Below are 72,089 nucleotides of genomic sequence, written 5' to 3'. Positions count from 1 at the left end.
ATTTATTTAATTTTTTTATTGTTTGAGAAATTTGAATAATTTGAGTATTGTTTTTGTCTTGTAATTTTAAAACAAAACTAAACTTTTCTACTTCTTCACCATATACTGCCCTCAAAACCACATAACTTCTTTTAAACATAAAATACGATGTTATTAGCATGATTACTAAGCCAACAATGTTATGGCAAACTGTAATACAGAGAAAGGTGTCCTATCATCATTTTAATACTACTGTAAAATTACTCCATTTAGATTTCATTGTGATTGTGAAAAAAATGTAATACAATGTAAGACTAAATGGACTGTAGTTACAAGTACATATACAATTACAGTATGCTTTATTTTGATCAGTTTATTTTACCTGTGCATGTATCACATGTGTAGTTACAGTACAGCCAGATTAACCAGAAGATGCCTTTTCTGGAAGCCAGGGTCCAAAAAAGTTTTACATTTCTGTTACTCCCATTATCAAGTGCTTTGTATAAGATGTAGTTACAGCATGGCATGATATAGGGCAGTGCACAGCACACCTTAGAAACAACAAGGGGACTTAATTATAATAGAAACTCAAAAGGAAAAAGTAACAAGGACAATGATGGGTCAAAACAAAGGCAGGCAGGTGAAACAAGAGCTAACAAGAGCCAAACTAAACGCAAAGAAAGACTATGGAAACAAAGCCAAGAAATGCAAGTCGAAAAAGGCATCCCCTTGGATTTTGCATTTCTGCAGCTCCCATCACCAAGTGCCTTTGGGACTTTGTATTTGAGAGAGTTTTAAGTTACCTGTGCAAGTTTCAGCTGCATAGCTGCAGTACAGCCAGTTTTAACAGGGGGGTGCCTTTTTCGGCAGGTGCTTGCCGAAAAAGGCATCCCCTTGGATTTTGGATTTCTGCAGCTCCCAATATCAAGTGCCTTTAGGGCTTTGTATTTGAGAGAGTTTTAAGTCACCTGTGCAAGTTTCAGCAGTGTAGGTGCAGTAGATCCATTTTTAACAGGGGGGATGCCTTTTCCGGCAGGTGCTTGCCGAAAAAGGCATCCCCTTGGATTTTGGATTTCTGCAGCTCCCAATATCAAGTGTCTTTAGGGCTTTGTATTTGAGAGAGTTTTAAGTCACCTGTGCAAGTTTCAGCAGTGTAGGTGCAGTAGATCCATTTTTAACAGGGGGGATGCCTTTTTCGGCAGGTGCTTGCCGAAAAAGGCATCCCCTTGGATTTTGGATTTGTGTAGCTCCCATCATCAAGTACATAACAGCAACAATAATAATAATAATAATAATAATAGATAATTCATTGATACTCATGGAGAAATTGTCTTTACACCTCCCTATTTATAGAGTAAGTTGTTTGCAAAGGGCAGCCATCTGGTGGGACACCCAGAAAGCTGAGGGCTAAGAGCCTTGCTGAAGAACCTGCAGACATGCTGAGGCTGCGTTTGAACTAGTGACCTTCTGATTACATGGATACAGGCTTAGCCAATCAAGCCACACGCTGCCCCCCCACAGAAAAAAGTATATCCCCTCACTAACTTCATCATTATATTTGCACTAACCCCATGCACGTCTAACTAATACAATTTAGAGACAGGTCAGTGTCATCTGAGCTACATGGTGCAACACTATTTTAGCCATTAATTAAAACGAGACCCAGACATTTTAAAAAGATTGAGTAACAATTTTTTTTTCCGTGAAAAAACAGTGTTACTGTGCATCTGATACACACTTATAATGTAACAAGCTTTAAATTGCCACGTTCATGTCTGCTGTTTTGAACTTTTGAATCGATATTAACAGTGACAGCCCATTAAGTAACAAAGCGTTTTCAGATCAGCGATCTATTTTATTTGTTTTGTGTTATATATCTGTATTTTAACAAAATACAACGTCATGTGATGTGTTACGTGCGTTTTATGAGTTTAAGTAAACATGAACGATCATTTCTACGCATTACAAAAAAGAGCTTTCGTTTCGCTGTTTTCAGCGGTGCGCGCTCCCGAGACAGGCATGCATTCTACGGCAAGGATGCCTTTTTCGGCATAACACCTGATTGCAATCTGTGCTGAGAATAAAGAGAGCGGATTTACAACCATCCTTCGCCTCCAGAGTGCATCTTTTCCTCATCGACGGACTCGGTGGAGTCTAACTCCAACACACCGGTGAAGAAAACATAAAAAAATGTATGTTTGTTTATGTTGTTTTATTAATATTCTATTTTATGTTCAGTTGAGTAGTAAAATACGAGAGAAGCCTGTCATTTGAGTTTGTGGTGAAATATTTTATGGTGATAGATATTTGTTCTGTTCTTTACTGCATATGATGATGGTGATTGCTTAAAACATTTCACCATACATCTGCAGTATTTAGCATTTTTTGTCTTTCAAATTAATCAAATAAAAGACTGGTTTCCAGTAATAATTTCCTCTTTGACGTTTTCCTTAAAATATTGTTGAAATATAGTCTCGTCTCCTCGTGAATCCAATATCGTGTCTCGCCCCGTCTCGTGAGCTGAGTATATCGTTACACCCCTACTGGAAGAGGCTACCTTGTTTTGGGCATAGGCTTCATATTGCTATTGGTGAGTAATTTAGGGTTCCTCTATAAAATGCAGTGTATTGATCTTATTTATTATGATGTTTAAAATACAAAAAGACCTGATAAGTAAAGCTGTAGATGACTAAAATATAATTTAATATATAAAATAATACATCACATGACACACACACACATATATATATATATATATATATATATGTATATATATATGTATATGTATATATATATATGTATATGTATATATATATATATGTATATATGTATGTGTATATATGTATGTATATATATGTATGTATATATATGTATGTATATATATATATGTGTATATATATATATATATATATATGTATATGTATATATATATATATGTATATGTATATATATGTATATGTATATATATGTATATGTATATATATGAGAGAGAGCAGCTCAAACTTCCAGTGCATAAACTTATCACCGAGTCACAAACAAGATGGGGCTCAAGACAGCACATGACAGAGAGATTTATTGAACAAGAAAAAGCCATTTGTCATGTTTTGACTGCAGACAAAAAGCAAAGGCATCTTGTCCCAACGTGGCAAGATGTTGAAGTGCTGGAGGCAGTAAGTAAAGCACTAGGCCCTCTTCTGGAGTTCACAGATGCTCTTTCAGGTGAGCAACTTGTAACAGTTTCTTTCTTAAAACCTGTTCTGGCCTTGTTCAACTCTGATCTCCTGGTGGTGAAGTCTGATGACACAGATTTAACCAAAAAGATCAAACAAACCATTCTAGAGTATTTGAACTCCAAAGACACAGAGGACTGTGCGGACGAGCTGTTGGGTTTGATCAAAAATGTCTTAAATAAAGACAACAGGATCGAAGCCATTACGATGGCAGCTGCAAGAGAACTTATGGCTGTGGCGACAGAGGAAGACAGCCCTACCCCAGGACCCTCACCTGCTTCAGCTCACCCGATGGCTGCAGAAACTGGATCAGGTGATGATGCGAGGGAGCAAAAAGAAAAAATAAGTCTGTTGGCAGCTATTTCAAAAAGCACAGGAATTCAGGGAAGACGAGTATCTGCCCACTGCCACTGAAAAAGAGATCAAGAGCTACTTAATGATATCCGAGGTGGACAGTGGTCTCAGTGCACATGTTTGTGTACATCCTGTTGGCCACTGTTCAATTATGTACTATAATGCAAACTGTAATAAGTTGACTTGTGAATTTAATGTTTTACCTCAGTTTTAAATAAATGACCTGTTTTCCTTAACTGTTTCATTAAACTCATTTCCTATTACCAAGACCGAGCTATATCTAAATAAGACTTACAAACACGTTTAAAGGATGCAAAAATTAAATTACCGTTATCGTCAAAGTCAAAGAAAATATCGATTTTATTTTTCTAATATCGCACACCCCTACCTCAGAGTTGTTAAAATCTTATCTAGCTCTGATTTAAAGGAACCCAAGATTTTAGCTTGCACTACACAAACAGGAAGACAATTCCATACTGTAACTACATGCTGTGGAAAGAAGTGCTTTCTCAAATCCTGTTTAAAATGTTCTTCCGCAAATTTCCATCTATGGCCACGAGTTCTTCTTGAACTAATATTGAAGTAACTATTTGGTTGAACGGCATCCAGACCTGTTAGAATCTTATATACCTAGATCATGTCTCCCCTTAGTCTTCTTTGCTCAAGCTGAAAAGATTCAGCTCAGCTGCCGTCTCCTTATAAGACCAGGTATCATTCTTGTAACCCTGCATTGAACCCTATCTAAGGCATCAATGTCCTTTTCAAGGTAAGGTGGCCAAACCTGCATGCAATATTATAGGTGAGATCTTTCCAAGGCACTGTATAATCTTAGCATCACCTCCCTTGACTTAAAATCCACACACCTAGAGAGATAATCAGGCATCCTATTGGCCTTTTGAATTGCTGGAAGCATCAACATATTTTACCAATTATTAATGGTGAGAGCCGGCACGATGGCACACAGCTGAAGGGTTGGGGGGGGGGTTTGAATTCTGCTTCTGCTCTGCCTGTGAGTATTGTTAGTTTTAGTTAGGCAGATCAGGCAGTGTCGTAAACAGGTATTCAATTCTGCGCACACTTGGTGAAACGCAGTATGTATACTTAACCGTACTTGTGTGCTCATGTACCTGTTTTACCTCATCTTCCATTGCTGAAGACCAGGTCCAAGACTCAGAACACAAGTACATGAGGACAGTAAATGTTGGTCTTGCTCCACCCCAAATGTCAAGCATACATTGGATGCATCCTTGCCAAATGAGAAAAATCCCATGATTCATTGCGCTCGAAGTTCGTTCTTGGAAGGCAAGTTAGCAGACCAATCATGCCAAGATCACAAGTACAGTCTTTGCATTCCTGGTACAGGCTTTTGAACTTGTGCAGACCAGATCCTGCTTCTGGGTATGGAGTGGAGGTAGGGTTAATAGAAAGAGCAAGTCTGATGTCATTTTGTAGGTAGTTTGCTAACATTTTAGATCATCCGTTTCCCTCGGCAAAAAGCCTAAGAGGAAAGTGAATGGAATTTCAGAAATTGGGCAAAAATAATATCTATGATTGTTAAAAGACCTTAACATTTTCTTATACAACGCATTTGTTCCTAGTTTTATTTTGACAATTTTTTATATTTCATGGAGAAATTAGCATTTTGCTAATGTTTTGCTAATGGAAGTGAATAATAGTACAACGCAGGAATTTCCTGAAATCATTGAAAATGTAGGTAGTCTATTTTCTGTTGTGCATTGAAAAAGCATTATGAATATGGGTATATATACGTTTAGTAAAAGCCATAATACATTATAGCCATGTGTATTATGCATTATGAATGCTTTATGAAGCTGATTTTTGTTTTTCCAATTTGGTTTTGAAATGGAAAATTACATTAAAAAAATGAATGATGCACAGATTATGCACGGATTCACACATATCAATAACGGGAATCATCACAACCCACAAGAATAAAAGTCTTTATTGTCATTGTCACTTGACAACGAAATTGACAAAGAAGTACTAATACTGTGTACGTGTGAATCTGTTACATTAGTGTAAAAGTTAACATTTCACGTAAAATAACTTATTTTCAGCAAATACAATATGGTACTATAACCAATAGAACTTATGAAATCAATGATTGCAAAAAATAAGGCTCCCAAGAATTCAAGCTAAAGTGTTGCAATATCCTATTGGCCACTGTTAGCCCATCCTCTGTTTCGTATGCTGTCCTTGGCCATGAAGTCTTCTCAACTCTATTACTCTATAAACTCTGTGATAATTTCATTACTTTTAAAACATGGCAAGAACCCTGCTGATTGTTCCAGCTATCGTCACCTGTTCTTAATGAATTCAGATGTGAAGCTGCTGGAGAAGGTGTTAGCTTACCATTAATCGATAATAGCTAAACTAATAAATCCTGAACAGGTCAGGTCAGGTCAGGGCGGAGAGTGTGTGCTGATGCAGCATGTCGCCGCACCCACCACATGGGGAAACTCCTTGGGATCTCGGCTGGCGACCCCCCAGGCAGACACACGGTCCAGTCCCACCCTCTGGAGATGGCCATCCATCTGCCGCAGCCATGTGTTACGTGGGCGTCCCCTCGGCCTGGTCCAGCCACTCAGGTTATCAGCAATGAGGATCCCATGAGCCGGATCATCCTCAGAGAAACACCATAGCGCCGTAACTGACGCTCCATCACAAAGCAGGTAACGTGCCTCATTCGGGACTCCTCTAGCAACTGCTCCTTCATCACAAAGTCAAACCAGCGGTACCCAAGGATTCTCCAAAGAGACAGTACCTTACATTACAACAAGGAAGGAATAGTATTGGTCTCTCCAAGATTCTGAATTAAAAATAAATAAAAAAATCGACTTAATCTTAGGGGGTGGCATGGTGGTGCAGTGGTTAGCACTGTTGCCTCATACCTCTGGGATCTGGGTTCGAGTCTCCGCCTGGGTCACATGTGTGTGGAGTTTGCATGTTCTCCCCATGTCATCGTGGGGTTTCCTCCGGGTACTCTGGTTTCCCCCCACAGTCCAAAAACATGCTGAGGCTAATTGGAGTCGCTAAATTGCCCAAAGATGTGCATGTGTGAGTGAATGGTGTGTGAGTGTGCCCTGCGATGGGCTGGCCCCCCATCCTGGGTTGTTCCCTGCCTCGTGCCCATTGCTTCCGGGATAGGCTCCGGACCCCCCGCGACCCAATGGGATAAGCGGTTTGGAAAATGGATGGATGGATGGATGGACTTAATCTTACTGATGTAACCTGTATTATGTCATTATATATCTCGTTTTGATAATACAGTAGATTGATCCTCCGTAAACATTCAATAATTGGTCCGTCTTGTTTCATTGTCACCCGGAAACTTCACAACTGTGTCAAGAATGAATTTGCAGCACTTCTGCGTGCATCATAACAATTGTAACTGCATTTATAGTTTTGATTTGAACATTCAAAGCAGCTCAGTTCCGCAGTTTTCACCCTCCGAGATTGATTCGGCTTTTATTTAAATTTTACTTTACACTGTAGAAGGTAACACTTGTTCTCTATTAAAATATATCAGTGTCCTTTACTTATATGTCATTATCCTGTTAATTTATTAACATAATGTGAGTAATGGCCTCCTTTTACATGATATAATTCTAATACTAAGTTAGGTGAGTAAAGTGGACTTGTAACGTTGCATTGCTGGAAAGAAAAAGCCAAGTCGAGCTTTGCACATGTGCAGTGATGTAGCAGGAGTTTCCATTGACTAGAACCTTCCACGTAGACTTGGCAGTCTGGGAGCATAAGCTTTTCTAGGTAAGTTGTTCGACATGAATGTTTACATTTATTAGGTTAAATTTCACAATTTACAATCGCATATTTACAGGTACAGACAATAGCGTTGTCACAGCGTCATGTTAGGCCAAAGTCAAAACTTGTAGCGGGTTAACGCTAGCTAACTTTAATGTTAGCTAGTTAATATGAACCTTAAACAAGTAAGCATAAGCAAGTAAATCAGTCCAGCATTCACCAGAGAGCCCATACATCACATGACAGGTTAGCCAGGATTCACTGACGTTACTTTTCAAACATAGAAAAGCAATTTAACGTGAGAAAAAAAAAACAGGCTGTGGAACAAAACGGACTCCAGCAGCCACACGACTGGGAGTCAGACTCAGAACCATATTTTACTCTACAGGCAATAGCTGGGCTGTAAGTATTGACTAATACGTATTATTACAGCCCACTGTCAGAGTCTATTATCAAAAATCACTTATTTGTCAACATTACAATTCACAGTAGTAAGACAAATTTTCCTGCTTTAGCAAAATATAGGTTTACAAACATGCAGAAGTGACAATTTGTGGGCTTATAAAAGTGCCTCTTTTTCATGAAATTCTACTAAATCCAAAATTGTTCACTGACACAAAAACCCCATGAAGAGTTTTCATTGATGATAAAACAGAATTATCCTAATGTGCTCAAAAGGTTCTGCTTATTCCAAACTGAGAAATCTCACTGATTACCAGCAAGATGTAATGTCATGTACTATTGCTTTTGTGCAGTGGGAGCTTTAACACAAGTACTCACACTCTGGACAATTAAAAACATATTTAGCAAAAAACAGTCGTAAAAGATTATACTAATATTTTACACTTTTACTGGGTTAATGTAGGGGCGGCATGGTGGTGCAGTGGTTAGCACTGTTTTTAACTCTGCCTGGGTTACATGTGCATGGAGTTTGCATGTTCTCCCCATGTCGTTGTGTTTTAAAAAATCACAAGGGGGTCATTTATCACACTGCAATTAGATTCAGGTGAAGAGATTAAAGCACTAACAATATTTATAGCACAGTGACAAGCAGCACCACTCATACAATCAGCCATAACCATCCAATGCATATTGATCATGAATAATCATGTACTTACATGTTGTCCCTGTGAAGAATGGAGGCACTTTTACAGTCTGCTGACTGCGGTCATTTGACAAACAGGATATGAAGTCGTACCAAACCAAAAAAAAAGCTCACAGTCGTGTTCTACTTGCTCTCAATCATTTTTAGTTTTGATTCAGTTTGATAAAAAGCCAACGTGTAAAGCTGTTCATCTTTATGGACAAGAATCAAGAATCCACATTTGTCAATAGACCGACAAGTAACACATGAAGCTCTTTTCTTCTTAAATTATAATTCTTACTTGATAGACAAATGGTCAAAGTGGTCAAGGCTAAAACAAATTTAACCAAATAATAATAATACAAGGCTATGAGCACTAACAGAAACATCTACTCTGAATGAATTACGAAGGGACGGATCTCAGAACATGCAGGAGATGATGACACACAGGCCAACTCAAAACTACATGTCGTCCAAAATGTACACGGCATGTAGGATGAAACAATAAACTGAACCTTTGGAATACTTGTTAGAGGACAAACATTTGGATTATTGCATGTTTAGGCATGTTTATAAGCTAACTTTTCTGTAGCTTCTAAAATTCAGACTCAGCATAGTCAAGTTTTAAAAGCAGCCAAAGCCTGGAGAATTCTGAATCTCAAACACCATGTTTGTCTCAAAGTCACTGTATGATTCTAAGAGTGGCAGCTTTAGCGTATCTGCACAGGTCTTTGACATTGGGGAAAGATAATCAGTCAAAAACTCACTGCATGGTAGTGGTGTCATTCCTGCAGGTGGAAATGATGCTATAGCCCCCATTTCTCCTGAAAACCCTTACAAATTACATGCGTAATTCGCGAGTGCAAAAAAGGGGCGTGGCACCCAAATTTGAAAGGGCCATAACTTTGGACTGCATCAGAATTTTTCAATAAAACTTGGGGAATTTTCAGTGTTCTCTATAAGGATCAAAATACCAAGTTTTCATCAAAATCAGGAATGATGCCCGTGGAACTTCTCTGGACATTGGTTGATTTGGCATGGACTGACCCTACAGTTAAGCTAAAATACGAAAAACGACGATTGGTTTTTTACCAATGTGATTATTACCTCAATTTTCCTCATTTATACAGCAACCATCTGAGTTAACAGCAAAATTAGGAATGAGAACGTCATTAGATATACATCCTTTTCATACTTCGCCTGTGCCACATACAGCTTAAAACCATGCTAGCTAGTGTTGCACATGGCGATCACCAAAAGAACTCACCGGAGAAAAGAGAATATCCCTGTCCGACTTTCTACGTAAACTATGCTCAATGCTTAAAAAAAGAAATAGTTCGCTATTAAATCTTGTTGCGCTATTTATTAATCTTCTTCACATGAGCTAAATCTCCAACTCACTAACGTACCACCGCTCGCGGTATTATTTCTCTTCTTCTTCCTGCTCGCTCGTAACCGCAAAACTGACCTCCTCCCTCAATACGACACACTGGACAGGAAGATCTGAACAAATCTAAAAGTGACATAGAATTCAGATATAAAACCAAAATGAATTAACAATTTTTATAGTCTGCTTTGAGTGGATCACATCAATATTTACTGTGTTTTAGTGTCTTTAATATGTATATGGTCTGAACATGCTTTCCAAATCTGCAGCAGTCAGCTTCTTAGCAGAGTGGTACAAGACCGGAACTAACACACTTAAATGTTGTTGCAGCGCGGTCAAAAACTGCAGAGTTGAAAGTCCATCTTTGAATCTATAAGGAGAAATAATCTTGTAACACTTTACTGGTTTTAAAGAACAAACGAACTATGAAATGCAACACATCTACAGAACACATATAGAACCAATTTACCAAAATTTCTTTAAAGTCCCTACAGACAAGTCTATGCTTTAATTTTAAGAGACAAAGTTTGATTGCATAGATTAATTGAATATGCAAGTGTTTTAAGAAAACTGAGCCTCTTCTGTGAATGTGACGCACACAAGAGTTTTGTCACATTTGTGTGTTTAATGGGTATTTTGTTCAAAAGCAATACTAGAATTGCTATTCCATTGTGTACCGCCAGAGGGGGATATTGCCTAACGGGATAATTAGTTGAAGTTTCGTGGGATTTTCTATAGACAAAGAAACGCCTGGAATACAAACACCATTGATGTCTCCCGACTGTTCTTTTAATTTTATGACGGGTTAGTAAGTAAATAACTACTGTTTCATGTTTCAGATGTTACAAACAGGTATTAACTGTGTGATCGAAATAGTAAAGTAGTGCAAGAATCTACTAGCGAAAGCAACTCCAATTATCATGTTTTTGGACTGGGAAATCGGAGTACCCGGAGGACATGGGGAGAACTCCGCACACATGTGACCCAGGCGGAGACTCGAACCCGGGTCCCAGAGGTGTCAATATATTTAATTATTTAATTGAGCTGTTGGTGAAATTTAACAAAATCATGGAATGGCTGAGGTGCACCTGAGGGGAAGTTTGGGAAGTGATGCGGTTTTCATCTAGCCATCCAACTAGATATCAGTAACTTTTTAGAAAACAGAAGAAATTATTACTAGTTTTTATTGTGTTACTCTTAATTTGCACATGTTCTAATGTTTAAATTGTGATATTTGTTCTAAGCCAAAGTACACTTGCTACCCAGATAAACAGCTTTAAACATTTGTTTGGACTGCTTAAGACTTTTGCACAGTACTGTATGTAAACACGACTTGCCAATATGTAGGTGAGAAAAAATGATCAAGGTTACAGTATGTTTTTCACTGTGTCTGAATTAAGGTGCTGCGTCCTTCTTATACTCTCCGCATGTGTTTACGTGTTGTTGCTATGCAAACAGTGCTGCTGCCCTACTTGCACATGCAGTTTATGTCAATCTGGACGATTAAAGGTCATGTCCAACGGGGGCAGTGCGAGAAAACCGTATTGGTCGACTCCTTTGTTTCTGATCTTACTTGATTGTATGAGGTTGTGACAGCAAATATTGTTCACTCTTTCTAATTTTGTAATACTGCTGCAGCATTCTCTATATTCTACCCACTGCTCCATATCGTATTGATTCTTCGCTCTGCCACATATCACTTTATTCCCCCATGTTGAATGTTATATTGTATGTTGGTAGACATCGCATAGTAATTATTATTTGGTATGTTTGAATATTACAGCTGCACAATATTAGAAAAAAGTCAGTTTTTGTGATAAATATTGCAATATTAATAAAGAACAAAATGAATTCCAAATAAATCAATTATCAGTCTATGAGTAATTTAAAGAGCAAGGATGAAAATGATTGGGACTGGCTCGGAAAGCACATGTAGAACTAATATAAAATAGTGGTGGCAACCTTTAAAGTAGGGTTAAACATATCCTAGGTAATCCTGAAAGGGACCGGTGGTTAAAATTGCAAAGCTTGCTAAGTTTTGTCTCCTACAACAATATAAATGTTCTAGCAAAACATAAAGCCCACGAATTTAATCACCAAGATTTCTAAATACTTGAACAGTATTGAAAAATAACATTGTTTATGAAAATTGGCAAGTAAGAATTTCAGTTTAGAATTTCATTGTAATTTGTACATGGCATTTTGTATACATGACAATGCTTGCTTAGATCAGACTGAATTCAGAAGTAGGGCTCTCACGATCATGAAATTTCAGTTGACGATTACTTGTCATACAAATAATTGTGAGTAACGATTTAATTGTCTTTTCCTGTTCATTTTGTAACACTATTATAGAGTTAGCCTAATCATAGTTTCATTCTACATGAAATGATCGCAAACCAGCGACACCTACTGCCCAAATAAGGAAACCACAGACAGGACAGAGCAGCGACTTGTCCTGACATGTTCGAATCATGCTATTGTGCTAAAAGTTATGAAGAATGCAAAATCCTGCAGCATTGATAACAAGTACGACTAAAATATAATCAATTCAATTTTATTTATATAGCACTTTTAACGACATTCATTGTCACAAAGCACTTTATATTTAACCGGCCCAAACCCTCAAGTAAGGCGACAGTGGCAAGGAAACTCCCTCTAGCAGGAAGAAACCTTGAGAGGAACCTAGACTCAGAAGGGGACCCCATCCTCCTCGGGGCGACCGGGGAGCATGAAAATCTATTCACATTAACTTTAGTATAAGATTAATGATTAATTTATCATTTTAAAGAAGTTAAGATATACTAGTCTGCAGGTGTTGTTTCTTCGGCCACATGCTAAGGTCCACTCAGTAACGTTAAGGTAAACTTGGCTTGGTAATAAACTGGAACAGTTCAAATCCGTATAGTTTGAAGGTCCCAGTTGGTTCCAGATAATTTTCTCCAAGGAGTCCAGGTGAGGGTTCAAGCGGTGAAGTGTCGGCTCGGAACCAGCTTGCAAAAGAGAAGATAGAGAAGAGTTATTGCCCTACAGCTAACCTAACCTTCAGCAGGAGTAAAGTAACTATTGCAGCCTGGCTAAAAGGGAGGCCTGGAAGGAAGCACAGGCATGAGGGTTTCCAGGGGTTTTGGTGTCAAGCCAACCTACCATCAATAACTTAAGTGATCGGTGAGAGTGGCAGGACGACAGCATCAATCCCCCCTTTCACCTTTCTCAAATGACCATGAACCTCCAAATTTTCCATTCACCTTAGACAAGGGGATTTTTTTATATCCAAAAGACTGACTAAAGAGGTATGTCTGAAGCCTTGACCTAAAAGCAGAGATTGTGTCTGAGAGTTCTGAACACTAATAGGAAGTTTATTCCATAGCTGTGGTGCTTTATGGGCAAATATTCTTCCCCCAAAAGTAACGTTCTTTATCCTGGGTATGAATAGAAGACCTGCATCTTGCAATCAAAGTGTAAGAGTCGGAATGTAGTTGCAAGTGATGTCACTCACATGCTGCAGTGCAAGATCATTTACAGCTTTATATGTTGAGTAGTATTTTGTAATCATGTTATTACAAATCCAGTTCCAAATATATCTGCACTGGATTCTTAAATTCTGCTTCTCAAGGCCTTCCTCCACAAGGCACGGCATGGGCAAACAAAATCATATTTACCTGAACATCTGAATGTTTACAAGCAAAGCAGCACTCTCTGTTCATTCCACTTAAGTTCCTCATAACAGTCTGGGTCATTATAATTCAGTAAAGTAGGATATATATCTGAAAGGCTTGGTTGATGTTTAGGGCCTTTGTCCAGAAATTACAAATCATCCCTCAGTTCCTCACCTCTGCCACCTACTGGAAATACATAGTCAGTTATGTTGCATATGCACAGTCTACAGACGTGGATATGCACGATCGCCATTAGACAAAATAATCTGGGCCACACGTCCACCGACTGCAGCTGTCCTCTGATGATGTCACTTGTCCCCCGTGCGACCAAAAACACTCATGGATAAGTGAAGTTGGAATTGGCCTGAAGTATGAATTAGCCCTGAGCCATGCCTATGACACAGAGAGCAAATGAGAGGGCAATAGCAGCACGACTGGCTAAAATGTTGGTGCCATTCATTCTTCTGTAAACAAACACTTATGTAAACAATGATAATATGTAAATGGAAATAAAGTATTATTATTATTATTAATATTAATTTGCCAGTATAAAGGTCAGAAAAAATGATATATATAATATGATATATTGTGTGATAAGCTGACAACATAATCATTGTTACATGTCTAGTGTTCGTTCTAGTCATCCAGTCATCCATCCATTTTCTGAAATCGCTTGTCCTCTCCAGGGTCGCAGGGTTTTAGTCATATTAGTAGCAATATACAATTGAGGCTGCTGCCACAAGGGGGAGGGCTTGCACCAGTGATGGCTGGGCCTGAGACATAACAAGCGGTCCATCTGTGTGAGTGAGGAGGGAGGGGATAGCTGTTCTGGTTAAGATGCCTGTCAACTCAGTCTGCAGCCGAAGTTCCAGTGGCAGGCCTGGACCTGGGAGCTGCACTGCGGCAACATGTTCAGCTAATGAGGAATGCAGTCACCCAGTGACCTCAAAACTGCATGATAAATGCATGAAGTACCAACAAGTCACCTTGTTGAATAATTCGTCCCCTATGAATCTCCTATGAAGATATGCTTTACATTTTTGAATAATAGTGTATTATTCATAGTGACCGATTGCTAATCATGTTTAATGTTGGTGCCCAACTACCAAAAGTTCATAGTGTCTGCATAACTACCGATATCAAGATCAAGCAGGAGCTCAGACAAACACTGAAGGATTTAAGGACGATGGATTGTACAGTTTACTCAATGGGTAAATTTCTGGTGTTTACAAAAAAACTTTAATCATATGGTACCATGAAACAAATAGTGACTAGCATTTCTTCTGTTAGAAAGCTGTGGTTAGTTTTAAACTTGCAATGTAGGCTTTATTCAAACTACTTTATCCTGAGTGCATGATCCTATTTCTCTAACCATACATAACTTGATGGTCCCCTGTATCCTTCAAACAGAACTGTTTGGCTATGAAAGTGCTCAGACCAGGTGGCTTGTGACTGTATTAGCTGGACCTATGGCCAGACCCTCGCAGCACCCCCACCACTTTAAAGTAAAAGCAACTGCGGTATATTATATTGCTATTTGTTTAGGTATCCTGTTGAAATCCCAAGCAAAGTACAGTTTCATCCCTATATACAGCTGGATGTTGTATTCTAGCAATTCAGGTCCCCAACACATGAGCAGGACCCCAAAAGGACTGGAACCAACACCCATCAGTCTAAATATCCCCACATCCTTCACTGGAATATGGCTGTGTTCACCAGGAATGATAGCTGTGCCCCCTAGTACAGTGAAAGCTGTCTTTGTGTGTGATGTGGACTCAACCCTGACCCTTCCCTGCTCAGCCGAAGCCCCCAGCTCTGCAGTGGCAGTTCATGGCTAACCGGCTAACCACCATACTCCTGCACTGTCAGGAGCAGTTAGCTTGACACTGGACAGCAAGCAAGCGTTTCCTCTGGCTGAAAGAAATTCACCTCCTTGCAGGTCTAGTTAGCAGAGGCAAGAATCTAGAGGGTGGTTGGAGAAGGTATTAGATTGTGGAAATGGGGCTTAAGATTTCCAGTGGGGGGGGGGGATCAGATGAAAAAGGAGGGTGGGAAAAACAGAGGAGAGGGATGACAGGAGATAAGCAGCAGTACTGTGGGGCGAGGGGAGTTTCTGGAGGTTCCTGCTGTGTTGGGTCCCATCATCTAGCTTATGCAATCCTCTGCATACCCAGGACATCGGGTCAATGTGGAGGGCAAATGGGGCACCAAGGCTGTAGGCACAGAGGCACTATATATATATATATATATATATATATATATATATACACACACACACACACACATACTGTACTGTGCAAAAGACTTAGGCAGAGGAAATATTTAAAGTTAAAAAATGTTTACATTTGGGTAGTAACTGTATATTTGCTCAGAAGAGAAACACCAACATTAGAACATATGCAGACTAAGAGTAACTCCCTAAAATAAACAGGAATGTCTCCTGTTCTCCCAAAAGTCACTGATATGTAGTCGGATGGCTGGATGGACACTTCAGATCCCAAACCTCTCCTCAGTGCCACCACAGCCACTCCACGTGTTTGATAGATTTCTCCACAAAACTCACGTAATTCGTTCATTTAATCAGTCTTTAAAAATCAATGATGCTTTGATTTGCCGAACATGATGTGCTAGAGGTCAAGTAAAAAAAAAAAAACGATGGGTCTATCGCTTAGTTACTGCAAATCAAGTCACTGCTGCAATAGTTAAGTTGACACCCTTTGACAGACACAAAATCACAGTTTTACACCAACAAAAAGATCATGTATTCAGCAAGAACTAAAAGCAAGGAGTGACACAGGAACAACCAAAAGGAAATACAAATGACCGGCTGACAGGAGCAACAGGGGCAGGCACTGAAATACATACAGTACACAGCGATGCGAACAGGAGATAGGTGTGGGCATTGAGAATCACACAGAACACTAGCACTGGTGAGGACAATTAACAGGCAAAGGATCCAACACCAAAGCAGACTAGAAAACAAGGGCAGCTGAACATTACTACAAGACTAAACACGAGTGCAGATAACTACAACCAAAGCACAAAAAACCAATAAAGAAATACATTAAACAGATCAATACAGGGGAAAAACCCAAAATATCAACAAAGCAAAACGAGGCCTCTGATTAGCCTTGACCCCATTACAATAGGAGAGCTTGATGAAAAGCCACACACTCAGCCCTTTCAGCCATAAGGCAGCCTGGGGAAGAGGTATATACCTGGGGACCAGTGACACCAGCTGGCCAATCAGGGAACTGACAGACAAAAGACAGGGACCAATCCTGACAAAGCTGTCCTCCGCTTGCCCAGTATGATTTCCCGTTAATAAATGAGATCCCTTCTGTAGCTTAAAATCCGCCTCATCTTGTGGGTACAATTTCATTCCTTCTTAACAGCATCTGATCTAACACAACATGCGGAGCAGAAAAAGAGAGAAAGGCTCATTAAGATATATAAGGTTTGCTTTAATTACCTATGTTCACTAAACATTCCTACAAATTGATTTGTCTATACTTTCTGTTTTGTCACATTAGTTGACCATTTCCCAGTGAATCATTGAAAGGTCCTGACTAGTTAGCGGTAGCCCCCTAAGGTCCCTAAATCATTGCTAACTGCTGGATGTCATCTGAAATTCACTGAAAATGTTGCACTTAACCCTGTGCACAAAACTGAAGCCTCATTTGAACATTGCAGACAGAAAATGGAATCCATTGTTAGGTCAGTGGGAATTTACTATTACTAAATATGTTGGTTGAGATTGCCTTAAAAATCCCTTCTAGGATCTGAGCACATTATTTTACTTGTGAATGGAGGCCAAAAACAGTGCAATGAATTAGCTTTATTTTGCCAAAGGTTAGAGAAATCAGCAGTCTTCAGATTTAGCTGCTCTGCATTCAACTTCAATTGCTTGTTAAGTGTCCATAAGTAGGTGGGCTGCGTCCGTCATCCAGTTAGTGATAAATCCTCCAGCTGATTGGCAGCTAGCTGAGCAGGAGAAGTGCTTGTCAGTTACCTTTGGCCTTCTGTGATACATATACTATGAGCCAAAACACTGTGAGCACCCCTATGTAAAGCAAATAATGTTCATTATCTAGTAAAAAGAGTGCATGTGAAGGATTTCATTTGGTATTCATAGTTAACATGCTAAATGTAGAAGAAATGGGCAAGAATATAGATCTCAGTGACTTTGACAAGCACCTAATTATTATGGCCTGACGACCGACTCAGAGCATCTCTGAAACACCAAGGATTTTGAGGTGCTCGCAGTCAATCCTGGTGAGTGCCTTCTGACGGAGGTCTGAGAAGGGGAAAACCAAGATCCGCTAGTTGGATGTTGGGCAATGAGGGATGTGAACAAAGATTGTCCCACCTGGTACAAACTAACAGAAAGGCTTCCTTGGCACCAATAGCAGATAATTTGGATGTTAATCATCAGAGTAATGTGTCACGACATACTGTGCATAAAACCCTATTGCATATAGACACGTGTAGTTGTGGGTTACACTTGTCGGTCCAACGCATCCCACAGATGCTTGACACATTCCCAGCCTTGCACATGATCTTTATCCCTGCCAATTCCTTGCAATTGCATCTGACAGTGAGTGTTCAGCAAAATACCTCTTTGCCTTATAAAGTCATGGCAGTCCCAATGGAGGAAAAGGATCTACTAACTCTCTAAGAACCAAGGTGAGAACCTTCACCCCATGACCAGTTCTTTCTGTTCCTTTATTAAAATTCTGGATCTCTGTTGAGCATCATCACCCATGGTCCAGAACAGAACAAGTAATCTGAAAATAGTACAGTTAAGCCTCAATTTCCTGCAAGTGAACAAATTCAAATTTTTCACAAATACCTCAGTACAATCTCATTCCATCCTGTCCAGAGTGTACCACAGGTTTATGCCTTGTGCTGCCTGGGAGAGGTTCTAGGTCCCCCCGGAACCCTAAAAATGTGGCTGGAAGATGGGTAGATGGATGGATGGATGATTTACAATTTCTGATTCATAGGGAGTTATAAACTCTGTGGTTATCATACATATATACTGTTCCTCAAAACAGTACCTCAAGTATTGTGTGGGTTATTTCCTGCTTCAGCAGACAGGTAGCTTCATGTTGCTTTTCCACGTGAAAAAAATTGCCAAACATCTTGCACTGACACTCATCATTCCCCTGTTCTCTCTGTGCCGTGCATAACAAATGGTGTACAAGTTAGTGGCTGTGTCTTTACTAAACAGTGATTTAAAAGGGTGCTTGAGATTACCAGCCAGAGTTGTTGCGAGTGGCCTGTCAATGTGTAATAAAACTTCCCCAAGACTCAGCCTGCATTTGCTGTTCAGGTCTCTAGGGCTGAGGGAGTGGGGGATTCTGTGCACAATGGCTAACTGCTCCAAGGTCGAGACAGCAATAACAAACACAAGACCACAACCAGGGCACGACCTCTGACCATTCGCTTTCCTGCACTGACATTAATCCCTGCAATGCTGGGCAGGGCAAGCAGTCCATTCAGGCTTTTCTAGAGCAACATAAAAAATCCAGACCAAGAGGCTCAGTGCTTCTTATCTGAGATTTCAGACTCTTGTCAAGTTGCCGCTCATGTTCAGTTTTCCTTTTGGGGTCTTTTGAGTTTTTTTTGGCTGAAAATCAGTGCTGGGTTTTCAGGTCCAGATATACTGGTTTTTTATTTTTTTTATAAATAAAAACATTTCCAGCCATTTCTCATTCAGCGCCCTTTTAACATTTTTCTCAGTTACACGGGTAATGAATTATGAAAAATGAATGAAGATGGATAAGTAAGTATAAAACGTAGGCCGTGAACATTAGTCTTTGGTAACAAAGTGAAAAACAGCAAAACTATTTTTGCCAAGACTCACACAGTTGAAAAAATGCTGTTGATTTTACTTAATGAAATGACACAAAGGCAGAAGATGAATTTTTGGAAACTCTACATTTATTTATAGATATCCAGTCCTATTTAGGCACATGATGCATTGATAAAACGGCATATACTGACATTTTTAATTCTGAGTTTCTTGGCCCATGTGGTACAACAGTCGCTGCGATGTTCGTGAGTCTTAAAGCTTCATCTGCCTCTTAACAGACAGATGTGGAAAATAAGACCTGCAATTTTACATGATATCAGGAACAATCATATTTTAATCCAGTCTGTGGAAAAGCTAGCGTGCAATAAATCCATGTTTGAAACGGCACATTCCTTTGTATGCTCTGTGAGTGTTTCTTCTGCAGTTGTATGTGTTTATTATTCGCTGGTTGTTTATTTATATATTTCATACATTGGTGTATCTTGTGCATTTCACAGATACACATGTGATTGTGTTACTGTCCTGTTCCCTGCTCATGCCCATGAATATGTGGCTGCATGTGTGTCTAAGTGTGTATCTCTCTTTATATGTTCTTCCTGTCAGTAAACCCTGCGACTCGGGCCTCGGTTCATGCTCTGTTTGTTTACCTTGTCTCCAGGACTGAGGTGGACTTTGTTCTCATTTAGTTGCCTCTTACGACATGAAAATCGCAGGCATCAGCACCGAAGATAATAAAATGGCAACATAAAAACAGATGGTTTTTTTTCCTAGTAGTGGATCTTGGATTTTTTTTCCCCCAGAAGCCTTCCATTCACATATTCTACACAGGCCTGGTCCTCCTCAATACTCACACACAAATCACCAGCTACGAAAGGTCTTATTTGAAGATGTGAACCTAAGTGGAGGATGTAGATACTTAAATGCATAAATAATAACTGGCAGACGGTGAATTAGAGGGTAAAAGATATGATAATAGGTTTTGTATCCATGAATGTGACAATTAAAGTAGCATGAATCGCTTAATTTATTATTATTATTGCAGTTATTGTTTCTGGGTTTCTTTATTTTTATTTTTTGTAGGTTTCATCCTACAATCCAAAATAATATGATTCGGGTAAACAGCTATTTAAATGTGTGCACCTGTATTAGATGCTTCGAACGAGTGGCATCCTGCCCAGGGTTTGTCCTGCCTTACAGTTCATGCTGTCTGGGACGGGCTACTGTTCATTACAAACCAGATTTCGGTAGGTGATTATTTAAAAAAATATAACTATTCATTTATAGAACACAGATGGATTATATTTTTGATTCTTTGAGGCGTTACTTTAACGAAACATGCCTTGATTATTTGCCACCAAAGTAAATTAATATAGTCCTAAAGAAAATCTTGTAATCGGCATCACTGGAACTGTCCGTCGCTTTGGAGAAAAACATCTCCCAAGATCGATGCATCCCTTACCTGCAGGCCAAAACGGGTAGGTCTTTATTTAATCAAAATAATTTATACAATATAAAAGCACTTTTTGGTGAATAGATATTTTTAACATCAATTGCATAAGACTTCAACAAATTACAAAGACATAATGCTGACTTAAAAACACAAGGATAAATAATTAAATCGTGAGCTTGCCAGCGCTGATTTTATCTTTAGCAGAGATAGCCGAATGGTCATTGATTTATTATTGTCTTCTTAAGTAAGGGCCAATAAAATTACTCTTCAACCTAAGTTTAATTTCAATGTTCTGTGCGTGTTATTTGTATGGCTGAGTAGACCTCACTAGGGATAATACATACATTGGTTAATGAGCTGTTTACAGACAATTTCAAATGTCAAATACTGAGGACGTATGACATTGCGCAGAGTGCTGGAGTGTACAGCCGCCTTCGTTTTCCCGCTCTCTGCGTCTCAGGTCAGGCGGATTTAATTTCAGGTAAAATATATTCCGAAGAGGGGGGTGGCTGTATAGATGAAGAGACCAGCTTCCCATTAAAAAACCCCCTGAACTTAGAAATTCTTCACTGTACTTCAGCTATTCATCAGTTTTGATTACGTTTTGCTTTATGTACTTGCAATGTGCCAGAACCAGTCGAATAATACTAAAAATGTGTTGTCATCACCGTTGTTATTCTTGATAATTATAATTACGTTGATTTCTGATATATTTTATAGACACACACCAGTTACTGCTATATGTGGCTTTAATAATTTTAAGTAATCAATAATTTAGTAATTACTATAACTAAGTCATTTGTATTTATCCGTTATACTGTAATCAATTTAAAATTTGTGATTTTAACAAGGGTTTATTACAATCCATAAATTAAGCTCATGTCACTCAAAGATTGTGTTAGAGTAAGCTACAAATTTAAATTCTACATGAATTCTGAAAAAGCATATTAAGTAACGAAAACTAATGTAAACGAAATTATACAAGCATCATCAGCGTTAATAGAAATTGTATACAAGAAATTTAATAATTCACATTTTCAGAAATGCAAGCAAAGTAGGCTAAATTAGAAAATGCCTGTCCTATTTGTTTTATTTGTCTTTACTCTGGCACAGAAATGTGACAACATCGTTCCGTGTTCCAAGATAATTTTTTTTAATTGCATAAAAAAATACGAAAAATGTAGCGTGTTATTCAATTACGTTATGCATCTTCGCTATGCATAAAACACATTTCTAAAAACTATAGCGAACAAAGCACTGTGTAAATGAATCTTAATATTTACAGTTGAATTTTAATTATGCGAAATAAAAAACGAGAAATACGACGGCCACTGACATAATTAAAAATGCTACATCATGTGATCCTCTGGTCTATTTTATTTTCTTTAACAAAATAAGCAAAATAATTTTAATTAAGTCAACAAGCGGCTTTTAAATAATATGCAAACACAAAGTGCTTTACCATTTCCTGATGAGAAAATGTCCAGTCGTTTTGTTACTTCTTGTAATGTTAGTGAGAGACTAACATTAGGAATCGTCTCACACACAAAACCTTGGAAAAAAACATCTGCTATATAAATCTTGAATTATAGTATTCCAGCTACCTTATCAAATAATAAATAAGGTGCTATCAATAGTCCGGTAACCAATGATGTGTCTAATAAGTAGCTTAGTAAGACTGGGAAAAACAATTTCACAGCTCGAAACTGCGACAGGGCTCTTTATATGGAGCAAATAGTAATATCTGAGTAGTGGTGCAATTACATGGCACGAGTCACGACCTGCGCGTGGCAGCAATTTACGAAGTGTCGAAGGTGCACAGGGAGAGCAAAAGGTAATCCGTACCGGCATGTTGCTACATACTTTCAAATAAACTATTCGGGGTACTTATTATAATATGTTACGGATAATATGTATATTATATATTTTATAATATGTTACGGATAAAAATAATTGTACCTTTAAATTTAAGTATAGTTTTTTGCTATTTTACTTTTTTCCCCACCAAGCATTCCATTCAATAATGAATAGCTACAATTGAAATTCTAATGCGTCATTACTGTTTGTCGTAATAACAAGCACAAATAAATACTGTTGCATAAGCCGAACTTCTTGCCAGACTAAGGCTAGATAAATGACTAGAAACCCCGTTGCTCACAAAAAAAATCCAATCCTTCTCCACGCTGCCTGTCTCCCCTGGAAGTAATCTTTGTGCATTATTCTTTCTGTTTCACTTGGAATGCTGGGATGCATTTTTTCCAGTATCGTTAGTAAGATGCACTATCCAAAACATAGGTTATACATAACGGTACTCTGTGATTTGATCGTAGATCGCTGTCATCTGAATAACGTACGGTGTAGCCTATTAATATTTACAGATAAGTACTGGTGAAACCACAAAGCGTTCTGAATTCTCTCCCGTCCTACTTTTTAGTGTGAAAGATAAAAACTAGATAGAAACTATAGAATGTATATGTATTTATTTAAGCATTTATTTCCGTATTCGTTGTTGTTGTTTTATTCTCTTGCTTAAACAGAAATTTCTGCTAAAACATTAGAGGTAGGCTGCGAGGCACATGACAACGCCCCTTAAAGAATATAGCTCATGTGATCTTCATCAGGTATTTTTGACTTATTTACCACGAACTGCTTGTAAAATGTTTTCGCTGTGATTCAATGAGGTGGAGACTCTTTGGCTTAAACAACATTAACAAACACGGCCTACATTGCAAAAATTAAGTCATTATGATATTCCATCCATCGATTTATATACCCGTGTGTCCTATGCAGGGTCGCGGGGTCTCGAGCCTATTCCGGAAGCTGCAAGAGCAAGGCAAGGAGCAACCCGAGTATGCAGCGTCAACCCATCACTGGACATGTTCTGATATTTATTTTGATTAATATAAATCTTAATATACAGAGACTGGTAAGAATACCGGTCGTTAAAATGAAAGAAAAATACTTGTTTTGAAAAGTAAACTATAAAAAATGTTTAATTTACAATAGTATAACCATTACTTTGCAGGAATTATATATTTGATCCTATATTGCTATAGAAAAACGACATATTAGTATATTAATCCTATACTACGCGAATGAAATTCGATAAATTACTGTTACAAAATTGCCAACAATTGCTTGTTCATATTCACGGCACCTATTTATGTTTATCCTAAAACATTTCAAAGTAGGTGACTGCCCCTCTTTTGATAACCTGGTAATTTTCCACTTGTATAATGTAGGCTAATGAACGAAATCGATGGGTTTAAAAAAACAAGCACAGTAACACAAGCTCTTTTTATCATTGCCGTACCTCTGACAGTCACTATACGGTGCTGTTTCTTTATAAAATGGGTTGCAGTTCATGAACCGCTCCGCTCTACCGATAGCCGGAAGTATTTGCTTGAAGCTACACTGTCTGTATCTTGCGCATGTCATTATTCTTGACGTAAAAAAATGTAACGGAACTTCAAATAATCAAAAAGCGACATTCTATTGTTCGTCTTTTTTGAACATTTAGGCCTACGTAAAGTCGTAAACTGGCAGCCCATAGCCTAAATTATACACTCCACATTCTTTTCTTCTTCTGTTCAAATAATACCGTTCACTAAATAAGCCCTAAAAGACAAGCTTCCGTTGATAATTATTTTATCATTTGTATAAAATCGTCCTTACAGTTATTAATCTTATTTTATTTTTATTCATTGGCATTATTGTGGTCTTAATTATTGCCATGTTTAGGGAAAGAATAACATTTCAACTTGTAAATAATGTAAAGGAGTCTTTTGTTTACTGTATTAGTTTATATCAATATTTTATTATGGTTGTCTTTAAAACCTATACGGTTACCAAATGTTTCCCAGTAAATGGGACTAGGATTTCCTGGTTAACGTTAAGATGAAAATTATTTGTTTACATTTTACATTTAATTAAAAGAAAATTAAGAAGAAAATATAGGAGGTGTGCTTTTTCAATAACCGAAATTAATTCAATAGTGGGTTTGTAAAGGAAGGTTATATATACATGCATATATATATATATATATATATATATATATATATATATCCATCCATTTTCCAAAGGACGGGCCAGCCCATCGCAGGGCACACTCACACACCATTCATACACACATTCACACCTACGGGCAATTTGGTAACTCTAATTTGCCTCAGCATGTCTTTGGACTGTGGGGGAAAACCGGAACGCCCGACACGGGGAGAACAAACTCCACACACATGCAACCCAGGCGGAGACTTGAACCCGGGTTCCAGAGGTGTGAGGCAATAGTAATCACCGCTGCACCACCAGTATATATGCACACATACTCACGAATATAGACATACGAATTAATGGCTTATTTTTAACAGTAACCACATAATTCACAATAAACTGCAAACAAAATCAAGAGTACTCCATTATATGCCGGCATTAAATGTATTTATTGTTGTGGATTTGCTCATGCTGTGTTAAATCGCGAAATATATTTTTTGCTTCCCTTCTTAAAGTGGACCTACACAAACGTTGACAAATAAAATGTTGGTCGCGTATACATGCGAGGAATCTTCGACGTTTATGTGAGTACTTAATTTTACCCTAAAACCACAAAAGTCGTCGCTATAAGTTATTTTTAAAGCACCGGCTACGTTCCTTGCTAGTAACTTGCAGTTTTGAAAGGTACTAATTTCACGTTAATATGAAATTGACTGTGGTCGACAACATATATAAGCAGAGCTAGACTATCCATGTGGCACACCGGACATTTTCACGGTGGGCCGATACGTATGTGGGCGGCACAACCCCCCCGTCCTCGCCCCTCCTCAAAATTTACCATCAGTCCAGCCCTGTATAAAAGTGGGCTACATTACTAGGAGTTTAGTTCAGTTAAAGAACAGCGGAAATAAAGCAGGATTCTTTTCTAGCATTGTTATTCGGGTTTTGATTTGGGGTGGTTGAAACGGACATCATGGAAGACATATATGTATAAATAGTTTTGTTGATGTAGATTTTCTAGAACAACCCCCCCCCCCCCCCCATTGCAGAATTTGTTTTTAATATAGGGAATACCATAACCATAGGCATCATTAAACCATGCAGAGATATCTATAGCAGCCCTGCATAACCAGATAAACGACAATATGTAGGCATATATATATATATATATATATATATATATATATATATATATATATCGTGATATTAATTGGATTTCTCAGCAAGCTACTCAGACTTTGCTTTTGATTGGTGAGATTTGTTGACCATACACAGCCGCTTTTCTTTAATCCAGGTGGGCAAAACAACTGCAAGTCGGTGAGAGGTCTGCACATCTGTCCAGCGGTGCGTTTCCCGTGCGACGATGGAAGTTAGCATTAATGATGCATTGCAGGGGCGTCAGAAGCATTTTGAATTGGGGGGACACTGGCATAAAACTAATGTTTTATGTTAAATGTGGGGACGTCAAAACGAATAATTATGAAATGTGAGGGGGACACGTCACGTCAGATATAATAGCGGCGACACCCATGATGCATTGTACTATGTTGGTTCAAACTAATTTACATCCGGTACTTTCCAAAACCGTCGTGCGTCGTTAGTAACGCAGTAGTTTGAACCACGTTAGTTCGACCCAACGATGATTTAACTCTATTGGTTCCAGTGGTGTTTGATCTGATTCTCATGGTAGGTCACGTTCAAAACCCTACAAACCTTGTAATATTATTTACAAATACGGCAGTTGTCCCGATATTTCACTGTTCATTTATTTTATCAGTCATATAACAGTAATAATAGCATCAAAACTCAAAAACAGCAATAGCGTCATAATAATATGATATTCGCAGGATACTCCTTGACGAGGACAAAAAGTATTCGCTATAAGATTACAATGCATTCAGTGGCATCACCTCTCTTTGAAATCATGTTTATTTGAGTTTTTGTTTTATTTAATCACGCTACAACCGCAGTGAAGATGATGGGTGCGTGAACTCCTCATTACGATATGCATATATGCTAAATTTCTCTCCTTCTCAACCATGGGTTCGTATCCAAGCACTGCATGCTGGGTGGTTTTCTTATATTGCTATGAAAGTTCTCAGCGATTAAGAAGCGATTCATTATTTTTAGCCATTAATTTGCCCGTGTCTTATTTGCTTTCCCCATGTTTTTCCCTATTAAATATTGTGCGTACGTAAGCCCTGAAAAATCGCTTCAGCATATAGTCATCCCGACTGCGAGCGTAATAATCATATGGCGTTTGTGGGTCCTGCTTTCTCTGTTAAAATAACTCGTGACGACACCACCAACTTACTAGACACACTCTATTGTTAGATAAGTTCTATTTGGCTATAATTAATTTCGGGTAATTTTATCTCTTTTTGGTTTGATAAATATCGCAATATTACACGCTGTGATATTGCAATATCATAATGGTGCAGCCCTAAATATATTTGTTTATCTATGTATTTTCTTCTACCATATAGTACAGACAAGGTGGGTAAACACCATCCTCTGCAATCGGGCCATACTCATGAACAGATAAGTACATACAAAGTAGCCTGCTGTTACAACTACATTTTCAACGCACTTGACATTTTAGGTGCTTGTACAGCTTTCGCCATACTTACATGGTAACTACCCTTCTTCGACTGCATTTTCCACTATGAGTGACATAGACACTCGGAACTAAGCTTCTTACAACATCTGGAAACACCTGCGTCCTTTAACGATGCATCGTACAATATAAGTTCGCAGCGTCGTTACTTCTGTATAGTTCAAACTGAAGTTTCGGGAAACACCTGCGTCGTACTTGCTTAGTCCCAAACACCCAAGTTGCTAAAGTTGTTAGCAGCATTGGTTTTGGGAAACGCACCCTAGATCAGTTCAGATTGCGTAGGAAAACCTATCCACCAGTTAGTATAGCATTATCTGTCAAACATGTATTAAAGTCCAATATATGAACAAAAACAGCAGAATTAAATAGCGTTTCTTTGTAAAAAAAAAAAAAAAAAGCAAACGGGTACACTTAAAGGTTTAAGAAACCAGTTGCCAATTGTCTCCGTGTTCTGTGTCGATTCTACAAAGCTGTTTTTACACAGTCTTTTTAATCTTTAATAAAAAAAGGGACAGATGCTTGTAGTTATCCTTCATCCATTAACCGTCATGACAATTGGTGGTGGTGGGGGGGGGGGGGGGGGTAGATAGACCCTCCCATAGGCACGAACCCTCCGCATTTCAAGTCATGATTAGATAACCTATATCAAACAAATTTTGGAAAAGGTCACTCCCGATTGAGTTTATTCAATAAGTGGCCATGGGTATTATCAGGGGCGATTCTAGGGACTCTGAAGGCCCTATAGGCAAGGAACTCCATGTGCGCCCCACCTCCGCCTCTCCGGGCATGATAACATTTATTATCTGTATATTACTGCGAATTGTAAATTTTTAATATCAACAAAGACATTTATTTTCACTTTTGTGAAAAATAGAATACGCAAATAAAATACAGTAAATTTGTCGTTGCAATGCGCTATGTATTCGGTAGCCCTCGGGGTCCCCCTCCCAGCTCGGAGACCCAAGCCATTGCCTGCCCTCCCTGTCCAGTCGCTGTACCTCTGGGTAATTTTGAGTTAATTAAAAACTACCTTAAATGTTCCGTTGCCTTCTACGATATCAAAAGCAAAGCCTACTTCTGACAGTTGCTTTATCCCACTTGAACAAATCTGTCGTCAAAACGAAGAATACAAGGCGTTTGATAAATAATTTACATTATCTCTTAGTGTTTATATTTCACACATAGGACGTTATTTCCATTGTACCTGCTTATATAAATTATTAAAGGCCAGTGACATCTGTCCATCAAGTGTGTGGTTGAGCATTAACTAATTTCACCTGACAGCGCATGCAATTTATTTACCAAAGGTATCTCATAAAACAGTCAGATGAGCGCGCATTTCACTCCTCTTTTTACTATAGGCTACTCAACAACACGTCATGTTGTTAGGAGTTATGAAAGTAAGCTGGGCATCCGAGTTATGAACAAGTAATAGTTAAGCAAAAATCAGGCAAAATAATAAAAACAAAAAATAAAATATTAAAGCCCATTAGGACCATCACTTGAAAAAAATTAAGGAATATTTCTAAACGTCGAAATAGGCATGGTCCCGTGTTCCCTGAAAATATTTAAACGCTATCCTGGCATACTAAACTTCATGTAAAAACGGGGTTTTTAGTTCAAATCCAATATTTAGACAAAACCAATATGCACCAGCATACTTAGGTGACGACGAATCGCGCAATGTGACAACTAATTGACTGAGAGAACCACCGCGCCAGTTCTCCGGCATTCTCTTCATGTCCCTCCCCATTCTATTCGGCGCTGCTCTCTCTCTCTCTCGTAATATCTGTCAGTCAGCGCTCCTGTAGGCAAGGGGAGAAACTGTGAACAAGATGCCTAGTATTCTGTGTGAAATCTGAAGTGCATGACGAGTATACATCTTTTTTCAGACTTTTGTTTTCTGAAGGTTTCATTTCAGAACATTCCGTGTTTTTCCCTATCACAGAGAGGTCCTGAAGCATTTTACTGGCTAGAAAGGGAACGGGTGGATTGGACGAATCTCTCTAAACGGCGGTGACTGGAGCTTTCCGATCCGTTGTTTCTGGTATCGTCCATCGGTACTGGCGCATGGTGCTGTGTTCCTGTGGGACCCCTTTACGACACGGCGAGTCGATTGTGTGAGAGTTTCTTTCTATCACACTCTTACTTTCGCTCTCTCAGCTTCATACACAATCAGTCTCTATCCTGTCATACAAATTTCTTTCACCCTCCGTGAATCAGACGCTGTGAACCGAATCACCTTCCGAATTCCCCATCCAACGAAGCAAACCTAAGTTTCAACCCTGGATTCAATACTTTTACTAAATGGACAGGATCCCTTTGCCATCCAGGCAAGATACAGACACAACATAAACAGTAAGTAAATTATTATTATTATTATTATTGTAAAAGTTATTGATAGTTATTGATATACTGGGAATTGCTTTTAACCGTTTACTTTAATCTACGATTCTAAAATTTTTGTAGCTTATATAGTTCCAGTCTGCAGTCAACATTTTGTACTGATTACACACCTACGCAACAATCTTATAGATAAAATAGATAAAAGTAACATGCAGATAATTCGCAGGGTGCTATAGGTCATTGTGGATTGATCAGTCATGTCATCACTGATTATCACATTCTGCAAATTCTCTGATGAGGTCCCAACTTATATAAAAAGTAGTTAACCTGGTTCTGCAAGACCATCTAGCTGTAATAAAGGATAAAATAAAGAGTCGGCATGGATTAAACTACTACTAGTATCACTACTACTACTACTACTAATAATAATAATTGGCGTCCTACTCGCGGTTTACTCGAGTCTTGAACTATACGTCCTTCTCCAATTCCTTCTAGCATAAGCAGTTATAATATGTATGAATATTTATTATCCATAGTAGTAGTAAGTGCACCGTAACATTTGCTAAATTAAACCTGACCTGCATGGGATATGTTACCCATTTCATGACAGCTGTAAGCAGTAATAATGATTTTAATGATATTTGAATTATTAAAAATAATTCGTACTGTTTTACAGATTAACAAATAGTATGACACACTTAGAGAAGGAGAAGTCAATGTGTTGCTTTAATGGACATACTGAAAGATATCAATGCAGATATTTTGTAAACAACCAGTCTGGAAAGGTATTGTATTCGGTCAACAGCATAATTATTTTGTTATTATGCATGCGAATAGAAAAAACCCACTACTTTTATTTATCAAAAAGTAGTATTTTGGACAAAAAAAACTTGCGCTTATTAAAATCCTGCGATCGATTATAATAAACTAATTTTCTATATATTCTCAGCAATTTTTTTCATACAATACACTTTTTACAGTATAATAATGTAATATAATTATAACTTTTTATTTAGTCATTATAGAACATACTAAAAATATATAAATCATTTTAAATTAGCTGTTTATTCATGAAATATAGAAGCTTCTTCACATCATAGATATCTCTCATAGCAGTGTTTGAAGTGTATTTAAATTTGAACTGAAAACAGCTTATCAATTTATTACTGGCAGTTATACATAAAAACGTATTATCTGAGCCTAAATAATGTAAAGTAAACGACATTAAACTAATTTGCTACAGTAACTTAAAGCTATAACATTTTGTTTGGTGGGATGCAACTTTCCTATAAAACAGGGTTAAAGGAATTCATTTCTGAAAGGAATTAATATGTCCACCGCCTTTATATATCATTAAATATCAACAGCATTACTTTCTTTTATTTTGTTCATCCTAACATAACAGTACTTGCGCGGGAAACACCGAGTTAGCCAAACCACTAATTTAAAGTATCGCTATGAAACTTAAATCGTGCAGAAAGAAATTTCAGGGCATTTCAGGGAAATTGTGCGCTTAGGACCGTCTTTTTTTAGCGTGGCCATAGTGCAAATTGAAAAATTTAATTTAGTATTATTCATCTTCTAACAGCTAAATGCACTATAATATTTTAATATTTGTGCTTAAAGTTAGGTAACTGATAAGACGCAAATAACCAGCCAGTTATACCAGCATTATTTATATGTCTTAACCTTATACTATTCTTCAATGAGAATATTTAATCACGTTTTACTAATAGTTATAATAGCCTTGAGATGAGCAACTACTGAGTAAAAAGCTAAAAAAAAAAAATGAAAGCGTCTTATATATTGTAGATGTGTGACAATCTAAACATATATCTCGCTATAACTCGAATATTCTGTTTTTACAGCTGAGTAAAATATTAAAACGTTAGTTTGCGTTATTTATTTTTCATTATAGAATTCATCAATGGCATTCAGTCTAAAAACAGAATCACAAAATGCAGTGAAGTAAAAAGCAAAATAATATTTTAAAACAAACTTTAGAAGGAGTTGAACTGGAAAACTAGAATTCAAGGATCAATGTTTAGGTTCTGGAATAAGCCTAATGAGTGCACGATAAAAGACTTTAAGGAATATATAATGAAGTAACTCGTTCGTATACGGGACCACTAAAATGGCACCTGCTCCTTAAGCCTTTGCACAACATGCCAGTAGTTGACTCTTCGGCTCAGTTATTCGTCACGTGATGCAAACGCATTGATTTTGGAATGTATGGTACAAGTACTTTGACTATCAAAGATCAAATAAGAAAAGGAGATTACAGATTTGCATAACAAGTTCCAAATGTGGCATAAATGGTGAATTTATAAAATGTGGCATAAGTTGCATACATTAAATTATCAACCAAGACTTAAAAAAACCAGCATAGCCAAAGGAAATTTGCTGAAATGGTCGTGACCTTATCAAAAGATAGACTTTATTAATCTTGATCTTGTGATTCTAGAAATAGATTCTAGAGCACGAACGCGACACGTAATAGTCGTGGGATGATACCGTTATGGAGCTTAGGCGCCTTAGTTACAACACTGAGTTCTAGCTCTTAGTAGTGAAAATAAGTTAATTTAGGCCTAAATTGAAAAGTTACGCTGTAGCATTAGAATTTAACATGTTATATCCCGAAGCTCATGGGATTCCACTTTATATTAGTGACAATCGAGTCTTGCTTTCATTTGACCATTGGGGTTTTCACGCTTGAATTATACGAATAAACCCTGCCGTCCGAGTTAGCTCGACTAGTCTATAAGATGAATGGGAAGCACATATAAATGACCAAGTAAGAATTATAGGTTGGTGCTAAGGGTTTTTATGCCTAATATGTGTGCTTGTACGGGTTTAGCATGGCAATACATCTTTCATATGGGTTTTCGCTTACAATTAATTCTATTTCGTCTATACCTCAGTAAATTAATCACTATAATATAAGAGCTTTTGTCCCACACCGTGATTGACTAAGTCTTCAAAAGTGTCTACTGCATGATTTCATGCATTTCTCCGGCTCAAGCACTGATAACTTTTTTGGTTTCAGCTGCGCTCTTAGATCATTTCTAGTGGAATCCACAAGATCCTTTGCAGATGAGCGCATGAAGTCTGTCGTCCTGAATGCTGGTTCATTACATAAGCACACGTAGTGCCCAAGAAAGGTGGGCTATATGAAGTCGTAAAGGAGACAAACGGGATGTTCCAAAGGGTGCACTTGTTTAAGTTCTGTCTTTTTATTCAAATAGTTGTGAGTAATTGTCGGACGAAAAAGTTTGCGCAAACATTCTATTTAATTATTATAGCACGTTGTCGGTGATTATGAAGTTGAGAGGGTATGAAGAGATGGAGTTCATTTGTCTAGGATCGACCTTTGTAGATGTCAACATCCACCATCAGCCTCAGCGTGACTTGCGCAACATTTATGGTTATAGCTGTCGTCATCACTCACTTTGCATGAAGTCATGAGACTCATGTAGTTCAGTAAATTTCTTGTCAAGTCTTCATTGTTTTCATGAATAGAAATAAAAATGCTGCCCTATTCCAAGCTACAAATGGATCAGTCTGCAGCATGTATTGCAATAATTATTTCTTAAGAGTCTTTAGGGATCTACAGTATTATAAATGAAAAATAGGCTTCTGAACCCCGCGACCTTGCAATAGGATAAGTGGGTATATAAAATTGATAGATGGATGGGCCTTATTCTTTTTTCGTGTTTTATTGTGGGTAATTTAATTCACTATTCACTTTTATTTTTTCTCCACAAATGGAAGCCATGTCAATTTTGGATTTATCTAGCTGAAAATCTTTTTTCTTTTACAGCGACCCTGACCAGCACAAGAGATTTTTGGATGGATGAATTTTAAGGTGACAAAACGAATTTGAAAAGGCTAAAGCTAGATTTAGTGTATGCGAACTCACTAACGTTTTCGTTTTAGGATAATTACTACGAACGTCTGTCACGTGACACGAAAATGTTCGACTTACATTTAATACAATATAGCATAGCTTTATAATTACAATTTACCATTAAAAATCGTATGACTTAAATATACACCAACGTGCTTCCAAAGATTTTCTCATATTAGAAATTAGGCGGAGTTGTAAAAATATGAAATGTAGAATTTTTGCTCATTTACACCAGTCAAATTCTCCAAGACAATGTAGAACAAATTTAACTGAACAAATTACATTTGTGCACCCGTTCATAATCAACAGCAAATTTTCATCAAACAAACAAACAAACAAACAGACAAACAAATAAAATGCCTATAATTAAACAAATACAACGTCTATAATTGCAACCCCATAATCAACTTTGGGAACGAGAAATGACAAATGCGTTTTAGCTTTTACGATTGACACATACACTAATCAGTAACACAAAACAATAAAACAATTGAACGACACCAAGAAAGCAACGTGTTATTATTGAATACATATTTTCTAATGGCGAAATAGCCTAAGTATGCTTTTAAATAAATGCAAAAACGGCACTGGTAATGTAACTGAGCGAACAGCAGGACTGGCCATGTGGCGAACCGGGCAATTTCCCGGTGAACCGATGAGTATGTGCCCCCCCCCCCGCCCCCCCCAAAAAAGCTACCGTCCCCCCAAAAAAAAGATTGTTCCAGGGCGAAACCTAATCCGACCTTGCACACCGTCTATTAAAAATGATTATAAAGTTAGACTATATAGTACTAAAAGAAATATGAGCACAATGGGTGATTTAACTATGTCTTCACAATCTTTTTATGGAATTTAGTTCTGTTTTTATGCGTGCTTATGTTTAAATGTTTAAACCAAGTAAAAGTAGGTTTGTAGGATGATAGTTTGATAGTCATCTCATGACCATAATCCCAATCTTGGTCAGTGAAAGTCAGAAAAAACCCCAGCATTTTTATTATTTTGAAAACAGACATGCAGTGTTGATCGAATGTTAGAAGGGCAGTAAAGGGCTTAAACTCCACACATCTGCTCTGCGGCAGGCAGTGAACTACCACCCCCAGACCAAAGTTTACAATTTGCCCACCTCATAGAGGGACCTGAGGTCATGTGCTGATGTGACCGCTACAGGCGCTACAGGGCAAACCGGAATTCCTTACGAAAGCTCTGGCTTTGCCGTCACTCACCGAAGGCAGGTGGGCGTGGCTTGCACTCCAATATTTTGTGCATTTAACTCCCCGTAGGACTTTGAATTTGCGTGGAAAACACGATGTTAATTTACTGCATCATCAAAAAAGTATGTATGAGTATGAATGTGTGGGTATCTTGTGGAGTGTGTGGGTGAGAGAAACGAAGGAGAGTGATAGTAGTATTACTAAAGATGAGAAAAGTATGACGGTAAAAAGGAGAGACAGAGACAGGATTTTCAATACGTTTGTGTGTGCATCTGAGAAAAACCCTGTCCGAAGGTCTCCTTTCACACCAACATGTCTCTCCTGAAACGTTATACAACTTAGCAGTTACGTATTTACGTGTGAATATATACCAATACTCACCATATGTAACCTCTTTTACTCCTTGGTAGTTACTTCTGCCAGTAGTTTTTTCACACCCATATATCATTTATCAATATAATATCAAGACAAAGTTTCTGCACAACTTACATACAATTTAAGGTCATTAATTTTTATTATAAGGAAGATATAATAATCATTGCAAGTGGGATAAAGTAGGTTTTTTTTAATGCTTTTCAAAAGAACACTGCAGGCTAGGAGATGGTGGGGGGATAATACATGTGAACTGCCAGGTTTGCAGAGAAAAGAAACCCCCCTGAGATTTATAACAGTCTTTTATATTAAAAAGCCAGCATGGTTTATGGTAGTATTTGACTTTAGAAACTGCTTGTGGGCTAATTGGCCAGTTCTTCTGGATGACCTAAATGGAACCCCTGGAAGGAAACTTAGAAACCTCTATATTTTATAATGCTCATATAATGATCATATTAATATTGCCTGTCTTCCTCTATTCATTTACCATCTGAGTGAGTATAAGCAATACTGTGCAGAACTGAAAGCTATTTTTTTTATTCAAACAGTGGTAATAAAAATGAAAAAAGAATGTTGATCTCAGTGAAGCACATCTTCTCTCCTAATCTCTGTGGCAGGGTTCAGCTCCCCTGGCTTCTGAGTGTGTAGGCTGAAGGTTGCGAACTAATAAAGACTACAAGCCTTTTTTCATTTTTTTTGCCTAATTTGCACGGTCTGTCTTCACAGTGACCTGACATTTACTGGAACAATACCAGTTAAGCAATCGATTTAAGGGTATAGCAGGTTTTGCTTTCCAGCGTGGGCTTGAAACCAGCAACTTCTAAGCCACATGTTTCCTTGCTTAACCACTGCACCACCTGTTGGCCAGATGTGCTGTAAAGAAAGAGTCCCCCTTTTCCCTGGGGAGCAAGGTCATTGAGCCCCCTCACCGGAATTCACCTCAAACCACTCCCAAATCACACAACACGTTCATAGGAGATAAACCGCAATCTGTCTTTCTATAATGCTGGAGTGTGGAGTGTGTTTTAGTCTGTTAGCCTCAGAAATTTTCACATATACTGTAAATACACCATAATGTTTTATCTCATAAGTTAATTCGAGCTTCGGGCTTCACTCAGAGGACATGGTGGACCTGCGTATATGTGAGGAGAAATATGTGTGTTGCTTTACCGGAAGCAACCATTGTGCATTTATTTACAACAAAATTCACAAATATCTGAGAGGAGCTCACTAGCATGGCGGATACTGCCGAGGGATTTGGTTCATGGCATGGCATGCATATTGGGGAAGACTCTCTCTCATCCATCCACTGATGTCTTGGATGTATAATCTTGTGTAACTATGGACAGACCAATGTGATGCAGGGAAGAGAAGAGAGAATTATGGGAAAGGAATGGAGACGAGTTTTACAAGAGCAGTGAGGAGCAGTGAAAACAAACAATCCATATTGCCATCCGTACTGTGAAGAATATAATAGCAGAAAAAATGGCTTCCGGGTTACCAGGTACCAGGTCCAGCATAAATGTCTAGGCTTGCTTTTTGGGGGTAAGAGAAAATAGAAATAATTATATATAGTGATTATGCATAATGAATAGGCGATTTGAATGGATGAATGTCACTAGTGTTGTCCACTGAAGAGAAGGAAATAATTTATTGAGATTACCATCTATACTTGCTGCCTATGACATAATTAAACTTTCTCCTCTTTTCATTAAGCTTCTTTCAATCTTATAGATCTTTTAACAGTTGAGTATGTGAGGTGGCATTAGTTGTTCTATGTATATATTTTTCTGTTTACAGAGAGAAGGCATGTTTGAATCTAGCAATTTTTTGTGTCCACTTGTTTATTATAATCATACAAAGCAACTGTGAATTAATATGCTGTGAAAAACCAGTGAAATCTATTCCAGCTAAATGAGTTATACCTGGAAGAAGCTTTTTAAAGGAAAAACAGGGTAAAAAGATGACAGAGTATATTTCCACAGCAGCTCATTCCACTGCTTCTTTTTCAGATAGATCAAGCTTTTGCTTTGCATTGGAGTTATAATTGCATATTCCACGATATGACTTTTAATTTTTTGCAATTTCATATTTCTGTTCCCTCTAGATTTTCTGTGCATGCGCTTGGCGATCTCCATTCTATAAACTGTGTGTATTTGTCTTTGGTTTTTGTCTGTGGCTCAGTGTATTGATTTGGATGCACGCCCTTGTTCCGGGATACTGAACTTGTCATCATCGCCAAATTTAAGAGGTGTATGAGTTTTCTGAAGAGCTAGTTCAGCAGCGGCAAGCTCATAAATCAGCTGACAAGGACAGAAATGAACGCAATCAATCTCCCCCACTCCCCTGCTTGTTTGCAGGCCCACACTCTTTGGTGGGAGCTCCGCTTGGTGGCTGGCAAGGGATGGAGCGTGGCAGTGAGAGCCCTCGGCGATGGGACAGCCCTGAGCAGCGTGGTGGAAGCCCGGAGCTCAGTGGGCCCCCACCAGGGAAGATCAGCCGGCTGGAACTCAATGGGAGCCCCACTGGACCACGAAGCAGTCACAACGGTGCCCCCCCAAGGCCCCTAGGAGGTACAATGCCTGGAATTCTCACTTATTCTCTCAGCAAAACAGCAAATAAAACAGAATGGGGAATTTAGGTTTGGAAACCCATGAAGGTGGGATTACTGTGTGTTGTTGGTATTGGAATTACTGACATCCTTTTCATTTTTACCACATTTCTATTGGGATCTGTCACTAAATGAATAACTGAAAACAGAAATGCATGTCAGCAGCAGTGCAGACTCACAATAAGGTATGAAGCACAATTCAGTGTACTATTCATCAGGGCTAATCATAAGGTAGTGTGCTATTCAACAGGACCAATCATGAGGTAGTATGCTATTAAAGAGGATCAGTCATAAGGTAGTGTGCTATTCAGGAGGACCAATCATAAGGTAGTGTACTATTCAACAGGACCAATCACGAGGAAGTGTGCTATTAAGGAGGATCAGTCATAAGGTAGTGAGCTATTTATCAGGACAGTCATGAGGTAGTGTGCTATTCAGGAGGACCAATCATAGGGTAGTATGCTATTCAATAGGACCAATCATAAGGTAGTGTGCTATTCAGTAGGACCAATCATGAGGTAGTGTGCTATTCAGTGGGATCAATCATGAGGTAGCGTGCTATTCAGGAGGACCAATCATAAGGTAGTGTACTATTCAACAGGACCAATCACGAGGAAGTGTGCTATTAAGGAGGATCAGTCATAAGGTAGTGAGCTATTTATCAGGACAGTCATGAGGTAGTGTGCTATTCAGGAGGACCAATCATAGGGTAGTATGCTATTCAATAGGACCAATCATAAGGTAGTGTGCTATTCAGTAGGACCAATCATGAGGTAGTGTGCTATTCAGTGGGATCAATCATGAGGTAGCGTGCTATTCAGGAGGACCAATCATGAGGTAGTGTGCTATTCAGCAGGACCAATAATAGGGTAGTATGCTATTCCGCAGGACCAACCATAAGGTAGTATGCTATTCAGTGGGACAGTCATGATGTAGTGTGCTACTCAGCGGGACAGTCATGAGGTAGTGTGTTGTTCAGCGGGACCAATCATGAGGTAGTGTGCTATTCAGCAGGGCCTATCATGAGGTAGTGTGCTATTCAGCGAGACAATCAAAGGTATGTGCTTTTCAGTGGGACAGTCATGACGTAGTGTGCCATTCAACAGGACCAATCATAAGGTAGTGTGCTATTCAGTGGGATCAATCAAGAGGAAGTGTGCTATTCAGTGGGACAGTCATGAAGTAGTGTGCTGTTCAGCAGGATCAATCATGAGGTAGTGTGCTGTTCAGCAGGATCAATCATGAGGTAGTGTGCTATTCAAGAGGACCAATCATGAGGCAGTGTGCTATTCAGGAGGACCAATCATGAGGTAGTGTGCTATTCAGGAGGACCAATCATGAGGTAGTGTGCTATTCAGTGGGTCAATTATATGGTGTGCTATTCAGCAGGGCCAATCATGAGGTAGTGTGCTATTCAGCAAGGACCAATCAAAGGTATGTGCTATTCAGCGGAACAATCAAAAGGTAGTGTCCTATTCAGCAGGACAAATCATAAGGTAGTGTGCTGTTCAGCAGGACAAATCATAAGGTAGTGTGCTGTTCAGCAGATCCAATCACAAGGTAGTGTGATATTCAGCAGGACCAATAATAAGGTAGTGTGCTATTCAGCAGGATCAATCACAATATAGCCAGCTCCATAAATGGATTTACCTCATACATATGTAAGCCAATTATCTTACCTTTGTAAATTAATTATTTTACTGTAGCTTGAACAGGAAGCAGATATTGCAGGAAGCAACAATCCATGTGCCTGTCATAAGGGTACCTTCAATAAAATACCTACCAAATTATAAATGCAATGATCAAGGTGTATATAGAAAGAATGTCATTTATATGCAAGAAGGTAATTATGGGAAAGTCTTGGTGTTTTGATGAAAAGAAACCACATGACAACGCGTACCTTATATTCTGGATAGTATTGGGGGGGGGGGGGGGGTGCTCTCATTAGAATTCTCTCATTAGAATCTGCAATGCATTCAATACTGACAACATTTTACTCTTGTGGTTTCCAGAAGTCACCAAAATCTTCAAAATATATTGAATATACAAGTGAGAGAATACAAGTTAAGATGCTTAGGGTAATATGTGGGATAAGAAAGTTTGTAGTGGTCATGGGTGTGGACCAAAAGCTAGTGCAAATCCCAGGGGGATCCTGCTTTTATACATATTTGCCTCTGTGATATATAAATTTCTTTAAACCTGAGTAATTATAATTGGCACGAGGTGCCGCATGATGGCTAAATGAGAAAGCCGAAATACAGAATGTCTGAAGGGGTGGAAATGTAAAAAATTAAAAAGTTTAGACCCTTTGGTCCTGCCACCTCTGGTTGGCTCAGTGTTTCTTCCCCCCTGGGCTGTGCTACTTGGCCTTCTGATTGTTTTCTGCATAAATGCCTCTAGAGGAGCCTTGCTGCCTTCGTAAGGTTTTTATTTGCACACCAAAGGCTTCGTTGTAGCCCAGAGTTTTGTTCCTTGCATTGGACCAAAGGAGTGTGTTACATTTTGTGTTCACTCCACATGACACATATAAAGGAAACTTGGAGCAGCATTTAAAAAATGTATACAGTTTTTGTTCAGTCGAATGTGGTTATTACGTCTTTCCAGTTTTGCTAGATACAGATTTATTTAACGTAATAACATCAACTAAAACATCCAGTGATTCTATGAGGACTCTAAATGAAGCCCACAGCTATTTAGTTTTTAAATATATATTTTGATGACGAACAGAAAAGAACGTTATATTTTTATATTGCACCTATAAGACTGTGGTTTTTGCCAGTGGAAGATTCTGTTAATCTAATAACAGCATAAAATAAAACATCCACTGATTTTTATCAGGACTGCAGATGTTCATGTCCCTGTTTTTTGTTTGTAATTTTTGTCTGTTTTTTCGATTGGTGTTTCCTGCCATGATGTTGTTTGCATTTATTGGTAGCAGAATTTTTTGGTACCGGCTCTGTTTGCTGCCGTAGATAAGAGTATATTCTGTAAATGGATGAATGTAGAACATAAATGTGGGAGGGTAAAGCTCCCCCCCCCCCCAGCCAGGGAGCGCGGAGGGTGGGTCTCTCCCGTCCTTTTAATGGCAGTGGCAGCAGAGTGGCTGGTATGTGTTAATGAGGGCCCTACTTTGAAGAAAGGAAACTCGGTGTGTCTGCTGAAAGCCGCAGATCGGCAGTGAGAAGTAGGCCACACACACAGCAGTGCGTACCGACCCCCTTGTCATGGGTCTCACACATGGTACCGGGTGTGCTGCCTATTTCACGCAGGTCTGCAAACTCACATGCACGCGGGCGCGCAAACCCCAGCATGCGGCTGCACATTCGAAACATATAAAGCCAGCAAGCCGATAATGTGAGCTGTGTTTTATGGCCGCATATGAGTTAAGCTCTTGGATTTAGTCTGTCACTAAAGCTGTCAAGAGTTAGTGCTCCTTGTGGAAAATATAAGTGGAGTTCGGAGTATGGTTTCTGTCTTGGAACCTGAGCATTTCAGGCACTTATAACTTCTTGACATTCTGATTCAGTTGGGATTTGGAAATCTTGCTAAACTGCTGATGTGATCCATTCAAGCCTGGCAGAAAATAAGAAGATCACGGATGGCCAATTTCAATAAAATGAAATTGCAAAATCTGAAATTAATAACAATTGCATTGAATTTTTATGGGCACAACAACAGTTCCTCTGGAATTTGGTCATAAACCCCTTTCTGTGACAGTAAAACAGTTCCACTGTGTGTGTTGTTATGTATGGACCTACATGTCTTCGTTTGCAGAGTCCCTTTCTTTGCTTAACACTAGCCAAAAGATAAAACCATGTAGAAACCGAGCAAGTTCCCAGCTGCATTTAAGAACAGGAAAGATTTTCTGACACAGGAACTGGGCTACAGGGGTGGCATGGTGGTGCAGTGGTTAGCGCTTTTGCCTCACACCTCTGGGACCCGGGTTCGAGTCTCCGTCTGGGTCACATGTGTGTGGAGTTCTCCCCATGCATGTTCTCCCCATGTCATCATGGGGTTTCCCCCCACAGTCCAAAAACATGCTGAGGCTAATTTGAGTTGCTAAGTTGCCCATAGGAGTGCATGCATGAGTGAATGGTGTGTGAGTGTGCCCTGCGATGGGCTGGCCCCCCATCCTGGGTTGTTCCCTGCCTCGTGCCCATTGCTTCCGGGATAGGCTCCAGACCCCCCGCGACCCAGTAGGATAAGCGGTTTGGAAAATGGATGGATGGATGGATGAATGGATGGAACTGGGCTATTAATTGTGATGATCTGGGGCTACATATAAAGACATGAATTGTATGCAACAGGAGAAATTCTAAATCCAAAAGCCACCATACAATTACTGAATACTGTCAATCAGCAACAGGTTTAATACCTTCCCACTGGATACCTTTCCACTTGATGAAAGCAAACAGTGGATGAATGGACACAGTAAGCCCACTCATTGTGGGTTTTGAAGTTTTCCTTCCCATTTGTTAAATTTAAGAGAATTATGAATAATTTAAGAGGATGAAGGATATCGAGCATTCTAAGAAAATGCTGGTAGAGGTGAAAGGGGGGAGCTTTGCAGGAAAATCGATTCCCAGCCCAGATAAAGCCAGACGTGGCTCAAGAAAGGACTAGATGGCTAGACAGAGAAGGGGGAGCAGAGGAGTGTAGAAAGTGTGCGGGTGGAAGGAGAGTGGTGTGCGGTTCCTCCCGCTGACAGCTACACCTCCCATCGGGGGAAGCGTGCTTGGCGCAAGCTCGTGTCCCATAATTCACTCCGCAGCAGCAGGCCGCTCTGGGAGCTGGGCCTGATTAATGGGCAGGATGCGGAAAGGGAGCCAATTGCTGCAGCTCCTCTGATGTCATTGCTTCTTCTTCAGGGGATTCCTGTTAACTGTCAGATGCTGGGCGTCCCTTTTCACAATGAGGCTTTGAGGGAAAGGTATTCCTGGCAGCTGGGTGGAAGGGAATTGGAGCTCTGAAATAGTAGCAAGCCTGAATCTATCATTTCGCAGGAGATACAGACTTAAAGTGACTTATTACTGCATGACTTTCTGCATCTAAAGTGACTTACTGCTGCATGGCTTTCTGCATCTAAAGTGACTTACTGCTGCATGGCTTTCTGTTTCGAAAGTGACTTACTGCTGTATGGCTTTCTGCATGTAAAGTGACTTACTGCTGCATGGCTTTCTGTTTCGAAAGTGACTTACTGCTGTATGGCTTTCTGCATCTAAAGTGACTTACTGCTGCATGGCTTTCTGTTTCGAAAGTGACTTACTGCTGCATGGCTTTCTGCATGTAAAGTGACTTACTGCTGCATGGCTTTCTGCATCTAAAGTGACTTACTGCTGCATGGCTTTCTGCATCTAAAGTGACTTACTGCTGCATGGCTTTCTGCATCTAAAGTGACTTACTGCTGCATGGCTTTCTGTTTCGAAAGTGACTTACTGCTGCATGGCTTTCTGCATCTAAAGTGACTTACTGCTGCATGGTTTTCTGCATGTAAAGTGACTTTCTGCTGCATGGCTTTCTGTTTCGAAAGTGATTTACTGCTGCATGGCTTTCTGTTTCGAAAGTGGCTTCTTTCTCTAGAGTGACTTGCATCATATAAATTAACTGTGACCTCAAAATTCACTCTCTCTGCTAAATGTATGTCTCAGGAAAATAAGATGCGATAATTGAAAACAACTCCAATGTACCCAAACTTATGCTTGTATAAATGGAAAATAATGCGTCATTATCATTATCATTATCATTATCATTATCATAAAAGCAAAACCATGACAGATTGAAAGGTTTTAATCTTATTTCTTCTTTAAGCTCAAAATAAATAAATCACAGGGCCCTGATGGCATCTTACCTATAGTGTTAAAAGAGATGAGGGATATTATATGCCGACCGTTAACTTTACTGTTTCAAAAATCCTTATCTGAAGGTGTGGTACCTTCTGATTGGAAGCACGCCTTCATAATGCCCATTTTCAAAAAAGGGGATAGAAGTAATTTGTCTAACTATAGGCCAATCAGTCTAACTTGTATAATTGGTAAAGTTATGGAGGCTATAATCAAAGAGAAAATGGTAGATTACCTGGACTCCAATAACATTTTGCGGGATAGCCAGCATGGATTTAGGAGAGGTAGATCCTGTTTAACGAATCTGTTGGAGTTTTTTGAGGAAGCTACTCAGGAAGTTGATGATAAGAAGGCCTATGATGCCATCTACTTAGATTTCCAAAAGGCTTTTGATGTTGTCCCCCACAAGAGGCTCCTACTTAAACTCAAAGCGACTGGTATTTTAGGTACCATAGCGACCTGGATTGATAACTGGTTAACAGATAGGAAACAGTGAGTAGTTATAAGAGGCACAATGTCAAAGTGGGCTTGCGTTCATAGTGGGGTATCGCAGGGTTCGATTTTAGGATCACTATTGTTTCTAATTTACATAAATGATATAGATACCAATATATACAGTAAACTGGTGAAATTTGCAGATGACACCAAGGTGGGTGGTGTAGCAGATACTGAATTAGCGGCTCAGCAGCTACAGCGGGATCTTGATTTAATTAGTGACTGGGCCGTGTGGGGAAGCAATAAAAAAGGCCAATAGGATGTTGGGGTATATCTCCAGGTGTGTGGAGTATAAGTCAAGGGAGGTAATGCTAAGATTATACAATTCCTTGGTGAGACCTCACCTAGAATATTGTGTGCAGGTTTGGTCACCATATCTTAAAAAGGACATTGTGGCCTTAGAAAAGGTGCAGCGTAGGGCCACAAAAATGATTCCTGGTCTTAGAGGAATGTCATACGAGGAAAGGTTACTTGAGCTAAATCTGTTCAGTCTCAAGCAAAGGAGACTGAGGGGGGACATGATCCAGGTATATAAGATTCTAACAGGTTTGGATGCTGTTCAACCAAATAGTTACTTCAGCATTAGTTCAAATACACGAACTCGTGGCCATAGGTGGAAATTAGCGGGAGAACATTTCAAACTGGATTTAAGGAAGCACTTCTTTACACAGCGCGTAGTCAGAGTATGGAATAGTCTTCCTGATAACGTAGTGCAAGCTGAATCCTTGGGTTCCTTTAAATCAGAGCTAGATAAGATTTTAACAACTCTGAGCTATTTTGTTGTTATGGGAAATGTTAAGTTCTCCCCAAGCGAGCTTGATGGGCCGAATGGCCTCCTCTCGTTTGTATAGTTCTTATGTTCTTATGTTCTTTAGTCAAAGAATTTCTGAATTCGAACATACAAGATATGATCATATAGTCAGTTACTCAGATGATTTGCAGCATGGAACAGTTGCATATTTGTTCAGATCATGAATGTTATTGGGGTACATGAGTGATATACCTTAATGGCTGTGGAAAGCTCAGAAACACAGCTGATATCAGACACATATAAGGGGAGGAACTGCATGAGATGTCCATCTTTCTCACACGTGTATTATCAATCTTCATGAGGAATATTTTCTATCTGTGTATAACTATACATAACTCCTATGACCAAATATATAGTATCCATCCATTCATATCCCTACCACTTACTCAGTATGGAGTAAGAGAGAGTCTGGAGCTCAAGGCATGGGACGGGGTATACAGGTGTATATAGAGAGGCAGGGGGACACCCCTGAAAAGGAGATACAGGTATATATAACAAGGCAGGGGGACACCACTAGAAAGGAGATACAGGTGTATATAACGAGGCAGGGGGACACCACTAGAAAGGAGATACAGGTGTACATAACGAGGCAGGGGGACACCCCTAGAAAGGAGATACAGGTGTACATAACGAGGCAGGGGGACACCCCTAGAAAGGAGATACAGGTGTATATAACGAGGCAGGGGGACACCCCTAGAAAGGAGATACAGGTGTATATAACGAGGCAGGGGGACACCCCTAGAAAGGAGATACAGGTGTATATAACGAGGCAGGGGGACACCCTTAGAAAGGAGATACAGGTGTACATAACGAGTCAGGGGGACACCCCTGAAAAGGAGATACAGGTGTACATAACGAGGCAGGGGGACACCCCTGAAAAGGAGATACAGGTGTATATAACGAGGCAGGGGGACACCACTGAAAAGGAGATACAGGTGTACATAACGAGGCAGGGGGACACCCCTGAAAAGGAGATACAGGTGTACATAACGAGGCAGGGGGACACCCCTGAAAAGGAGATGCAGGTGTACATAAAGAGGCAGGGGGGCACCCCTGGATGGGATATACAGGTGTACATAACGAGGCAGGGGGCACCCCTGGATGGGATATGCAGGTGTACATAAAGAGGCAGGGGGGCACCCCTGGATGGGATATGCAGGTGTACATAAAGAGGCAGGAGGGCACCCCTGGATGGGATATACAGGTGTACATAAAGAGGCAGGGGGGCACCCCTGGATGGGATATACAGGTGTACATAACGAGGCAGGGGGCACCCCTGGATGGGATATACAGGTGTACATAAAGAGGCAGGGGGGCACCCCTGGATGGGATATACAGGTGTACATAAAGAGGCAGTGGGACACCCCTGGATGGGATATGCAGGTGTACATAAAGAGGCAGGGGGGCACCCCTGGATGGGATATGCAGGTGTACATAACACCCCTGGAAAAGAGATACAGATGTACATAACAAGGCAGGGGAACACTTGAATTTATTGAAATTCAAAATTCTAATTTCCGCAAGAGTGGTGACATGATGGATAACTGGATGATACATGCTATGGTATCATAACTTCATAAGATGGTACCATTACTCTGATGTTTCACCCTGTCAGTGTTCGCGGGTAAGCGAACGGGCAGGCGGGCAGGAAGGATCACGCAGGCAGGCGAAAGTCGGGGAAAACAGGGATTTATTGCGGGGAAGGCCAGGGAAACAGCGAGGAAACATCGGACATCAACTAACATCAATGACGGACAACAAGGCAGGGCAAGACGTGGACTCAAATAGACAAGACTGGGCGAAAATAATCAGACACAGCTGGGCAAGATCAGGGAAGCACGCGTGGATAATCAGGGGGCGTGGCACACACGAGGATAATCAGGGGGCGTGGCACACACGAGGATAATCGGGGGCGTGGCACACACGAGGATAATCAGGGGGCGTGGCACACACGAGGATAATCGGGGGCGTGGCACACATGAGGATAATCAGGGGGCGTGGCACACACGAGGATAATCGGGGGCGTGGCACACACGAGGATAATCGGGGGGCGTGGCACACACGAGGATAATCGGGGGCGTGGCACACATGAGGATAATCAGGGGGCGTGGCACACACGAGGATAATCGGGGGCGTGGCACACACGAGGATAATCGGGGGCGTGGCACACACGAGGATAATCGGGGGCGAGGCACACACGAGGATAATCAGGGGGCGTGGCACACACGAGGATAATCAGGGGGCGTGGCACACACGAGGATAATCAGGGGGCGTGGCACACACGAGGATTATTAGGGGGCGTGGCACACACGAGGATAATCAGGGGGCGTTGCACACACGAGGATAATCAGGGGGCGTGGCACACACGAGGATAATCAGGGGGCGTGGTACACACGAGGATTATCGGGGGGCGTGGCACACATGAGGATAATCAGGGGGCGTGGCACACACGAGGATAATCAGGGGGCGTGGCACACACGAGGATTGGACGAGCCGGACATGACAGACCCTACTTTTTTTGTATTTACCTGTATTTAAAATGCAACCAAGGACTTTGAGTCAGTACGTTTGGCAAACAGCGTGTGACTACTGGCATTGTTATAGTTACAGAAATTGTTGCTGTAGGCAGTGTAATTGTGTTATACAGGGATTTTGGTCATACCGTTTAGAGAAAATGAAAAATATTTCAATTCAGTTAAATTAAATAAAATTTATTTTATATATAGCTCCCTTCTCAACATGCTTTCCCCTAAGCGTGGTTTTGCAAGAACACTGAAAGTTGATTGAAAACAGTTGCCCAAGTTGATTTGAAACAGTTCTTCAATGATTGATTAGTTAGGGCTGGAAGAATACATTCAGTCAAGCGTAATCGTTTTATTCAACCTTAAATTCTTTTTGAACTCAACTGTCTATTGAGTCAGATTAATCATTTTAATATTTTTATAATCAATGAAGGTACTCCTCTGGACTCTGGAAGATGAAAATATTAAAATAGTGAACATTTTGGTACTGTTTGATTACCGATGAGCTCAAAACGTATTGTCTTGAATAAAATGTATCTAAAAAAGATATTTACTTCAAGATGTATACTTCATATTGTATAAACTTCAATTGTGTGCAAAATTTTGTCACTACTGTTCACTGATATGCCATTGTGATTTTTTTAATTATGCTTAGTATTACTGTTAGAAGACATGACACCAAACACATAATTTTGTAAGTAAAAGTTATATCTATTGATTTTTTTCTTAATACATAAAACAGTTAAATATCATTAGTCATTGATCCTCACTACCATGTATTAACACCGGCTGCACATATTCAAACCATCACAGGCACAGTCGCCTAACCCACTCAGCCACACTCCACCCCCCGTAATATCCACCCCTTTGAAATCTGAAGGAATATGTGAATAGGGCTGTCCAACAGCTAGCTTATTAAATAAATAGCTTATAAAGCTTATGGCTTTATATTTTTGTAACACTCATTGTCTTTCTGTTCCCCCAGGGCTGATGATTCCAGTGTTCTGTGTGGTGGAGCAGGTGGATGGGGGTGTGTCCTCTGAAAGGGGTGTGGCCACAGACAGCGAATGGCGGGAGGAGCATGCAGAGTTTGTGTTGGTGCGCAGGGACATCCTCTTTGCTCAGCTGGTGGAGACGGCCCTTCTGGCCTTGGGCTATTCACACACTTCTGCAGCCCAGGCACAAGGTTGGTTAAGGTCTTAGAGGGAGGGGGGGAGAGAGGAAGGGAATGGGAATGGAAATATGGCGGGAAGAGGAGCAGGCAAGCGCTGAAAAATGAGGCAAAAAATCATCAAAAAACAAATGCATAAACAAACACGTCAAGTGGTCAAACAATTTACTCAGAACCAGTTAACTGTAATACTAATAGCCAATAATTTGTGTATCTGTGACTTTGTCATAACTTGGCAATGTGGGCAGCATTTTTCAGCAAAAACAAAGGAGAAAGGTTCATTTTAAATGATGAGTGACTCCTGCTGTATATCATAGACAAAGGATTGCGAGTGATCGAGTCACTTGCTGCTGAATTAAAGAGAATATTTGCAAAATGCCAAAACATAAACACAGGATTGGGGCAGAGAAGAGATCATACAAGAGGTTTTTGGTGGCCCCAAGTACGAAAGAAAGAGATGCCAGTGTGCCTGTTTCTGAGTAAGAGAGTGCTTAAAGGTACACAGCAAGTCATTGTTATAGCACACGCTGAACATTATGAGGTGAAGACAGTTCGTCTCAACTGAAACCAGTCAAGTATTGTGCAGAAGTTTGAAAACAACTGATGAATGGTGACAACAAACATGGATGATCTAATTAGATTGCAAGTTCAGTTTTACTGATTCATGATATGTAGAGTGTTCTGGAAGTTTAACTGAGGTGAGAAACGCAGCAGCTGTTACAGAACTCTATTCTATATGGCGTATTATAACATTACAAATGCTGTTACAATGTTTCTAATAAAATCACACGCAGAACACCTTGGGTAACATATAGGATGATTGCTGAAGTCATGTCAATGTGGGCTTCATCAAAAGCACACCATGATGAATGATGTGTTAGGAATCCTTATGAACCGGTGTCAGTTTCACCTGTGGATGGGGTGCCAAGGCCCCGCCCACTGCCCCGGCCCGGAACATGCGAGCCAGGGATTACAGGAGGTCTCGCTCTCTCTGGCTGTACCAGAAAAGAAAGCGAGAGCGGCATCAAGGCGGCCTGCTGAAATAGCGAAAAACCTAAACAAAACCAAGAAAAACATAGACTAAGCAAAACACCATAGAACTCAAAGAAATTAAATGGAGAGGCGCCCAGCCGGTTAAAAAGTTCAGCCCTGAGAAGAAAAAGCAGAGGCGGAGAGAGGGGGTGTCGTGCCGTCCCCGCATTCCGATGTCGGCCCATAAACACAGACATGAAACGGTCGAGCCACTCCCAAGCCCCCCATGCACGTCTCAAATGAAGGCTTTTTGTTTTTAAAATAAGCGTTTACGTTAAATGAATAATTTCTGGCTTAAATTACGCATTTTTTTCTTTGTGGTCTGCAACCAAAATTACACAGATCCCCCCTGCTATTTTCTCCCTGTTTGAATTGTGTCCTTCATACTCTCTCCCAGGAGTATTTTTAAACTCTTCCCAGAACACCAGGGCTTTTCTTTAATTAGACCAGCCAGTAATTAACCGGGTGATATTGTTTGTTTCAATTATACAGGCTTGATGGTTTTTTTAGAAGCTTGTGGACAGATCTGTATATTTAGGCCCCAGACAGTTAACAACGATAATTATTTTTGGTAAGTGTCCATTGTTGTTTGCCGCATTTGACATTGAGCCAACGTGTCATTTCGATGAAATATAAACTATAAATCACATATGTATAAAATAGAAATTTTATTAGTCACATTTGTGTATTGGTTTGCATAAATACACATTATAAATTTAAAATGAAGCCACATTTACAAGCGTGTGTTTGTACTTAATGCTTCACATGTTCTTCAATAAAGGACTTAAATACTTCATAATATTCTTGAAATCCACAATAAAGGCATCTTTGACTTAGGCCTAAATTAGATATAGCTGCAGTAGTACAGTATCACTATGCCCTTACGATGATTATGTTCCTGCTCCAGGAATGTGGCTTCCAGTGTCAGACAGACTTTTCACAGATATTTGCAGAGGCCCACAGCTTTGAAAGTTAGTATTATTTGTGGAGTAGCATTTCATAGCTTTTTGCTTTGGCAACACTGTTTATGTTTGTGTATCTTTGCCAGAAACAAAAGTACATAACTCTGTGCATTTTTGGGCCATTTTGGCTGAAATTTTCGTTTCCCTATCTGAAGTCAAATTCTAATCCATAATCCTCACATTCCTAACCAGCATTCCACAGTCCTAATCATCTTGGACTATGTAGCCCAATTGATCACAATAAATTTTTACATAGCACTTTTCCCATGATAGTTGAGAATAATTCATAATCACTTTCCATGAATGAGTTAAAACTGACAGTTTTAAGCAGAAATGCAGGGCTACTGTTGCTACATTATGTATTATCACTGTATAAGCTATTATCTGAAGTGGAATTGTACATAATATCTGAATTATTTTGGATGAAACAATCCAGTATCATTCTCCAGTATCCTTATCCTCCCTGGAACAGCAGGCAGAATTTGGAGTTGATGAGACAGATCGAGCCATTACCACCAGTTAGATTTTTTAATCAGAAGAATCTGCACCAAAGCTTTCAGTGAAGGGGGACCTGCTCTTTTGAGAGAATGAACCAAGCTGATAATCGGACCAGACGTTATTTCTTGCAACTTTTTTTTTAATTCAGGCTTTCAGTATTGTACAGAACCAGAGATCCAGGAATAGAATAGCTCGAGTCACTTCGGTTATTAAGTTCTTTGGCCCTAAGTTGTTTGGATATTACTCGTGAACAGTCATAGTCGTGAACACACATGCACAATTATCTGGCTTAGATTTTATAAGATTGAAATGGAGCTAGCATTTTATGCCCAGATAAACACTGTAAAACTGTTGTGGACTAATCTGCCCATTGAAATCTGCAATGTAGAAAAACGAGAATGAGTTGGTTTATAGATAAAGTTACAACGTACCATATGCATACACATATACAAGTCTGCTGTTAGAATATCATGCATTACTGCTGTTTAGAAAGCTCTGGGTGTCCTTGTTATATTGAATTTGCTTGAATACTGCGATTTCCCAGGTGGAAAAGGTTGCCACTCAAAGCTGCATTTCTCATTTGTTGGGAGAACCACGGGAGAATTAAACTTGAGGTCAGGAGGTGGGCTGTTACAGTATTTCAGCAGTCTGGTTTCATGATGTGATGTGAGTGCAATACAAAGTAATGTTTCAAACCCTCTTCTTCCCGCACAAGGTTTTAAAGCGGCCAGTGGGTTTATTAGAGAAATAATGTTGTTTTTTTTATTGGCAGGTATTAATTGGCTTTCACGCAGACTAGCCTTGACTCATCGTCTCTGGGTGTGGTGAAGCTCTCCGCATCTCTTCCCTGCCATAAAAACCTTTGTCTTGTTTACGAGTCATGACTCATCGACCAGGCAAAGGGTCGTGACTCTTCTCTGACTGATACAGGGCTAATAGATAAAGCTTTATGAGTTTGCTTTAGTCTTTAAGTGTGGACATCCTCACAGTGGATGCCAAAGCTTCCCCCGCACACACATGTTCATACACGGAAATGGTCTGTGATATACATAATCTCTCTTGTCTGTGGGAATGATGCTGGGTCAAGCTGAAGGTGTGTCCACATTTCAGTGATGCGAGCCGGCAATTTTCTTGGGTCTTGAAGTTAATTGGGGTTGACTTGGTGATGTCACATCCTGTCTCCCTCCCCTCAGGTATCATCAAAGTGGGCCGCTGGAAACCACTGCCCATCCGCTGCCTGACAGACGCTCCCGAGGCCACTGTGGGTGACATGTTGCTGGATGTCTATCATATGGTCACCTTGCGCATACAGCTGCAGAGGTCAGTGCAGGGGCCAGTCAGGGGTGGGGGGGGGGTGGCAGACACTGAAAGGAGATCTCAAAATGAGCAGATAATGATAAATAAGGGTTACCTGTGGGGATAATCTGTGATGTAGGAAACATTACGAGTCTGGGGCATCTTCAATGCACAAGTACCATCATCCAACTGCCTGCATCCATTGGGACATGCACACTAAGTAGAGAGGGACCCTCAGTTTAACTCTAAGGGTTTTTACGCAGTTCTTAAACTATCTATAGAGCCGATGAATAATCTCCAGGAATGTCCCATAAACTGGTACTGATGCTTGGAATTACATGAAAACCACTTGGAGCAGCAGGAAAATTTGTGGTTGGCTTGTTAATTCCCACACATGAATCAAACACTTCTGAGAAAACCAGTCACTAAAGCCTAACTGCCATATTTGACTGTATTCCTTTCGCTTAGACCATGACGGAATTTACAGTAGCTATCCCCATTTATGATGTATGATAGTAACAAGACTCTCTGAAAATATCAGTAAATGTCTAGGAAATGAGTATTGGCAGCTTACATTGCCTTTAAATGTAGTCTTGAGTGTTGACGCAGAAATATTGTAATAGTATCAGTGTCAGCTATCCTAGTACTGGGAATGATCCCAGCCGGTTCATTTAGTTGTACTGGCCCAGTGAAGTAAGTGCCATCCAAGCGTAGTGGCAGCAAAAGCAATTTAACTGTGGAACGACAGGAAGGACAGGACTTCACGGTTTCCATGGTTGCAGCTTTTCCAAGCTGGAGGACCTGCCGTCGGAGCAGTGGAACCATGCCACTGTGCGCAATGCCCTCAAGGAGCTGCTAAAAGAGATGAATCAGAGCTCACTGGCCAAAGAGTGCCCTCTATCCCAGGTACTATACTGACCAGTTACCTTCTTCTCCAGCTAGTGTATCAACCAAGTGACCTTTCTCCTGGGTAATATAGCAACCCACAGGATCTTTCTAGTGCTCCTTTGTCAGGTATAACAACACAGCAACTCACTGGTATCTCAGATACCACGGCAGGCTAGTGACCCTTATCTTTATCATCAAGGCAATTCATTTACAGCTCCCTTCCACCCCCACCTGACTGGCTCACTCATTCATTTCTCTATGGTATCCTCATGACCAATCATGTGGACCCGTTCAGTCTGGAACCAGAGCAACCCTATAACCATAGTAACCCTTTGACAAGCACTCCAATCACCCAGTACCATTATTTCTCAACAGGACATTTTTCATATATGCTGGTGCACTTTGCAGAATTCTGTCCATGCTGTAACTCAGTTCTTAAATGACTCACTCATTGTCGCAACACTTACTGCTAGTAACACCCCTCTTTTGTAAACACAAACTTACAGATGCAGAATCCCAGTGAAATTGCTTTATGTTTAATCGGAAAGACAATAACCATAATGGTGAAATCAAGCCAGGCGGTGTCTCCTTAAAATAGAGCCATGCATAACCCCAGCAGGAGATGCACACAGCATTATGGTCTGTAGACTGACTCGGCCTATTGATTAGTGTGTGACTGTTTGCTAAGAGGGGACAGGATGAAATGAGAGTAATAAACTTTTAGCTGATGCATTTGCCTGAGTTTGAAGCAATGTGTGTGAATGACTTATGTGGGGCCTGTTTTGACACCCCAGTGACTCATGTATATCCAGACCAGTCCTGAAAGGGCATGCAGGCACATACACACACAAACACACACACACACACACACACACACACACACTCTGATGTGGTGGGGGGCTGTACCTGGGGGAGATGGGGCGGGGAGAAGTTGGTCTTCCTATCTAAATGGGGACCGTCCATTCATTTCTATGGGAAAAACCCTAATCCCAATCACGACACCCGTAACCCCTACCCAGCCCTAACCTTAACCATAAGTAACCAACCAAAATACCAGACTTTTGGCACTTTTACTTTTTTGACTGCATTCACAGATTTTTTATAAAATTGAGGTTATCTAAATGGGGACCTGAAGAAGTGCCCCCAAAAGTAAGGAAGTTTCAGGTTTTACCGCATTTTGGGGACATTTTCGTCCTCAAATGTGATCTGTGCAACCCCCCCCCCCCCCCACACACACACACAAACTGACACACAGAGAAACAGATGCATACAGACATGTACTACAAACACACACACAAAGAGACAAACACTGAAACAGATACATTCAAACATGTAACGCAGACACAGAAAGAGATAAACACAGACATGCACCACAGACACACATATTTATACACATACAGAAACAGTTACAGATGTGCAAACACGCACATGCACACACACGCACACACACGCACACACACACACGCACACACACGCACACGCACACACACGCACACACAGTCTCTCATACACGGAAGGCTGTCCATCCAGTTATCCAGTAGCCAGTTTGTTAGTGTGTAAAGTAACATATTTTTCTTAAGAGAGAATGAAGATTTATTAAAGAAGGTGGACAATATGATCACATCCTCTCTCAATGTTTCTCTACCTCTTCATCTCGCTCTCCCCTCTCTCACCTGCCATCCTCTTCCCAGAGCATGATCTCTTCCATTGTAAACAGCTCCTACTATGCCAATGTCTCCAGTTCCAAGTGCCAAGAGTTTGGCCGTTGGTACAAAAAGTACAAGAAAGCCAAAGGTATGTAAGTTGGTCCCATTGCACCTCTGGTAGCAGTTATCACTCTCACATTGATTTCTCCCCTTCAAAGAAGAATCAAGTGGGGCTGTTTCAGAATATCTGTTTGCTCCTTTTTACCTTGTGGATGCAGCTTGAATGCTTTAATGTGTTGTGGACATTTGAATTGCTGATGTAGCCTCCTGTCTGCCTTCTGTGCAGGGGATTACCTGGAAAAGACATGGTCCGGCCGAGAAAAATCTGACATTAAAGGTGAGTTTGCCTTCTCACCGTGCTCGTAGATCGACCTTCTACTCAAAAAACAGGACCGTTCTTCTGTTTGTGTACACAGCTGATCTTGGTTCTTGGATAAAGTAGAACACTAATCCATTAGGATTTGTGGGTTGGTAACCCGTTAGGAATAACCAAATTATGAATGATTATTTACTGATGTCGTTTTCCGATTTGTTTGACAATCTGTCGTAAGATTCTCAATCAGACTTATCCTACACTTCATACTCGTAACTGCGTCATCTTCTGCCACACTGATGTAGATGTTTGGTGTCTCTCCCCCGACCCCTGCTCCATTCCTCATGGTGGTCCTGCCCACTGCTTTCCTCTTTGCCCGCAGTGGAGAGGGAGAGCATGGCTGACATCTGCATGCTGGGTCAGCGCCCCCCACCTCACCTGCAGGCCCCAGCCCACCTGGGCTCCCCAGTGGGTATAGGGAATCTGGTAAAGGGATCAGCGGAGTCGCCGTCTCCAGCTCATCAGCCGCAGCAGCAGCAATCCCAGCAGCCTCCGCTCCACCACAGCCCTCCTCTGCGTGCTCAAGTGCCCCTGTTAACTCCGGGGGGGCTTCTGTCCCCCCAGCTGAGCCCCCAGCTGGTGCGGCAGCAGCTGGCAATGGCCCACATCCTCAATCAGCAGCTGGCTGTCAGTCGCCTGCTGGCCCAGCAGCACCCCTCGGCCCTGGGCCCCCCGTATCTCAGCCACCCGCCGTCACCGGCTGCTGCCCGCACCCCCACCAAGGCCGGCGACCCAGCCGCCGCAGACGTCTCCCCCGACATCTACCAGCAGGTCCGCGACGAGCTGAAGCGTGCCAGCGTCTCACAGGCCGTCTTTGCCCGCGTGGCCTTCAATCGCACACAGGTACCACCTGCTGGTGGGCAGGGGAACAGCAGCACCTTTCTCATTATTTCATCTTAATTAACTCTTATGGACCAATTTTCCAAACAATAGCAACAAACACGGCAACGGCATGTAGAAACAACATGAGACATATTTTAAACGTTAAAATTGGAAGCAATTTCAAAAATAGACACAGACCTTTTATTTAATATGAGGCAATTTTGATCCTGCAAAAAACTATACAGAAGTGCAAGACATTCTGACAACATTAATTAAACTTGCAGAAATAATAAAACTAAATGTGAAGTATGACAAAAGGATCACACTAATGTGAAATTCCACAGTGAAAGAGACAGTAGTAGGCGTGGTAATAACAGGAAGAGGCACAGGGTAAGTGGGTCATTATACTGCCAGGAGCACTAAATTAATGCTGACATTAAATGGAATTGCAAGTGGGCTGTGACTATGTGTCTGTTCTGCCTCCTCTGCGTGCTGAGGTGTACATGGAAACGTATATGATGGATAGTGTTTCATGTTAAGCGACGGCATCCCGTGTTTATTCCGTGCGTGTGTCAGGGCCTGTTATCTGAGATCCTGCGTAAAGAGGAGGACCCGCGCTCAGCGTCTCAGTCCCTGCTGGTGAATCTCAAGGCCATGCAGAACTTCCTGAACCTGGCGGAGTCCGATCGCGACCGCATTTACCAGGAGGAGCGCGAGCGTAGCATGAATCCTCAGGTCGGCTTGCCGGCCACCACTATCATCCCCACCGGGGGGCCCCGTCTCCCCCAGGTACAGCCCCCCACCACATCAGAGTGTGTTTGAGTCTCTCACGGCCATGAGATGCCTGTTTACAGACCAGCAAAGTGCACTGCTGGACACATATGACCATCTGCATACGTGGTACCAGCTTCTCTTCATATTCATTCATTTATTTATTTAAACACAACAGTTTCATTGAAAGCCGCTCATACAATCTTCAGCTTATTTCCCATCATACAAATAGTACATTTCTGAAGTAATTCAATAATTCTGAATCAAGGGATCAATGCATATTTGTCCACTGCTTTAGTATTAATAACTTTTGTGCCATGTTAGTTAAAAACTAACCTTATAACTTACATCACTGACCATAATGTTTCCTGCTAGAATTTTATTTTGGTAAATGCTGATGAAAATCCACTGCACCAAATGTGCAACCACATGAACAGAAGCATTAAAACATTAAATTGTTATAACAGACAGTAGGGAACATCCATACACTGTTGTATATCCATATTGCTTTTGTGTTGGCTGTCAAGATCAGCACTAATTCTTAGTTCATATGGTTCCTGCATGCAGTGACTGGGAAAGTTTCACATGTTTGAATGCGCATCCAGATGTTTTTCTTAATTTGCTTTCAGCAACTTCTGAAGATGTTTATTTGACTAATGAAAAATCCTCGGCTGTTGTCTCTGTCGCTCTGCTTCTCTCCCTTGTTTTCTCTCTCCTTCTCCCTCTCTCGCATCCTCCTCTCCCTTCTTCCTCCTCTCTTACTCCCGTTATCTTATGGCTACCTGCCCCCTTATAGCCAAAGCCCGTCGGCCCCAGCCCTGAGATGCCCCTGAAGCTGGAGACCCTGGTCACCATCTCCTCAGGCATCTATGATGAGATCCAGCAAGAGATGAAGCGGGCCAAGGTCTCCCAGGCCCTGTTTGCCAAGGTGGCGGCCAATAAGAGCCAGGTCAGCCTACTGCATTGACCTATCAATCTAATTCAGCGTTTCCCAATCCAGTCCTCATGGACCTTAGACAGTCCACGTTTTTGCTCCCTCCCAGCTCAGAGCAAAAATTGGAACTGTCTGGCAGGGAGCTGGGAGGGAGCAAAAATGTGGGCTGTCTGGCAGGGAGCTGGGAGGGAGCAAAAATGTGGGCTGTCTGGCAGGGAGCTGGGAGGGAGCAAAAACACGGACCCACTGTGGGTATCTGAGGACGGATTGAGAAACCCTGATCTAATTTATTAATTGCCTGTTTATTTGCTTTATTTATATATTTCCATAGCTATCCATAGTTATGATGGAATACAGAAAATGCATGTGATTTCACTTCACAGTCCAAAACATTTACCTTCTGCTCTGGCTTCTGATCCAGTAAATGTTGTGGTGGTGATGAATCCCACGATTCCATTTTAATTTCCGATATTGTACTCTATCTACCTATAACTGTCTAAATGTTAAATGTCTGGTCCAAACCTTTCCTCAAGCTCCTCCGTTCCACATAGGGTACCCTTAAATCATTTAAAATAATAGGCACAAACACCAAACCTTGGTGAAGTATCTGTTACCTAATTTGCCCTTAGTGCTGCTGTTGGAAAGAGACAGATTTATCTGTATCAAAACAATTCAACTCTTTTGTTTGTCACTTTATTGCAAATGTTTTTAAGTGCTTTTGAAATATATATCGGGAGTAGCTGAAAAGTACGTATATTACAAACAGCCAATGGCTGCTGTCTCCTAAATTGTCAAACAGCATTCTATATGCAATCAAGATGCATGTGTGCTTCTGACATTGGGAGTTTTGGGAGGTGGAGCTGGTGGTTTGCGATGGCAGCAAAGAGCCTGCAAATGTGCCCTGAGCCTTCCAGTCCCGCTCAGCTAATGTCTTGTGCTGCTGATCATTATCAGGGCTCCCATTTACGCTGTACGCATTAACGGGGCCCTCCCCTCGGGGCCCGGATACACAGCGCTGAAGTTAAGTGACAGTTGCTCCCAATGATTTTATACCCTCTTAAAGGCCAGCATGTCAGGCCGAAATCTGAGTCCTGCAAAGTAATGAGCACAGCAAGACATAATTAAGATCGGGGTCCGATCTTTATTCCTTCTTAGGAGACGCGGATCCTGGCCGTTCATATTGTAACACGCTCACACCCGTTCTCCTGAAAATACTCATGTCAAAGCTGTTACTATTTAACAACTGATATATACCGAAACCTGATTTGCCTCTTTGTTTATATTCCTGGCAGCGTAACTGGAAGATACTTATTCGGTTAAATTCAGTCCAGTTTGTATTTTTTCTAATACAGTGTCCTTTCCACTGGGAAGCCCAACCCAGCCCCAAAAAGAAAAGGCTAAAAAAACTTGGCTGGAAAAAGTAATATCTAGAAAGCAGTAGGATAGGATACAAAGGCTATTAGAGGCCCAACTAAATGCGAGGCTGTCCGGGTGCCTGATTCCGCACAGGGCTGGCTCTGCGAGCTCCTGCGCTGGAAGGAGAACCCCACCCCGGAGAACCGGACCCTCTGGGACAACCTGTGTACCATCCGGCGCTTCCTAACTTTGTCCCAAGCAGACCGAGACCTGGCCTATGAGGAGGAGTCGCGACACCAGCACCATGGCGAGTGGCCCCACACCGTGCTGCACCCTCTTCCAGAGCCGCAGGTGAGGCTTCAGGTCGGGGGGCCCGGCCCCTGCCTGCCAGACACAGACACGCCTGCACGCACAGATGTGATCATTCTCCCGCTGTTTTGTTTTCCCTTCATGCTAAATTTAAATGAAATCAGAGACGATTCAGTTTACATTATGCTGGCCGAGCACCAAAGCTCAGCCCATGATAACCTAAGGAAAAGAATGAAAGAGCTCTCCTTGCGTGTGATCTCAGTCTGGCGTGTGGAGCCATGCTGAGCTGCGTCTTCTTTGACGCCAGTTACATGTTCAAATGTGTAAGTCATACTTGTATATAATGAAAACCAGCCAATTCAATCCCCTATACCCCGTAAAATGGGTGGAGACCTCAATCCCCCTAACGCTCAACCCAACATTATGCTCTTACGCTCACCCCTTGTCCCTAAGAATCTTTCATAGGAGCAAGGCTGCACAATCCTCTATTTCTGTAATAGAGGGGGGAGAAGAGAGGGTAGCTGTGAAGCTAGAGAATAGCTACATGCAGTGCCTGGACAACAGCAGGAAAGAAACTGAAGTCAGAGACTATAGAGCGGCTAAATGCAGTGCCTGGACAACTGTAAGACAGAAACTGAAATCAGAGACTATAGAGTGGCAAAATGCAGTGCCTGGACAACTGCAGGATAGGTACAAAATATAAAGGAGGCCTAGTGAAGAGAGGAAAAAGGAAAAAGACATGCATGTGTGAATATGTGCACTAGCTGCCCTTGTAATGTGATCCTTTGCAACTGTCTGCTATTGTGTGCCATGCCGGTCTGTGTACATGTAAGTCATGTGTCTATGACCCACGTATGTTCTCCCGCCAAAGGCACATTTATGTTCTCCCGCCAAAGGCAGCCAATGAGAGCCTGGGCAGTTTTCTGCAGCCTTGAGGTTAAATGCTTCTCTCCAGATCCACTCCCCCCCCCACACACACACACAAATGCGCACAAACACAAACCACCCACGTCTCCGCCACAGGCCCCGTGGCTCCAGCCAGCCGCCCGCCAAAGACCACACGGTGTTCAGCTGCTCAATACACACACACACACACACACACACACGCAGGTTTGAAATTATATCTTTGTGGGGACCCTCCATTCATTTATATGGGGAAGACTTGAATCCCAACATGATGACCGTAACCCCTACCCAGCCCTAACCTAAACCATACGTGACCAAAGAATATATGAGACTTTTTGGCATTTTTACTTTTTTGACTGCAATCACAGATTTTTTATAAAACTGAGGTTATCAAAATGGCAGGCTGAAAAATGTCCCCAAAAGTAAAGAAGTTTCAAAGTACCCAGATGTAATGTAATCTATGCAACTCCCCCCCCCCCCCCTACTCTCACACACACAGACAATCACAGCAGCATGTCATGTATTCGCCCATAAGCCTTTCCCTGCTATTACTCTACTTCAAGCCCAGGAAACCATTGTCTTTACCTGCAAAACACTTGATGTTGGAGGGAACTAAGTGACCAATAACTGAAGATTGGAGAAAACAAAAGGTAGCACAGAAGTAAACAATCATTTTATAATATATCTTGACCTTTGCTTGTATGTGTTTCTGTGTAAATGTGCATCTGTGTGTGTGTCTGCCTTTGTGTGTGTGTTCTACACCCCTGTGGGATCAATCCCCGCAGCCCTGATTGTGCCTGGGTTTTACCAGGGCTGCTGTTGTGACACACTCATTACTGTGTGTATTTAATGTAAGTGCAGCCTTCTGCTGGTTGGCCAGAACCTTCCACCATTAATCACTTCTGCCTGCTGCTGCTGAGTGCTGCAGGGGTTTGGGGTGCAGGGTTCTGGCATCTCTCACACAATCATTCGTTCACTCCTTCACGTTTTCTGGGTACTCGATTCACACTTTAAATTCATATAAAACCCTGAGATGTCATCTGTGAAAGGAACTCTCTGCCCCCGTCTGACTCCCTCTGTAGACGGTTAGTGTGCATTAAAGAATGTATGTTGCATTGTATATATATTTATTTATTTTACAATGCAGGCCATCTTAGTTTATATATAAAATGATTTCTTAATGCAGTGCACTCAAAACAATCATCTTAAGACATAAGAAGAAATTTTTGAATCAATGGTATGAGGACTTTGCCAAAAAAGTACTTTGGAGTTGGCGGGTAAAAATGACTTGATATGTACCCAAAGTCAAATTCAGATCAGTCTCTGTGGGTATAACTGAAACATTCCATACCCCACGTGCACTTCATATGACATGGACATTTAAACTCCGAGGCATCAGGTCACATTTCCCGCTGCTAATACTTGTCTCTTATCTTAAGAAGACTTGGGGTTTATGCTGCATCTGGCCTGAGCAGGCAGAGTGTGCCAGTGCCTGGTTAAATCACCCACCGTCTCTCTCACTTCCTGTCTTTCTCATCACCACGTTTCAGTTGTGTGAGTTTGTGTGAGTTTGTGTGATTTTGCGTGTTTGAGATCCGGCAGGATGCTCCACACATTTCTTTTAGGATATAAAAGACTTGAGCTGGTCTACAAAAGGAGAATCTGTGTGGGTGTGTCTGTGTGGGCGGGGGGGTGGGGGGGGGTACAGTGTTCCCACAATGTGATAAAAACCTGTCATTATGACCTTATAGGGACATTCTCTGGTTCATGACCTGGGTACATGTATTTTTTTTGTGTGTTCGCTTCAGCCCTGCCCCTGAAATGGTAACCGAGGTATGAAGCGTTGCTTCGCCCAGTTTAGTCACTATCTATTCTACAGATACACAGTAAATCCTAAAGATATGAGTGAGGAAATAGTGGAACAACACGTAAATCAACACATTTCCCGCTAGCACTAACCCCAGTAACCCCCAGTAACCCCCAGAAGACAAAATCAGAATGTTTCATAGGTTGGCTGGAGGCTAATATTATTTACGAGACCCTATCATTATTGGGAGGAGGTGGGGGATAATAATTACTATTATATATATGTGGGCCCTTTCATTTAAATTTACCAAAGATTGGTAGAAAATGTCTTAAACATGGTTCAGCAATATGACAGACTTTGATAGGGTGTTGTGGGGTTGCACCTTCTTTCAAAACCGCCGTTTATTGGCTGGGTTTTGATGTGGTATTTCAGTGAAGGGGCATCAGCGATATTATCGCCTTTAATCTAAAGCACAGCACAGTGAAAATGGCCTCTAGCGGTCAGGTCTAGCCACTAGCTAAGTAAACATTGTTCTTACTTTTGGGCTTAATTCAGTTTGGTGGAGGAGACCGTTTTAGAAATGCTGTTCCATTTTTCAACAGGCACTCACCAGGCAACCCACCCAGCCCTCAAAAGACCCCTCCTCTATAAGCGAGGACCCAGTACCAGCCTCAAATGCAAGCTCAGGAATTAAAGAAGGAGTACAGGCCGGAGTGGGTGGACCCAAGAAGCCCCGTTTGAGAACCAAGATCTCCCTGGAGTCACTAGGTATTCTGCAGAGCTTCATCCACGACGTGGGTCTGTACCCTGACCAAGAGGCCGTCCATACACTGTCCGCACAGCTGGACTTACCCAAACACACTGTCGTCAAGTTCTTCCAAAACCAGCGCTACTACGTGAAGCACCACGGTAAACTGACAGAGCTTGGTGACGCAGCCGGGGACGTCTCAGAATACCGCGACGAAGAGCTTCCCTCGGGATCCGAGGATGCCGAGTCCATCGAGGAGAGCAGCCACGAAGGGGAGCGTTTCGTCTCTGAGACAAGGAGTACCCCCGGCGATGCCAAGGAGCCAGCCCAGATCCTGACTGCCAGCCCAGCGGGAAATCCCCCCAGCCCCCGGGACACCGGAGAACACCAGAGATAATTCAGCAAGAATAGAAACAGAGTGGGGGGTGCAGAGGGAATGATGGGGTGAAATATGGACCACAACAGTTGAGAGGAGGGGGGGCAGTGGTTAGCTGAGAAAAGAGAAATGCATCCAAGAGTCTGGTAAAAGGCCATGATAGACCAGGGTAGGGTAGGGGGAGCTTAAGGAAGCTAAACTGGAGCTGGAGGGGAAATGCAGTGAAAACACAATGTAATACCTCAGAAGTAAGGAGGATGGGTATGTGTATGTGCCTTAAGAGGGAGCTCTGTCCTGTAACACTGTTCTTAGTGTATACATTTTGAAAGGTGGGTTTTCCCAATAGGGTCCTACTGAACTGAGTCAGTGGCTGGGTCACCTGCAATCTCAACGTCAGTCAGTGGCATATCTCCTGTGGCTGCTTCCTCCCAATGCCCTGCATGTGCCCATGTGGAGATTGTCAAAAGTCAGCTGCTATTTTGCCTGATTACAAGGCGCTAAGCTGAAGATGACAACGGGAACCATCCATCCAGACATCCAAAAGCCAAGATGGCAGGGCCTGAAAGAGGCTGAGAGCAGCTGTTGCTCTGGCTGTGGATTGGGATCCCACTCGGCTGTTGGGAGTCCCTGACTGTGGCTGTCCCGGGGTTTATACAGAGTATATTTTGGAGCCACTGTGATGGTTGATATCAACGTTTCTTCAAACAAATGTGGTTTTCTGACATCTTGAAGATGTCAGTCAACCTCCAGCCCATTTCCGGCCTTCTTTAAATTGGTTACATTCCCCATCACCACTTCCCCCACCAGCCTGTGGAGGTGGGAGACAAGTTCAGTGCTGAGCTGAAACCTCCCCTTCAGCAGGATCCCCTCACATTCTGCACTTTAAAAGGAACCCGGGCGATGCAGCCGCCCTCCCCTGTTGTTCCCTGTTAATTTTCGTCACAAGGGAGACAGAAATCCATATGTCGCCATCTGGAACATTCTCTGCACCCTTTTCCCATCACTGTTCCAGTGTCTCTGTACCAAACAACAAACCGGATGGCAGTTTCAGATACTGGCACCTGAGGACCACAAAACAGATGGAGACTTACATGCCAGTCACATGACCTTTGTGCACATTCCCGGGTTCTGTTTGTTTGCGTTTGTCTTTGCAGGTCTTTACCTGTAGTACAGGCCAGGATGGGGGAAATACAGTGTGTTTAATATCAAAATGCTGATGTAAAAAATCAGGGACATAAAAACGATAAAAAGACAAAATACATCCATATGTTAATGTTCAAACCTTTCCATAATTGAACAGAGATTCCCTTATTACAGGAAGTAAGTGGCCTTCTGTCATTATCTCTGATTGACACTCCTTATTCCATTGGACACCTTCAAGTTCATTTCACACCCTATTTATTGTTCCCATTATCCATAGGTAATAGGGTTAGTGTCAATATCGTTATCATCTTTGTTTTTTTCATTGTGTTACTGTTGTTTTTGTTTGCCTGATGTCAATTTTTAGCAGGTGGCAGTTGCTCTGGAAATAATATAATGAGAAATTGCCAAAATTAAGTATGAAAGAGAAGTAGTTACTGAAGTCATGAAATACTGCAGTATTATTTGCATCATCTTTTATAAGGGGACGATTCCAAGGAAAAGGCAACTGGGCATAACTGGAGCAGAACCTTCTGGGCTTCTAAGACTGATATTTAGTTTCGATTATTGAACCCTTAATGACAATGTCCAGCTTCAGTAGAGGGCTACCTTGTCTTTTTTCCAGGATTCCAGCTATACTTTTCACAGGATTCAGTCATGTCAGAGAGGGTTATATTGATCGTGGGCCCAGTGCTCTTTGGGGGGAAGCATGTCAGAGAGGGTTATGTAGAGCGTGGGCCCAGTGCTCTTTGGGGGGAAGCATGTCAGAGAGGGTCATGTAGAGCGTGGGCCCAGTGCTCTTTGGGGGGAAGCATGTCAGAGAGGGTCATGTAGAGCGTGGGCCCAGTGCTCTTTCAGGGGAAGCATGTCAGAGAGGGTCATGTAGAGCGTGGGCCCAGTGCTCTTTGGGGGGAAGCATGTCAGAGAGGGTCATGTAGAGCATGGGCCCAGTGCTCTTTGGGGGGAAGCATGTCAGAGAGGGTCATGTAGAGCATGGGCCCAGTGCTCTTTGGGGGGAAGCATGTCAGAGAGGGTCATGTAGAGCGTGGGCCCAGTGCTCTTTGGGGGGAAGCATGTCAGAGAGGGTCATGTAGAGCGTGGGCCCAGTGCTCTTTGGGGGGAAGCATGTCAGAGAGGGTCATGTAGAGCGTGGGCCCAGTGCTCTTTGGGGGGAAGCATGTCAGAGAGGGTTATGTAGAGCGTGGGCCCAGTGCTCTTTGGGGGGAAGCATGTCAGAGAGGGTTATGTAGAGCGTGGGCCCAGTGCTCTTTGGGGGGAGGCATGTCAGAGAGGGTTATGTAGAGCGTGGGCCCAGTGCTCTTTGGGGGGAAGCATGTCAGAGAGGGTTATGTAGAGCGTGGGCCCAGTGCTCTTTGGGGGGAGGCATGTCAGAGAGGGTCATGTAGAGCATGGGCCCAGTGCTCTTTGGGGGGAAGCATGTCAGAGAGGGTTATGTAGAGCGTGGGCCCAGTGCTCTTTGGGGGGAAGCATGTCAGAGAGGGTCATGTAGAGCATGGGCCCAGTGCTCTTTGGGGGGAAGCATGTCAGAGAGGGTCATGTAGAGCGTGGGCCCAGTGCTCTTTGGGGGGAGGCATGTCAGAGAGGGTTATGTAGAGCATGGGCCCAGTGCTCTTTGGGGGGAAGCATGTCAGAGAGGGTCATGTAGAGCGTGGGCCCAGTGCTCTTTGGGGGGAAGCATGTCAGAGAGGGTCATGTAGAGCATGGGCCCAGTGCTCTTTGGGGGGAAGCATGTCAGAGAGGGTCATGTAGAGTGTGGGCCCAGTGCTCTTTGGGGGGAAGCATGTCAGAGAGGGTCATGTAGAGTGTGGGCCCAGTGCTCTTTGGGGGGAAGCATGTCAGAGAGGGTCATGTAGAGCATGGGCCCAGTGCTCTTTGGGGGGAAGCATGTCAGAGAGGGTCATGTAGAGCATGGGCCCAGTGCTCTTTGGGGGGAAGCATGTCAGAGAGGGTCATGTAGAGCATGGGCCCAGTGCTCTTTGGGGGGAAGCATGTCAGAGAGGGTCATGTAGAGTGTGGGCCCAGTGCTCTTTGGGGGGAAGCATGTCAGAGAGGGTCATGTAGAGTGTGGGCCCAGTGCTCTTTGGGGGGAAGCATGTCAGAGAGGGTCATGTAGAGCGTGGGCCCAGTGCTCTTTGGGGGGAAGCATGTCAGAGAGGGTCATGTAGAGTGTGGGCCCAGTGCTCTTTGGGGGGAAGCATGTCAGAGAGGGTCATGTAGAGCGTGGGCCCAGTGCTCTTTGGGGGGAAGCATGTCAGAGAGGGTTATGTAGAGCGTGGGCCCAGTGCTCTTTGGGGGGAAGCATGTCAGAGAGGGTCATGTAGAGCATGGGCCCAGTGCTCTTTGGGGGGAAGCATGTCAGAGAGGGTCATGTAGAGCGTGGGCCCAGTGCTCTTTGGGGGGAAGCATGTCAGAGAGGGTTATGTAGAGCATGGGCCCAGTGCTCTTTGGGGGGAAGCATGTCAGAGAGGGTCATGTAGAGCGTGGGCCCAGTGCTCTTTGGGGGGAAGCATGTCAGAGAGGGTTATGTAGAGCATGGGCCCAGTGCTCTTTCAGGGGAAGCATGTCAGAGAGGGTCATGTAGAGCATGGGCCCAGTGCTCTTTCAGGGGAAGCATGTCAGAGAGGGTCATGTAGAGCGTGGGCCCAGTGCTCTTTGGGGGGAAGCATGTCAGAGAGGGTTATGTAGAGCATGGGCCCAGTGCTCTTTGGGGGGAAGCATGTCAGAGAGGGTCATGTAGAGCGTGGGCCCAGTGCTCTTTGGGGGGAAGCATGTCAGAGAGGGTTATGTAGAGCATGGGCCCAGTGCTCTTTGGGGGGAAGCATGTCAGAGAGGGTCATGTAGAGCGTGGGCCCAGTGCTCTTTGGGGGGAGGCATGTCAGAGAGGGTCATGTAGAGCATGGGCCCAGTGCTCTTTGGGGGGAAGCATGTCAGAGAGGGTCATGTAGAGCGTGGGCCCAGTGCTCTTTGGGGGGAAGCATGTCAGAGAGGGTCATGTAGAGCATGGGCCCAGTGCTCTTTGGGGGGAAGCATGTCAGAGAGGGTCATGTAGAGCGTGGGCCCAGTGCTCTTTGGGGGGAGGCATGTCAGAGAGGGTCATGTAGAGCATGGGCCCAGTGCTCTTTGGGGGGAAGCATGTCAGAGAGGGTCATGTAGAGCGTGGGCCCAGTGCTCTTTGGGGGGAAGCATGTCAGAGAGGGTCATGTAGAGCATGGGCCCAGTGCTCTTTGGGGGGGAAGCATGTTAGAGAGGGTCATGTAGAGCATGGGCCCAGTGCTCTTTGGGGGGAGGCATGTCAGAGAGGGTCATGTAGAGCGTGGGCCCAGTGCTCTTTGGGGGGAAGCATGTCAGAGAGGGTCATGTAGAGCGTGGGCCCAGTGCTCTTTGGGGGGAGGCATGTCAGAGAGGGTCATGTAGAGCGTGGGCCCAGTGCTCTTTGGGGGGAGGCATGTCAGAGAGGGTCATGTAGAGCGTGGGCCCAGTGCTCTTTGGGGGGAGGCATGTCAGAGAGGGTCATGTAGAGCGTGGGCCCAGTGCTCTTTGGGGGGAAGCATGTCAGAGAGGGTTATGTAGAGCGTGGGCCCAGTGCTCTTTGGGGGGAGGCATGTCAGAGAGGGTCATGTAGAGCGTGGGCCCAGTGCTCTTTGGGGGGAAGCATGTCAGAGAGGGTCATGTAGAGCACGGGCCCAGTGCTCTTTGGGGGAAATTTCCTGATCTATGTCCTGATGTGTGAAACGATATGGGGTCTCAGGCCAGATCGACAGCCAGCACACTTGGATCCACCTTCTTGATATTATACTTTGGATTTAAACCTGTGAAGTGCATGTTTCTTTTTTTTATTTTGCTGAATCGCTTTTAACATGCAACTGTAAGAACAGGGGTGGAGTTATGTGACCTCTCAGGAAGTGAGTACAGTATATAAGGAGTGTAAGCCACTTGATACATGTACACACGCGGGCACACACACACACATGGACACACATAGACACACGCGGACACACAACAATATCTCGTTTCACGATTCGGTTCATCCATGACTTTATTGAATTGACATTTGAGACACATTTTTAGGGGCAAGTGACTCATTCTCAGGTAGCAATACATGATGGCTCCACCCAACATATGAAGTTTAATTGCAACGATTAATAGTTTCAGTATGTACTCTTTAAAATTTTTGTTATGGTGCCTTACGAAAAAGATAAAACTGCTCCATCATTTGCCAGCTTGACAACATAATACTTTTATCATTCTGACTGTCAGTTTCTATCACATTCATCATCTTCGTCATTATCGTCACTGAAAATCAGTCCTCTTTCCCATTTCAATCAGCTTCTTCTTTCTTATTACTAAGTGACACTTTTTAAAACTTACATGCATTGTTAAGTTCATAGACATGGTTTGATTCTTTACATTTTTCAAATTGTTCAAATAAAATGTTCCCAATGGAAAGAATAGAGCACTGTAGGCCCGGTGTTTGTGTTACTCGTTTGGCTGTTTGGATTGCATGTGTGTTACTTTGAATGAATAAAAGTGTTTAAGGAGCTAAATAGCCAGAGAGAAGTTAAACCTGTGGCGACCCAGTGGGTCCTTTGTTTGGGGTGTGAGATATTTGGACAATTATATGTCCTGCTGTCTGGGTGTGTGAAAATAGTCAAAAGATGTTTCTTCTTGTTTCTGCTCTGTGGCACGTGCACTTCTTAGCCGGACGTACTGCCTGTGTGTGCCGGGCAGGATGCAGCTCGACTATGGGCCAGAGGAGTAGGTTGACACAGTTCATGCACCACATCCTGTGTGAATCCAAATGATCACTATAATTGAGTTAAAATGTAAAAGGCTGCTGCGCAGGTCCAAAGCAACTCCCTGACTAAACCTGCCGGTAAATGGCTCTAGGGGCCCAGAGTTTTGGGAATGTAGTGCATTAGCAGAGCAATAGGAATGAAACAGTCAATTGACAAGTGCCTGTGGAAGGCATTTTTGGGACTGGATTCATGTCATGCTTCTAAACAGACCACACACAAACTAAGCAGACAGGGTAGTTACTGACTTTTGTTTAGATCTGAAAGTGCTTTACCATGAAACACATGACACAGAGACAGTGAACAGAACCACACGACACAGGGACTGTGAATAGGACCACATGACAGAGGGACAGTGAACAGAACTGCGAGAGATGAGGACAGAGAACAGAATCACACAACACAGGGACAGTGAATAGAACCACATAACACAGGGGCAGTTAACAGAACCACAGGACATAGGGGCTATAAAGAGAACCTCAGGACACAGGGACAGTGGACAGAACCACAGGACACAGGGACAGTGAACAGAATGACAGGACACAGGGACAGTGAACAGAACCACAGGACATAGGGGCTATAAAGATTACCTCAGGACACAGGGATAGTGAACAGAACCACAGGACACAGGGACAGTGAACAGAATTGCAAGGCATGAGGACAGAGAACAGAATCACATACCATAGAGACAGCAAATAGAACTACTTGACACAGGGGCTATAAACAGAACCTCAGAACACAGGGACAGTGAACAGAACCACAGGACAAAGGGACAGTGAACAGAAGCACAGGACACAAGGGCTGTAAACAGAAGCTCAGCACACAGGGACAGTGAATAGAACCACACAATACAGGGACTATAAATAAAACCTCAGGACACAGGGGCTGTAAACAGAATGTAAGGACACAGGGACAGGACATGGATAAAAAAGGTTTCATATGGTATGGGTTTCTCTTTTTTGGGTTTACAGGGATTAGGCAAAGAAAAAAAAGGGGTCAATACATCAGAGCAGTGGACAACATGGAAATCAAAAACAGCTATTAGAATACACCGTTTACCCCAGAGTTCCCCAGTTCTGGTCGTGGAGGGCTAGAATATAGCACAGTTTGCAGATTTCTCTGCTCAAACATACCTTAACCTGCTAATTACTAGCTGTATCAGGTGTGTTGTATTCTGGCCCTCCAGCACTGGAATTGGGGAACACTGCATTATACCTTTTAGAGTGAATGAGGTACAGCTGCAGTTGACTGGAACGGACTCATAGCTGCTTGACTCCAAGATGCCAACTCTCTCTACCGGATAACTATTTTTATTTAAAAACTATAATAATCTATAGCTGCTAGTGAACATCTATATAACACCCAGACAATACAGGCATCTGACTTCAAATGCAGAACATCAAGAAGAAACCCCAGAAATACGATGCACTTCTTAGCATGACAGCACTGCCCCATTTCTGAGCCATTGTGTGCATTGGTGGACTCAGAAAGGCCAAGGTGACAGAATAATCCCCCCCCCCCGTCTTCCATAACTGCTCATCGAGTAAAAGTTGGTGATGCAGCAAAACAAGCCATTTTTCTACAGACTGCCACCCTATCATTTACATAAGACTATCCAGCTTTAGCCAATCACTAAGTACGATTTAGTAACACTATCTCTGAATATATACTCAGCTATTCTTACCATGTTCTTATCACCCCTAATGCTGCCACCAGAACTCTGCCCCCCTACCCCCACCTCCTGTCTCTTTTTCTTCTCTCCCACCCACTTTCCCAGCAAATATCTTCTGTTTACAATTAGCGGACCACAAACGACTACAAGTCGGGGGCTCTGGGGGGGCCCATGTGGCCGTGTGGACAGAGTTGTGAGCCGGGCGGCAGGCTCTGTGTCTGGGCCGCAGCCTGTGAGCTGGGCCCCTCCGCCTGGGTGGCGTCATCTGCTCCCTCATGCAGGTCTTTGTTTATTTTCTGGCGGACACACCGCCCACTTACTCCTGCTGTGACTCCTAACGACAGGCACAGCCATCCCATTCCGCCTGTGGGACATTCTGCTGTATGTTCAAGGGGACCTGCTCTTAATATAAAATGCGTTATGCAAAACATCTCAAATTTTTTCCAATATCTACACTTTTTAATGCTTTCCTTACTGTTTCCCTTAATAAAAGCTTTGAGGGACTGCTTCTGCTGTTCCAGAGTCATCACATCTTCAGCTTCAAAAAGCACCATAAACTCCCAGGCTCCACGGGCTCGTGTACATTTCCAATTCCGATGTCAGATTTCATAGATTTTGTTATATTTGGATTGTTGTGTATAAACACACAAACCTTTGGCTAAATGAAGGGGGCTGACTGCAGTCTGTTTCAGCATTGGGCTAATGTTAACCACCTTTCCTGGGAAGCACCGATCTTCATCTGACTTCAGCCATAATGAATGCTCCATAAAGTTACACCACTCTATAAAAAAACTGGCTCAATAATGTGCAAATTACTTATTTTTCATACCAAAATTGTATTGATTAGATGCCATTTTGAAAGGCTGACATATGACGCAGAGTTCAAATTTAACCTCAAACTTAACCCTTTTATATTAATGAAGACTGTTGTTATTAAAATCATATATATATATATATATATATATATATATATATACACACACACACACACACACACACACACACACACACACAGACACACACACTGAATACCAAATTGAAA

At 41.7% G+C, this 72,089-nt stretch overlaps 1 protein-coding gene and 1 long non-coding RNA gene across 13 annotated transcripts in view; both read left to right on the top strand.

Moving 5' to 3' along the window:
• Window positions 1-1,143, top strand: part of LOC125724544 (uncharacterized) — a 7,650-nt gene extending 6,507 nt beyond the window's left edge. For all 10 annotated transcript variants that reach the window (XR_007387231.1, XR_007387230.1, XR_007387223.1 and 7 more), the window contains one exon: window positions 1-1,143. This exon is cut by the window's left edge and continues 350 nt beyond it. This is a non-coding gene — a long non-coding RNA (uncharacterized LOC125724544).
• A 24,132-nt stretch (window positions 1,144-25,275) lies between these two features.
• On the top strand, window positions 25,276-66,343 carry LOC125724542 (DNA-binding protein SATB2-like). Of its 3 annotated transcripts, none has more exons than XM_049001281.1 (13): window positions 25,276-25,318; window positions 26,029-26,078; window positions 37,548-37,760; window positions 48,452-48,652; window positions 52,323-52,449; window positions 53,208-53,331; window positions 55,005-55,107; window positions 55,306-55,356; window positions 55,715-56,235; window positions 56,791-57,003; window positions 57,782-57,934; window positions 59,429-59,626; window positions 62,900-66,343. In XM_049001281.1, the coding sequence occupies exons 1-13, from the start codon at window positions 25,278-25,280 to the stop codon at window positions 63,440-63,442; spliced, it is 2,538 nt and encodes an 845-aa protein (XP_048857238.1). In that variant the 5' UTR covers window positions 25,276-25,277; the 3' UTR covers window positions 63,443-66,343. The 3 variants fall into 3 exon arrangements, with proteins under 3 accessions (XP_048857238.1, XP_048857240.1, XP_048857239.1); XM_049001283.1 differs by lacking the exons at window positions 25,276-25,318; window positions 26,029-26,078 and adding exons at window positions 29,157-29,471; window positions 29,575-29,709; XM_049001282.1 differs by lacking the exons at window positions 25,276-25,318; window positions 26,029-26,078 and adding an exon at window positions 29,157-29,709.
• Window positions 66,344-72,089: the final 5,746 nt, after the last annotated feature.

The sequence above is a fragment of the Brienomyrus brachyistius genome, unplaced genomic scaffold, assembly GCF_023856365.1.
Source record: "Brienomyrus brachyistius isolate T26 unplaced genomic scaffold, BBRACH_0.4 scaffold57, whole genome shotgun sequence".
Classification (NCBI taxonomy): domain Eukaryota; kingdom Metazoa; phylum Chordata; class Actinopteri; order Osteoglossiformes; family Mormyridae; genus Brienomyrus; species Brienomyrus brachyistius.
This window is presented reverse-complemented; position numbering and strand designations above follow the sequence as displayed.

Coding starts and splice junctions, on each gene's coding strand:
- LOC125724542 (XM_049001281.1), top strand. CDS start 25,278: ATGTTGGTCGCGTATACATGCGAGGAATCTTCGACGTTTAT. Junction 37,761..48,451: donor CCCCCCAAGGCCCCTAGGAG/GTACAATGCCTG, acceptor CTGTTCCCCCAG/GGCTGATGATTCCAGTGTTC. Junction 48,653..52,322: donor TTCTGCAGCCCAGGCACAAG/GTTGGTTAAGGT, acceptor CCCTCCCCTCAG/GTATCATCAAAGTGGGCCGC.